This window comes from Centroberyx affinis, unplaced genomic scaffold (assembly GCF_046629955.1).
Source record: "Centroberyx affinis isolate AG114_WGS23_722 - 3 ecotype Tasmania unplaced genomic scaffold, CSIRO-AGI_Caff_v1 ptg004204l_1, whole genome shotgun sequence".
NCBI lineage: Eukaryota > Metazoa > Chordata > Actinopteri > Beryciformes > Berycidae > Centroberyx > Centroberyx affinis.
In genome coordinates this window covers 1-52764 of record NW_027281952.1, presented here as the reverse complement: position 1 = coordinate 52764, position 52764 = coordinate 1, and the positions used below count along the sequence as shown (strand labels likewise).

Sequence of the window (52764 nt, the reverse complement as noted above, 5' to 3'; positions counted from 1 at the left end):
ACGTCTTATGTGATAATGATGGGCATTTATGCTTAAAAAAATTATATTTATTTAATATGTTCAATGCAATGGTCTCAAAGATTTTACTTTGGCAAAAAGCATCATACAGGGTCCGGACAATCCTTTTTATCTTAATGTTTTTTGGTAGACTGATGCTATTTTTTTATATTTGTTAGTATATGTTGTCATTTAGTAGCATGCCAATAGCTGACAAAATGTTTTATTTCTTTTCTATCTCTTTCTTTCTTTTCTTTTTTTTTTGCGAGTTGTACAGTTTAAGGGAAGAACCATGTACTGTAGACCTAAGGTGCAATACTATAATATATTCATAGACCATTGTGATTATATCATTATAGAAATGTATTCAATTCTGTGTTGTTTCACATGCAATAAAGATATTGGGGAGAACACATTCATTTTACTTAATTAACCTGTAATTTTGCTTTTCTAAAAACATCCAAGTGTTCTTGTTTGAAGGTGGTGTTAAGTTTGCCTAATGGCTCCTGTCTTTTATCTGTGTGTAGACCTGCCACTCACTGATATTTGCAGGCTGTCCAAGGACGAAACCATATTGTATTATTGTTTATATCTGCTTAAGAAATATCAAACATGGACAGAGAAATAGCTCAAAAGGTGTGCTCTTGCTTCTGCATTCAGAGATAATATCACATCCAGCTCTTTTAGACATGTTAAACTATTCGAGCCAATTTATTACTGCCGTAAATTAGTTAGTAAAATAAAATATATATGAATCAATAAAATGCAAAATGAGAAATGAAAGTTGCTTTGATTTCGATCGTGTAAACGTCATGTCCGGCTGGTCTTGGCAACCACTTCCTCTCCAGTTAGCCAGAAGCCGCTCACTGTCAGCTGCGACTCCACATATTGAACGATAAAGTGGGGGAAACAAGGACGTTGGTGGGACATTGATGTACATTGGTGTACATAGGCTACCAGCAGTCTTGTGCCCGTGGAAATTAAAAATGTTTTCCTTGTCAATGACAGTCCAGCCACAGGTGAGGAACCAAGTGACGGTGTTGTTGTTTTGGTCAAACGCCGCTCAGTCGAGCCAGCTAGCTAGCTAACCTTAGCCTGTTTGCTAGCTACTCTTATCCACTGCTCTTGACCTGACGTTGCGATGTGATGATTCGAGACACATTTACAGTTGTGTCAGTGGACAGTTGTATTATGTCAGTGTGGCTGTCTACTTTGCTGGACTGAGATAACTATTGTGCGGCCTGTTGAGAGGCTAGTTTGCTGTTGAATGTCAGTACGCCGTTAGCTGCCAGATAGGAAACTGCGTCAGTAAGCAACTTGTTTGGCTGCTGATCGATTGCATCTTTGTTCTAAACATCACTTGAAAGCAACAGTGTAACTAGCTTTTCCATCGATGATTAATATCTGTGGCTACTTTTGTAGTTAGAACTGCAGAGCTTGAAGCTTGACATTCATTATGTAACTATTTACACTAGCTAGCCGGTGTGCATTACCTGTGACTTTTCAACATAATAACATGGCGATCAAGTCAATACAGAGGAGTCAAGAGGGAGAGGAACAATTTATCTTGTCCTCCACTTTTGAAAAACAGTGGATATGTAACTCGCTATATATAGGCTAGTTAATAGATACAGACTCATATGGTCAGTCTGTGAGTTATAGTCATTATCTTATAATGTTGGAAATGCTTCACTTGAGTACACATGTGATTACAGGTCACTGTCCCCCTGAGCCACCTCATCAACGTCCTCCACTCTCTGAAGAGCTCAGTGGGAAGCAGCAGCAGTGCCACCAGCAAATCAAGCAAACACAAGGAGCATGCCTCAGAGTCAGACCTCCACGGCACAGAGGTACACGCTATATACACACTAGTATGAGATAACATGCATGTCCCATCAGAGAGGGTGTGATGGAACACCTGATCACTTCCACTCTCCCAAACTCTATTCTCGTGTTCTAAAATGATGTACCAGAATAATTTTGTGGAGAGTATAGCTCCTATTTACAATTAATTTGTGTGTGTGTGTTTTAGCCTATGTGGAGCCTGCGGGAGCTTGGCTTGTCAGACCTCGGAGTGCAACAGGTGGATGAGCTGGTGAACAATGTATTGCCTCAACTCAACCAACAGGGGGCGTTGCTCCCATCCAACACCAGCAGCCAGACGACCTGGAGGACCTCCCACCGCTCCACACACTCTTTCTTCTACAACAAGCACGGTAAGACTGTGTGTCTTTGTAATGACCAGTGTAGCCTCCCATGCTTTACCATATCCCACATAATCCTAGAATACCTCGGTTTCTTTTCAAGCTTGGTATGATTGGTGTTTACATCTGCACTGGTACGTTGTTATGTCATCATTTACTGCTGGGTTCCTATTGGTCACTCACCATGATAGGAGTTGTAACACCAGCCACACTACATAATTATGGCACAACATTTCTGGCACTGCCAGAACTTTAGTGGAGCCTCAGCCTCCTGATGATCATTCATAATCAAAGAATCTACATGTATATATTATATCCCTTTCATTGTGTCTGCCAGACTATGTAATAAATAATCATTTTCCTCTCTCCCAGGGTTCTCAGGTGGCCCCATGCCCGTTATTCCGCCTGTTTTTTGCAGGCAGAGCCCCTCACCTCTTCAGTCTGTCTGCACAGAGCTCCAACAATGGCCAGGTAACTATGAATTAGAAGCATTTATAAGTAAGTAATTAATTACTGATCTGAAGCTTTGCAAGCTTTCATTTATTGCTATTAATACACTGGATTCTGTTTTTATGTTATTTCAACATAACAGACTAACAATACCACTGCGACGAAGTGTTAATTTTCAATATCATGCGTTTTGTCTTTGTTTTCCCATTGTATTCAAGTCTTAGCATTAAACAGAGTACTGTTTTTAAACAGTGTTTTGCTAATCCATAAAAATCATCTGCTGTAGTAAAAAAAAATGTTTGTTGGATTTGAATATGTATTTGCATGTTATGTACTGTCAACATTCTTGACTTACTGTGTATCTCAAGTGTGGGTCCAGAGTAGAGGGTTCAAAACTCTGAGGAACAAAACAAGACGACTGCAGTCAGGCTTCGACCGCCCCCTGGAATCTGATGGCTTTACACCATCTTTTATGAAGGTAAAACTTAATACTTAACAGTGTTCACAGATTGAATAACACAGCTGAATGACTGAAAGTCATAATAATTGCAATTATTTTTATTACAAAAATAACAATACAGCACAAAACACACAAAACTGTAACATGTAGAGATATCAGAAAAGAGAAGAAAAATACTGTAAACATAAGTGTAAAACAAAGTATATTAACTAGACAGAATGGAGATCACAGCCCAGTTATGAAGAAAAAAGGTAGAGAAAGTCTAACTGATATAAGCAAATGCAGGTATAGTCATATATGCATCGTCATATAAGCATTCTCCTTGTAGGTAATATCTTATAAAACATTTTCAACTGAAAACCCCATAAATAGGTGGAAAAGGCTGTGCTATAAAAGGTGTTAAAGATTCTAAACCAAGGAAGTGGCATATCAAACACATTTCCCATTCCCATTCCCACAATTCCCAGTATGATTGAAAATGGTATGGAATGGAAATAATGCTTTCAGATCTCAGAGCAAAGTGATACACATCACGATTGATTTTACAATTCACCAGCCAAGTGTAATTTCTAATGCAAGGGTGGCAAACATTTACATTTTCTTGTGTTTTCCTGAGGAATGATCTCCAAGATAATGGAACAGCAGACACTAGCTGCATGTTGGAGAGTCTTGTACATAAATCCCCATATTTTCTAATAAAACTATCAAACACACAAACATCGCCATTGACATCTATGATATAATTGACAAAATAAATATGCTTCTCAATAAATAATGGCCAGCAAAGAGGCTTGTTATTTATGCAGATGTTTTCATTAAACCATAACAACTGCTGCAGAAACTCTGTTGAATGTTTTGGTGGGAGAAACTGAAAATTAATAAGTAAAGTAAAGCAGTAAATTCATTTTGAAAAAATTGGGAAATATTAGATAGAAATGAGAATATATGCTAGGTAGAGACGACAGGCAATAAGTGAATTGTGGAACAATCAGAGAATTAATTAATGTAACTGTATTGTTAACATTTTTGGCAGATAAAGGATACAGTAAGTGAGTAAGTAAGCATCGCCTTGGCTAAATTTCCCAGCACCAACTTTTTGACATGACTGAGAGTCCTGGGGATTGAAATACTCTCATGGTTAAAGGTGTGGTTAAAGTGCAGGCTTTATGAACACTGCAAACTAAACTTGTCTTGTGCCGCAGGGTTTCCTGACACGCGACAAGGGGATGGAGGTGGAAACTCTAGACAGGCTGCTGAAGAACAAGAACATACCTGATGCACAGCAGGATGCATTCAAGAGCGGCTTCGCTGAGGGTTTCCTGAAAGCACAAGCCCTGACACAACGCACACAAGGCACGTGTTTATACACACACATGCTCACAACCAATCACTATTCATTTATCTGCATTCTGTTTGCATATGTTACTTTAATAGTACATATTTAAGTATATATAAGTATCTAATACCTAGTACTTTTGTACATAGTCTTTGAGCCACTTATGACGTTGATGTACTTCCATACTTCCACACCTCTCCCTCCTGGTCCCCTGGTGGAGATCTAATTGGTCATCCCAAATGGAATGACCTTCCCGCTCTAGTCAGAACATCAGAGACTCTCCTCATCTTCTCTTGTAGGCAAAAATCTCATCTCTCAGGAACTACCTCATGTCCCTCTGTGCTGGATTGGGAAATGTTTAGTTGTTCTTGGAGCCATTATTTAGGTAACTTTACATCACTTCCTGTATTACATAACCTCCAGTTTCACATCAGTTACTCCCTGCATTTCATCACCATATGTAATGCGAGTGGCCACTTGCAGAGCGGGGGGGCGGAGTCTGAGGGGGAGCAGAATATTTTAAATGGAACGCAGTTGCCCTTAAGCAGGCCTAATAATTAATAATAATAATAAATAATAAACATTACACAGAACAATGAGTAATTAAATATGAATATAATATATAATATGTATAATATAATATATAATATGTCTAAATCCTCTAAATATTGTTTGTTTACTTACATTTATATACATCACCTATACATGCACTGGAAATGACGGACGATCACAATGCATCGTGGGTAAGATGCGCTTGTGAACTCTGTTGTTGACTCGCTCCCTCAGCCCTCGAAAGGTCGATCTCAGAAAGTTAGGGTTGTAGTGCGCTCCTTCCCGCTTCAACTCCCCTCCATCCGTCTCACAAGCTTTGTTGGATGCATTGTCTGTGAGTTGCTACACAGGCCATACAGAGCACAGCTTAATACGGTTACATACATTTCATAATTCATTAATGACTCTGCTGTCGGCACATGGTCTCCTGGGCTTGACAAGCTGCCTCTGTCTGCCTCCTTTCCCTTCTTTTTTCCTTCCAAACAAATTTCCTTATCTGTTTCTTGCTAACCCCCAGTCCTGCTTTTCTCAAGGCACGTTGTATTCTAGTGGATGGGTCCACAACCCCTCGCACCACCCATGCAGCAGGCCTAACACCCTGTCCTGGCGTGAAGGGGTTGCAAGTCTCTGTGGTCAGGATCCCGACGATCCTGGAGCCAGACTGTCATAACGGATAGCCAGAACCCTGCAGGGTGTCCCATTACCATGCAGTCTACAGGGAACAGTCCCACCCGACTAGGGATCTTGCCTCTCAGCAAGGTCAGGGGCTGCAAAGCCAGAGTTAGCAGCAAGTGGTCATCCCCGGCCTTGCGGTGGGGTTCCTTTGCCATGGTTCCACTGGTTATGGCAGCGATGTCTCACCAGGAAGCTACAGTGTCACAGCAGCTCACGCACCGCAATCTTCCACTGGTGGTGACAATGGTGCTCTCTCCCCCTCGTCCTCGGAAGCCGCAATGATCGCAAGGTACTCCAGACCGGACAGGCTCTCTGTCGCTCTGTTCCCTCGGCCTCTCCAGGTCCACCCTCCTTTCGTATCTCCACATATTCTCCCTCCATATCAGGGGCTGGGGGGTCCTGTTTTACAGGCTCTACACATGGTACAAAGTACAGGTTGCAGTTAGTTATCCCCTCCTCTTCGACTATGCCAGCTTTCAATTTACGTAGTACTGAGATTGGTGCGGAGCAGGGCGGGCTACTGGTCATAACACAGTCTGTGCTGGGCTGGCCACTCCCAGGTATAAAAACGGGTTCAGGGGCTACTTTCAGAACCACGGCCTTGCAGAGTTCCACCACCTGCCATTTCTGGCCTGCTATTTCTGTCATCCAATATTGTTGCCCATCATTTGATCCTACAATTTTCCCAGGACGGGTTGCACTATAAATCGCCACCTTTTCTGCTTCACTCTGAGGCACTATGGTACGGGGTTTACCACCGTTCCCCCATGGATGGGGGGAATGAAGTCCCCTAAGTCCCCAACCTTGATCCTTACTGTAACTCCATGACCTATGGTTTTTGTAAAACGTTTCCTGTTGGCGCTCGAGTGGCGGGGGGATGGCTTCGGCGTTACATTTGCAGGGCTGCTGCTGTTCCCTTGTCCACCCTGAAGGGAATTAGGGCTTTGGCCCCCCACCAGCCCCCTTATGGGCGGTGGTGCTGAGGGTCCTGGCTCCCTCTCCTCATAATCTTGAGGAGGGACAGGAGGGGATCCGTTCATTCTTCCCCTTTGTTCTGCTAAGTCTGGCAGTGTTTCTGTGGAGTTAGCGCGATTCAGACCCCCTTGGCTCATTCTCTATTTCTCTTATTTTCTATTCTTGCTCCTTGTGGTCCCTTCCATGTTTTATCACTCTCGGTTCCTTCTAACCAGTGATCCCTGGGTACCTATGGAGCCACGTTCACCACTTGATACTCTATCGGCTACTCTAATCAGATACAACCTATTATGATATATTCCTCAGACGGTTACACTTGTAACCTACATTATAAAAATCTGCCGTTCATGCAGAGGTTTGCAGCTCAACTGATCTGACAGTGTAGTTTGTTGCTTCCCCTTAGGGTGTCCTGAAATACTAATTCACCGCTGGAGGCTTGCTATGCCTAGGCCCCTCTTAACTGACCCTGTATTAGCCTTGCTCGTCCCTAAGGCCCTTTGTTTGGTATGGGTGGGAGTCCCTTTCCTTCAGGTCACTAACCCAACCATAGCTCCCGCAGACCTAGAAGCCGGAAAAGGGATATTCCCTGAGTTCCCCCAAGGGAGAAGGTTAGTAGTTTTAACTTTGCTAGATGTATCTAGAATTTATTTTAGCCAACCAAGTTTAAAATACAAGCCACCCTGGTGAGAGCAAACTATTAAAAGTGTCAGTAGGCTTACCTTTCTTGGTCCCAGGCTCAGAGAAAAAGAAAAAGTGCAGTCTTGGCTTTGTCTTTCCGTGTTTTTATTAAAGCAGAGTTCACTACACAACAATCCCTTTCAGAGGGTTTAACTGTCTAACAAAAAAAGGAAGTAGTCTCTGTCTGTCTGTAAGAGAAGACTTTTCTGCAGCAAGCAAGCTGGATATATATAGCAAGCGTCTGTGGGGTGTTTCCCCTTTAATATAAACAATTTTTATCATCCATCAGCCACATGACTACAGTCGTAGGCGGTCCTCTATTTCTTATTATTTCTTTGTCATTTGTTCTTGAGTTATAGTACGCCTTGTTATTCTCTACCATATGGTCTTAACTCCAGGCGGTTTATATCATAGTGCAGTTTCTTTCTTCCCCCTAGGGTGTCCTGAAAGACTAACTCACTGGTGGAGGCTTGCTATGCCTAGGCCCCACTTACAAACCCTGTATTAGCCTCACTCGTCCCTAAGGCCCTTGTTTTGATGTGGGCGGGAGTCCCTTCCCCTTCAGGTCACTAACCCAACCTTAGCTCCCATAGGCCTAGAAGCTGGAAAAGGGATATTACCTGAGTTCCCCCAAGAGAGAGGGCTAGTAGTTTTACTTTGCTAGATTTATAATCTAAACACAATTTTATTAACATACATCAGCCACATGACTACAGTCATAGGCGGCTCTTCATTCCTTATTGTCACTTGTTCTTGAGTTATAGTAAGCTTTGTTATTCTCTGCCATATGGTTTTAATTCCAGGCGGTACACATTTTAATCATTTCTCCATACATTTTAGTTTCTGCAAGCGAAGCAAAAGGCATAATACAAAGCTTTATATTGTTACACATACACTCACTGAGCACTTTATTAGGAACACCTGTACACCTGCTTATTCATGCAATTATCCATTCAGCCAATCATGTGGCAGCAGTGCAGTGCATAAGATCATGCAGATACAGGTCAGCAGCTTCAGTTCATGTTCAAATCAAACATCAGAATGGGGAAAAAATGTGATCTCAATGACTTTGACCGTGTTGGTGCCAGACGGGCTGGTTTGAGTATTTCTGAAACTGCTGATCTCCTGGGATTTTCACGCACAACAGTCTCTAGAGTTTACACAGAATGGTGCGAAAAACCAAAAACATCCAGTGAGCGGCGGTTCTGCGGACGGAAACGCCTTGTTGATGAGAGAGGTCAGAGGAGAATGGCCAGGCTGGTTGGAGCTGACAGAAAGGCTTCAGTAACTCAGATAACCTCTTTACAGCTGTGGTGAGCAGAAAAGCCTCTCAGAATGCAACACGTCGAACCTGGAGGCGGATTTCATTTTGGTAGCCGGCTGACACGGAGCTGAAAGCTGATACCTACCCAGTATTAGTATGGTGTTCCTAATAAAGTGTTCGGTGAGTGTATATCACTTGTGTACAGAGCACAGTAACATACAACTCACAGACACTTTAATGGTTACATACATGTCCCCAGTTGTATATAATTCACAGGCCCTTCAGTGTATCAAGTTCACAAAACCTCTATGGTGGCTTATATCATGAGGTTCCTAAGTTACATACAGTTCATGAACTATTTCTGACCCTGTTTGTGGTGGTGGCGGCTTCCTGAGCTCGACCAGCTGCCTCTGTCTCCTTTCCCTTCTCTTTTCTTTCCAAACATATTTCTTCATCTGTGTCTTGCTGACACCCTGGTCCTGCCTTTCCCAAGGCACGTTGCATCCTAGTGGATGAGTCCACAACCCCTCGTGCCATCCATGCAGCGGGCTTAACAACAGTAATTTTACTGCCTCGACAACGGACTACCATGTAGTTTCTTGCCTCCCCCTAGGGTGTCCTGAAAGGCTAATCAGTGGTGGAAGCTTGCTATTCCTATGCCTCGCTTAAAATGACCTCTGTTTAGTCTCACTCGTCCCTAAGGCCCTTGGTTTGGCAGGGGCGGGAGTCCCTTCCCTTCAGGTCACTAACACAACATTAGCCCCCATAGGTCTAGAGGCCGGGAAGGGATATTCCCTGAGTTCCCCCAAGGGAGAAGGTTAGTAGTTGTCTTCTCCTTTAACTCTGACCTATCCCACAATCTATCCCTTATTTAGTTAAACAACCAAGTTAAACAGGTCACCCTAACGAGAGCTAAATATTACCCCCTTAGTAGTGTCAGCAGGCTTACCTTTCTTGGTTCCCGGTGCAGAGAAAAGAAGTCGTCCTGGCTTTGTCTTTCCGAGTTTTTATTAAAGCAAATACACTATACAAATCTCACACTCTCCCATTATTGAGAAACTAAAGAATTTCCCAGTTTCGGATTGAGTCTTAGAGTGACATTCTCCCTTAAAAGAGAGTAGGTACGGTAAACGGTACCTTTCAATTGTCTCTCTGTCAGCAGCCCTTTCAGAAGAGCTGTCTGTCTAGCAAAAGAGGAAGTAGAAGTGTCTATGCAGCAAGCAAGCTGGATATATATAGGAAGCTTCTGTGGGGTGTTTCCCCGCCATATGACCTCAGTCATAGGCGGTCCTTCATTTCTTAAACTAATCTCATTAGTTTCTCTGCTATTTGTTCTTAAATATAGCAAGCCTTGTTATCTCTGCCATATGATCTTAATTATAGGCGGTTCCTGTCATAAATCAATTCTTATTACATTTCAGTTACAGCAAGCGAAGCACAGTGCATGATTTAATATGGTTACATATATGTCACATTCCACATACAGAGCACAACTGAATAAGGTTACATACATTTCACAGGCCATACAGTGCACAGTTTAATATGGTTACATACATTTCATAATCCATTAATAACCCTTTCTTGTTAACCCCCAGTCCTGCTTTTCCCAAGGAACGTTATATTCTAGTGGATGGGTCCACAACCCCTCGCGCCACCCACACTGTGGGCTTAACAGTATACAGATTTATAATCTCCTGACGATATTGTACTTATTATTGACACATGGGTAATTTCTATTTACAATGTTTTGTATCGTGTCTCTTCAGTTTCACACTGTGGCTCAGTAAACATCCGAAAAGACTTATGGTCTCCTGTGGATTTTTTTTTTTTTTAAAGATTTATTTTTGGCATTTTATGCTTTATTTGAGAGAGAGACAGGAAGGTATGGGAGAGAGAGCGAGGGGAGGACATGCAGCAAAGGACCACGGGTCAGATTCGAACCCGGGTCGCTGCGGGAAGGCCTGAGCCAAATGGTACGCGCCCTACTCGGTGAGCCACCAGGGCAGCCCTCCTGTGGATTTTTTGAGTCAAGTGGTTATCTTGCTGGATAGCTAGATATCAGTTACGTCTAGTGAGACCAGTACAGTGAAAAGACAGCACCACAGCAGGCTGAAGACAGGAGAGCCACCTTGTGGAACTGCAAGAGCAAGCTTCTACAACAGTTCATACCGATGCACACAGGCTGCATCCCAAAATGGCATCAAGTCAACAGGAAGCTGCCTCACAGCTTGAAGATTCACAATCCATCAGTGCTCAGTCGTATAGCTCATCCTCTAGGACAAGATCAAGTATGGCCGCTGTTAGACCCAGAGCCAAGGCCAAAGCCACTCAAGCCAGAGCTGCCTACGCCAAGAGAGAGATAGAGTTAAAAGTCAAAGCCGCCCGGCTTCAAGTCACATTACAAGCATTGCAGGAGGAAAAAGAAATGGATGCTGCTCTCGCAGAGAGTGAATCATTTCTCCCACTCCCAGACGCCAACCAACCAGGTGCCTCACTCTGTACTTCTCTGTAGCTTCTCCAACATTGGAAGCAAGAACACAAAATCAACAGCAATCTACAATTCACCATCAACCTACTCATCAGCAAATCAGGCTTCCATTATCTCCTAGTCGTTTCGATCATGTCCCGCCCCCACCACTTCTGACCTAACCAAGTATTTCGCACGCTGTCAGCTGGTGACCACTGGATTAACTGCCTTTGATGACAGACCTGAAAAATATTGTGCCTGGAAGTCCTCTTTCCAAGGTGCCATTGCAGGCCAAGACATCACTGCTGCAGAAGAGGTCGACCTCCCTTGTCAATCATATCACCTCTCTCGTATCGTCCCACTTGCTCTAACTGGCTCTTATCTTGAAGTAAAAAAAATAAATTTCTTTCTCCCTTTCATTTTAGCTTTTATTCCCTTTGCTGGCACTTCTCTTTCTTAAATGGTTGTTCCAGAGTCATATTTTCAGGGCACTATATCTTTGAAGCCTTGCACTCCTTACTATCGGTTGCTTGTAATGTTGATTTAGGAGTGTCCATTAAACACTGAAAATGTAAATGTACCTGACTATTGTATTACATGTTGTAATAGCCATCACAACACCCTATATAACCTGTAATCTCTTCATTGAGTGTTGATATATTGCTTTCCATATAATCCAATTTGTTATGTTTATCCCATTGTTCAGACTCTCTGAGGAGGACTCGTCTGATCCTGCTGGTGCTGCTGCTCGTCGGGCTCTACGGCATCTCCAAGACCCCCTTCCTATCGGGTAAAGGCTCCTTTTCCCCTCTAACACTGCTTTGTTTGATTCCATGTTACAGATGAGTTCACCTGCAATATGTTAATGTATTTCCTCCTGGCAATGAGTAGAGCTCAGCTTTTGTCTGGTAAACTAATCCCTGTGAATTTAACATTTATTGACCGTTAATAGAATAAAGAACCAAGCTTGTTATGACTGGACCATCTTAAGTTTATTGCAGAGAACGAATACATTCCTACCTTTCCCTAATTATCACAGCACTAATAGTTGCAATTGTATGCTGTCCTTCAATAACCCAGCAGTGCGTGTGTGTGTGAGTTCATTAACCATGCCATGCGGTGTGATTTCGAACTTTAATCTAACCATTCTGGACAGTGCGATTCCGAACCACATCAGGCCTGGACTCGGCAGTGGACCCTGTCCAGATGAAAAACGTGACGTTCGAGCACGTCAAAGGGGTGGAGGAGGCCAAGAATGAGCTGCAGGAAGTGGTGGAGTTCCTCAGGAACCCCCAGAAGTTCACTGCCCTGGGAGGAAAGCTGCCCAAGGGTAGGGCTGTCTCTCTTAACACATTTTACACTAGATGAATAACAGAAATGCTTCACTTATGTCTGTTTTTCTATGCATTGGAGGAATGATCATTGAAGATTAATCGTATTTTTGTTAGCTTATATACAGTAGCTAGCAGCTGTCTGTACCTCTGTGTTAACGGCTCTGTTGTTCTACTGTTAGTTTTCCTCATCCCTCTCTCCTTCCATCTCTTTAGGCATCCTACTGGTTGGCCCCCCTGGGACTGGTAAGACCCTGCTGGCCAGAGCGGTGGCAGGAGAGGCAGACGTACCATTCTACTACGCCTCCGGGTCAGAGTTCGACGAGATGTTTGTTGGAGTGGGAGCCAGCCGCATCAGGAACCTATTCAGTGAGTGTTTTTTTTTTCTTTCTCTAAGGTTATTTTTTTCCTTACGCTTCATCTATAAAAGCTGTTGGAGTCTGCTTTACTTTTCCTCACACTTCATGAAAAAGAGGGAAGCGGATAAAACATTGAGTGATTGTAACGGACAGGAGATAACATTCAACCCTAGCTTCTCCAGAATGTTGTGTTACTCCAACACTTGGCTTTGCCTCGTTGCTTTCTCTCCAGGAGAGGCCAAAGCCAACGCTCCCTGTGTGATCTTCATTGACGAGCTGGACAGCGTCGGTGGGAAGAGGATTGAGTCTCCCATGCACCCTTACTCCAGGCAGACTATCAACCAACTGCTTGCTGAGATGGACGGGTACGTCTCTAAAAATATCAGATGCATTTGTAGAGATTAGGCATTTAGCTGATGCTCTCATCCAGACCAACTTGCGAGTGAGGAGGTAGTGGATCAGTTTCGAGACGGGCGGCTGTTGCTGGGATTTAACCAGTGACCTTCCGGTTAGAGGAAGGTCACACAGTGTTGTGTAAACACTAGAATAAAGGAAGTACTGCATTCTAGCTCAGATTGTGAAATGTTAGAGAATAAGAATGTGCTGAACATGCTCTTTGGTGTGGAGATAGAACATACTAGAAAGAGGAAAATCCAGGGAACTCTAGGGCAGGCAAACCAGGGTTGTAAAGCTTTTATTTACTTGTTATCTTGTTAATTCACAGAATGAAGCATACTGCTACTGTTGTTGATCCATTAGTTGGAAATCAAGATGATAAATATTGCATTGCAGCAATATATTCGGTTCACTTACTTGTGCATTATGATCTTACTTGTAGGTTTAAACCAAATGAAGGTGTGATCATCATTGGGGCAACCAACTTCCCAGAGGCTTTGGATAAGTATGTTTAAATTTCACAGTATCTAATAGGAGTCCGTCAGAGTTGTATACACATAAACAAAACCGGTATAGCTAGTAACCATTTTTCCTGCTCATTTTTATGTATTTTACTAACCAGCTGAACTACCCTTCTCTCTAGTGCCCTGATCCGTCCAGGACGTTTTGACATGCAGGTGACTGTCCCCAAACCAGACGTGAAGGGACGCACAGAGATCCTCAACTGGTACCTCAAGAAAATTAAAGTAGATCCAGGTGCGAGATCAGCCTTGATTAATTCTAGATTTGGCAACAATATGAATTATTTTGACAATATATTATTGTACATGATGTATGAGTGTTTGTAACACGTTGAGTCAGGACCCAGAGTTGTCTGTAAGCCTGGTTCTGATGGGTCCCAATTTAACAATAGTACTAGTATCTTTTAATAAACTTGGGTCCTGGGCTGAAAATTTGAAGAATCCTTGCTATGTGGAGTAAGAACCTAGTTCCAGTAATTTAACCTTCTCTTATATTTGTGCCCATAAGGCTAGTGCCACACCCTAGTTACATGGTTTCTTTGTGTACTGTCTGTTATCCCTACAGATATTGAGGCCAATATCATTGCCCGGGGCACAGTTGGCTTCTCTGGTGCTGACCTGGAAAACCTGGTGAACCAGGCTGCCCTGAAGGCGGCGGTGGACGGCAAAGACATGGTCACCTTGAAGGAACTGGAGTTCGCTAAAGACAAGATCCTCATGGGTGAGCAGTGGGGAAATTTAGCAAGTGGGTTAAGGAATACCATCACTTACTTGTTTTCCTTTCATTGTCATAATGTGCTCTGTCCCACACTTGCTTGTTGTCTCACTCTTGAGGACTTGAGAAATGGATGTCTCTCTTTCTCTTTCTTTGTCTCTACCAACCACTATCCTCCTTGTCTGTCTGTTTACTTCTCCCTCATGGACAAAGCTTGTCAGGAAGTAGTAATAGTCTTCTCTTTTCTTCTTTCTCTCTCACCCTTGCCCCTTCCCTCCTCTTTCTTCCTCTCTCTCTCTTTCGACCCATCCGTTTTATTCACTCCCTCTTCTCTTTCCATCAAAGGCCCAGAGAGGAGGAGTGTGGAAATAGACAAGAAGAACAAGCTTATCACAGCATACCACGAATCAGGTCATGCCATTGTAGCCTACTACACCAAAGACGCCATGCCTATCAACAAGGCCACCATCATGCCCAGGGGACCCAGTCTGGGACATGTAAGCAAACCTAGAGCAAGTTTACTGAATGGTTGAGCTCTAGTTACACCCCTTTCACAGCAGAGTGGTGAAAGAAAGTAACATTGTCACTTTGAATACAGCTTGTATCAAAGCCCATAAAGTCAAATTTGTCAGGTTAATAATAACCTCATTCATATCAATACAGTATGCATTTGCTATTTTTAACATATTTAGATGAATGTGACCATTTTCTATGACTGTATTCCTCCCTTCCCATCTGTGCTCCTACGCTGCCCTCCCTCTCACTTTCTTTCTTATAACACATATACATCCACCTCTCCTGTCATCTGTTCTCCACCACCTTCCATCCACACCCCTCTCCTCCCTTTTCATTTTTCTCCTCCCCCTTTCCTGCCAGGTGTCCATGCTTCCAGAGAACGATCGCTGGAGTGAGACTCGCTCTCAGCTGCTGGCCCAGATGGACGTCAGTATGGGTGGCCGCGTCGCTGAGGAGATGATATTCGGCAACGAGTACATCACAACCGGTGAGACAGCGGGGCTTTCCGGGCAAAAATATAGGCCCCAGAGTTCCTTAGGGAGCCAGTGATTCATACCTTGTGTGTTAATTGAGAGGCCAGAATTACGTCTTCGCTGTCCCCCGAGAAAGCAGTTGGAGGCTTTTATGAAGACAACGTCCACTTACAGAGGACAATGCTTAACGAATGCATGTCCTTTCTGATTCTCCAGGAGCGTCCAGTGACTTTGACAGCGCCACCAAGATCGCTAAGATGATGGTGACCAGATTTGGAATGTGCGAAAAGGTAGGTCGACTTGTGTGCATAGTATTTGTATAACATATGTATTATACTCACCATTTTTGCTTGAATTTTACATATATTTTTACGTATCCTCCCTGTCTCAGTTGGGTGTGATGACATACCTTGACATGGCCAAGCAGAGCCCAGAAACACAAGCTGCTGTGGAGCATGAAGTCAGGGTGTTATTGAAGGTTGGTTGAGGATCGTGTACCTCATCTTATTAACTCACAAACCTGTACTCATAAACTAACCTGTAAGCACTCCCCTGTTTATGTATTTTTATTGTGAAGTCTCCACATACAGTATATTGGCTTACATAGTAAAAAAAAAAAAAAAAAGCATATAAATCAGTAACAAGTGTTTTAGATTGTACTCTTTGTCGTGTGACTTGAACATGTGAGACCTTTATAGGAAGACTGAACATGCAAACTGACCCAAAGAAACAACTCACTCAGCTCCTGCATTAAAGATGTTTGTCCCAACCATTGTGTGCCTCGCTGTCTGCAGGACTCTTACGAGCGGGCCAAGGCGCTCCTGAAGTCTCACGCCAAAGAGCACAAGAACCTGGCAGACGCTCTGCTGATGTACGAGACGCTGGACGCCAAGGAGATCCAGCTGGTCCTGGAGGGCAAGACCCTGGAGACCAGATGAAACCAGCCAGGCCAGTGACAATCAGAGGTCAAAGGGGAAGGGGGTCAGATTTTGAGAGCTCAGGGTTTACGAAAGGAGGGTTGGACTCAAATCATATACACTGCTGGGAATGGTTTTGATTGGGGTCAGAGGTCAGGGTTTCAGAGCTCACGGCCTGCATTCACAAAGTATCTTGCTGAGTGCTCATCTGGGACTATGACATGTTTGTGCAGTTTATACGGTTATTATCGTGTAATCTGATCAGTATTCCTAGATAAGTGGTCTTATTATGAGATACTTTGTGAAAACTACCCTGTGTTCAGAGTTAAGGAGATGTATACTGGGATGGGTGGGGCAGGGTGCATGCACAGTAATGAAATATTAATGTCCCTGCTATTGCTGGGGGCTCAAACGGGTCCTTGACTCAAACAGGTCCTAGAATGTTGAAGCATCCATTATTGAAACCTACTATGCCTAGCAATAAAAATAGTCCTAGGAAGTAAAAACAAATAGACCCCCTCAATGTCAGTGTTAGAACTCTTTCATGTAATAAGACAGGAGTCTTGTGGATTGGGGTGAGTCGTCTGCTGCGTTTGGACTGGTTAACCTTTCAATCGTCTTGTAACTGATGTTACAACTTCTTTCCCCTATCCAACTTCAGACTGTTAGCAAAGAATGACCTTTGACAATCTGAATACATGGGTCCGCTATGTGTGAAGGAGGGTAATGCGTAATGTAAAGTATGTTGCTCAGGTCGCTTTAACGGGTGGTGGGAGAGAATCATTAGTCATGAATGTAAATATGCACCTCAAACTTAAATAAGGCATCTGGATAGGATTCTCTTTTAAATGTTAAATATATGTGTGCAAATGCACAAATGAGTTGAAATTTGGTCAAATTCATGCTCATGTTGTCTCATGTTGTCAATAGGAAACACCAAGCAGCACATACTGTCCTAAAGTCATTCGACCCAAAGAGCTGCTGTGTAATTAGGACAACTGGCATTTGATTAAATCTCAGCTCTCATATTTTTTCACTTGTCTTCCAGCATTTGTGTTTGTCATATTGTTTGTCCAGCATATCTCCAAGTTACTCACAACAGACATATAGGTAGGAAAGGGTATACTCTCTACTTTGGCCATTGATGCGTTTCCCAAGGTAGCACTCTGTCATGAAGGGCGGCTACACATCACTAAGTTTTTCTCTGTTTGATACGGTTATCTCAGTCTGAGATGCTTTAATTGTGTCTGTTATGGCTAAATAGATGAAATACCAACATTCGTCTATCCCGTTGACCCCTCCTTCATATTCCCAAGTTTGTCTGAGCCGTGTTGCTTATTTCTAAAGGTGGCCTTTTTGGGAATGTAAGTGTAAATGTGTCCTTTGAAATAGGAACTGTATAAAGTCGAGCTACAACGTCTCTCAGCACTTTTGGTAAGTGTGTGAATTGAAAATGCACTTGCGCACTCTTTATGTAATGTATTTCAATGCTGTGTGTACAGATGGAATGAAACAAGCTGCTCAGCCTCAAAAAGGATGCTTTAGGTCACCATGCAACAAATGTAGGCAAAATTAATACAGTGACAGAGCATTGGAATCTTGAGGCTTTTGAGGTTGTAACTAGGGATGCACTGATCAGGTTTCCTTGGGCCGAACAGTGTGATTGGCCAATCAACGATGCGATCGGCAATTGAAATGATACATTTGACCAACCCTCCTATTAAAAACGACACATTGTGAAATGTGAAAGCAGAAATAATAATTCTAATCTAGTGTTGTGTTTAACAGATTGTTCTTATGGCTTACAACTTGGTGTGTGTTTGATGACTGAGGTGCTTACTCACCTATTGCCACAGGTAGCCATGAGATCTGCTTTCTGTCCAATATATTAAACTGGTTCTAATCTGTGATCATAGTGTTGAAATTCCAAACACAACATCAGAAATGAACTGTCAGTGTCAGATGGATGACATGCCTACCCTACTAAAGTTTTACTGACTGCTGCAAATTGGCTCATACGTTTTACTGCATACGTTGAACCGCTTTCCTGATACGGCAATTGAAGGCGGTTGAAACAGTGACCTTTAACCTATTTAGAACATTTATCGGCCAATTATAATCAGTGGTCAATTGATCGGTGCACCCCTATTTGTAACGCTACTCATCATTCCATTGATCTGAGCTAGGCTTCTGAAAAGCACTGATATCGTTTTCGCTTCATTGCAAATCAGTGGATCAAAGATTCTCTTAGTTCTTACATTATTTTGACAAACACCAGACCGGTTTTGTCAGGGTTGCTGTCCATTGCTGTCTCTTTTGTCATTACTTCAGCATAGAGGGGGATTTGCCACCCACATCTAGCGCTCCACAGCCTTTTGTTTTCCACACAAACCTATGCTGGAGGCAAGTTGCCATAAATGTACAGTATTTACTGGCACTGCGCCAGGCATAAGGAAAGAACATGCAGCTTGAGCTTCAACAACAGTCCATGAAGTCATGTGACATGTAATGTGACATCCTTTATTCTAAATGTGACATTTTTTCAACACAGAATGTGAGTAGAATTTTGCAAAGTCATCAAATGTTATGTCTTACTATTTTAAGTACAGCAGTGATGATGTTTGTAAGCCATATTTTGGCATTTGAGAACACTGATTTCTTTGAAGGTAAAGCTCCTCTCAAACGAGCTTATGACCAGCATAAGTTATGTATACTATGTAGTGTTACCGGTTTCTGGTTTCTTTGCCTCAGATACTTAAGTCTTTTTGTTTATTGGCCTTTTACCCATGTTTAGCTGTATATACGATTGGGGTTTAATGGGAACATTGTATATAGATGTATAGTAACGCTTTTATGCTGTGTAAACATTGAATGGCTCTCTGCTGACAAGGTCTCTCAACAATGCGATGGCAAAGGTGAATGAACGTTTGTGCAGCTGAAATAAAAAGAAACCTAAACAAAAACTTGGGGTTTGTTGAAGAGTGTGTGTGTGGGGGTCGAGGGAGGGAGGGGGGGTATTTTAATTTCATTGTTACAAGATTGTACACGGTGACATTGTGTATCCCTTTATTACAAATGCAGAAATGGTAATAGGTTTACACTTCTGGTGCATCAAAACAGGTTAGATTTTGACTCTGAATATCTGTTAAAGAAAAATAACATGTTAGAAAGACATGTAACTAAATTAAAGAAAAGTAAATGTCTTTTCTATTGTATTTTAACACTTTCATGCACACAAAAACAAAAGCAAGCAGAAACGGCACCAGTTTTGATATCAAAGCTTTAAAAATTTTTATCCAATCTACATTTAACACCACTTCCCACATGCCCCAAACAGCGTCAGAAACACTGGAATAAACACTAAGCCGTGGAACAGCCCGAATGCAATCACCAGAAACATGATTTTGAAGAATGTCCTAAAGATGTAACTCCCCGACATGGAGAGCACCACCACTCCTAAAATGGTGGACGCAGCCCCTTGCAGTATCGGATAGCCCAAGTGGGCCACTGCATCCGTAGCTTTCTCATTCGCGGCACTCTTGGGGCTGGAGACGAAAGAGTAAGAGATGTGGGCTGAGAAATCTACGGAGAAACCAATACAGATGACCAGGTTGATCATGGAAATGGAATCCAAGCTCACGCCCCACAGAGCCATGAATCCCGCCACGCCAACAATGACTGAACAAATTGCAAAAGCCACCCATAGGGAACAGAGGGGATCGGGTATCAGGATGAGCGAGACGACTAACATCACGACCGCAGCCACCATAACAGTTTGAACAGTGATGTCCATAATGATGGTGTACTGGTCAAAGTAGATGAAAGCAGGGTGGTACACCAGAAGCTCGATCGGACATTGCTCTGCTGTTTTCCTAAGGCCGAGCAACATGTCCTTCATCGTGGTTTTGTTGAGTGTCTGAATGAAAAAGCGAGAGGCCCGGATCTCATTGTCTGCAGTCAAGTTGATGTCTTGTCTGAACATGGAGTTGAGTTCTAGGAAATGGGGCAGGTGGCTTTGGAAAGCCTGTTGGGAGCTTATATTGAGATTAGTGGCATTTGCATACTGTTGAAAGGAAAGGAACCAAGCAAATGTGCTATTAACATAGGTCAGGTTTTCAAAATTTGCAATGCATGAACAAAGAGTCTTTTGCTCACCCTCGCTCCAGTATGGGAAGGCAGCCTGCTTCACAGCCACCATCACATTACAGCTATATTCAGAGAAGTGCTGCCTTTGGTTGTTGTAGTAATTGATGATGTAGGAATCATCCAAAGCCAGGTTCCTGATATCAAGTCCCTCCTTTAAGGTAGAACACCCATAGACACTGACAGCCAGATACCCAGCATAGATGACAAATACGCATACTTTAATCCATTTATGGGTCAGAAATGGGCCGTAGAACTTCTCAAAGAATCGGCTCACGGGTTGAATTTCCTCCTTTTCAGTGACTCGATCGTAGCTCCCGCCAACGCAGCAGATACTGAAGGCCTTTGATTTGCCTGATGGTGGGTCCTCTGGGATCTTGGCGCAAGTGAGCCAGTGCTTGTTCCCCGCTTCCCTCTGTCCGTTCAGAGCCATAAATGCACCCAGGAAAGTGATGTTGTATAAATAGCAGAAACCAACAGAGATTCCGGCGTAGAGACAGAAGGACCGGACCGAGCCAAAGGGAGAGCTGTAGCCCAGGAAGAGAGCCAGAGCGTCGGTCAGGGTGGTGATGGAGATGGAGACGGCGGCGTCCCTGTAGGTGTCAGCCAGCCGGTCGGGAACACTATCCAGAACACGGGTCCTCTGCCAGCAGGAGATCATGATGAACATGTCATCAATTCCGATACCTTCAATATGAAAAAACATGGTTACCAAGAACATGACTTCTGACCCACACCTTTGGTGTGTGAAATGAAAGGAAAGGGAAAATTGATCATGAACATTGTCAGTTGATGATGCAAGATTTCGAAACATGCACTTGGACTAAGAAATTGTAAGATGTTGGAAAATGGAAACATGAAAATATGAATCTAAACAAGAATGATTATCCTGTTTCAAATTTATCCAATGAATGTCAAATTTTCCATTTGTCAGGGCCAATGGAAGACATTTTGTTCTGTACTTTCTTACTTTGAGTCAATTTAAACGGTGTATGGTGAACCTGGATGTTCAGCAGAACCTACCCAGTATCATGAAAGGACAGGAGGCGACTGTCATGACGAAAGGCTGGCCCAGTAACAACAATGTGCCAAAACCAGTCAGGACTGCTAGACCCGTGGAGAGCACCCCACAGGATGCCACCCACACCTTACTCCGCACATTATCCAACCTATAGAAGTTAGAGATTAAAAAGTGCCATTGAGTTCCACAATAAAACATCTTTGTTTTCAAAGGTGGATTTTAATTTTGCAAACTCACAAACTTGAATTGCCTATTGTACCTACTAAAATAATCCAGAATATACAATATGACCCTTTCGTAATCAATTATAGGCATATCAAATGTTTTACTAACCTCCAACATGATATAATTGAAAATGTGATGGCAATGGTGTAGGTGATGGAGAAAAGATGGACAATAGAAGCTGGAGATTTCTCAAATTCCCACTGCATTGACATGGAGGTGGAGTATGACACCTAGAAAGGTTATGAAACACTTAACAGATACCACATTTTAAAAAAAAAAGCAGATTATTTAAAACGTGAATGTGTTGTTTCAACTTACCTTAATGGAAGTGGTTGATTCATTTGAGACCAATTTCATAAAGCCTCCCAACCAAAGGTCTGTTTTTGTCTTGTTATCCTTGCGTAAATAGTAATGGATTTGTATGGCTTTAGCACTTTCAACAACTGAGTTCTCCTTGTTGACTTTGACACTCCCCAGACTGACATGCAAGGGAATACTCCCAAAATCAGAGTAATACCATGGAAATGTCAAATTTACAAGGTCTATATTGCTGGCATTGTATCCAATGATGTCTAGAATGTCATTAGAGGAGCAAGTCCCAATCACTGTAGCACAAACATCCACATATTCAAATGATTCATCGTCAAAACACATAACTATGCTCCTAACTTTAAGATCCAAGTCTAGGATCTCCTGAAGTGATTCCACTGTCAGAACATTCCTCTCACTTGTGGCTATGAACGTTGCATAAGTCCCATCTGTGCTCAGCCTCAAGCTCGAAAACATTGAATCATTTCCTGGGAAAGTTTCTTGGATATATTTTCTCTCCAACTTGGCGTGTCCGTCCACAGGTGTGAACTGCTCTTCGATGTTATTGAACATCCCGTCCTTTAGAACATAAAATCCGCTCCCCAGGCCTGCTGAGAGGATAAGAGGCGCAATGAAGAACAACCAGGGGTGAGATCCAACAAAGTGGCCTATCATCTCAAAACAGATGCGTAGGGGCTTCTCTATGCAATCTGTGTGCCATTTCGCCATAGCTGTGGAAACTCAATTTTGCTTACTGAAACCTAATTTGTAGCTGAAATTTAGTATAGAGATCACTGTGGAGAATGTATACTTTCTATACTAGAGCTTGCTGCTCCCTGCCTTGAAGATTTCAGACTAACAGTAGAGAGAGCTGTAACCTCACCCATCTGCATTTGTTGTGCTGTTGACTCTGTGTGTGTGTGTGCAGTGAGATGTTTTACAACCCCTTCATTAGGAGGTATTTGCATAATATCAGGGTATAGACCCTCTCTGTAATGGTCAGAAGTAGATGGAGGGCTGAGGACTGGCCCTATCAAAGAGCCTATTGCCTTAAGTGTATGGCTCACCAGTTCTGCCTCAATACTTATCACTGCCGCTGGTTTCCTCTAGCTTAACCCCCAAATCCCCAGTGATTCCTTTTCATGGTTGAAGGGCCTTTAAAGATCAGTGCAGTGTTTCAGTAAAACCGCAGAACAAAGGAGTGCTGTGTTGTACAATGTGCATCTTTGTTGAGACCCTACAATTAAAAGATTAAGTTCTCTACCTGTCACTTGACAATCATTTTCTAGGGTAGACATCCCTCTAGCCACTCCACATCTGCTTAAGAAGAATAAACTGGCCAACTATTAGCAAAAGCACAATGTGCATTTATTTCAAATATCTGTAAAGACACTCACACTATAAGACACTCAAAAAGTGATGGACAAGCTAGGTTAACAGACACGTGATGATGGAAAATGAACACCAGCCTATGTTACATGATTACATAACAAAATTCCAAATTAAAGTCCCTGACCAGTACAATGTTCATTTTACTGTGCTGGTGGGTTAAGACAACACAGTTCCCCTATGGGACTGTTTTTAGGCCTGGCTGTGCCACCACTGAGGGTGAGGAGAGCTGTGCCTCTGATATCAGGGATGGGACTGATCAGTCAGTCATTATCATGTTTTGTCTACATGCACTTCTTTATTCTCTCAATCACACATCTTAATGAAATCATAGCATGCATGTCCCAAGAGGAGTGAAGGGGGATGCAGTGGTCATTATTCTGAACCTGGCAGAGTAAAGTTTTCATAGAAAACCTGAAAGATATTGACATGAATTTACCCTGCATACTTTTTTATAATAAATAAATACATAAATAAATAAACAAATAGATAAATAAACAAATAATTACATCATTTAATAAGGTGTTTATTTTAGCACTGAATGGATGTATAACATTCACTCATAATTCCACTTGCTGGTGTCCAACCCCCGTGACTCGCAGTCTTTTGCACTTTTTCTGGACACCAGGCAACGATTCCACAACTTCATGGTAAACATCTGAGCCTGCAAACTTGGAAAGCATCATCATTTACCCACGATACAACAGTGACTCCTTGATGTAAAACTTGATACATAGAACTGACATGAAATACATTTTTATTGGTTGCAAACCGCAGTGACGTCACATTTTACAGTTTGACCGGAACTTGCATGAGCAGCAGGCTACCTGGAGCCGCTAGCCGTCTGCTGTCCTCATAACAAGTGAAATTTGTCGCAGAAAGCGTCGCCAAGTGAAAAGCAAACTACCTCCCACGGGAATATGGATGAAGACGTGCTGACAACTCTGAAATTGTTGATAATCGGCGAAAGCGGAGTCGGGAAGTCCAGGTTCGTCGCTGTCGGCAACTAGCTAAGCTAGCTAGCCTGTTGTGAATGTTGACATTCTGCTTGTTATGTAATTCCTCACACAGTTCAGCAGCTGTTGCTAGCTCATGTTACTGCTGCTGCCCTTGTTCTGCGAATTGAGGCCAACTATTGTCAGCTTTTCCAAACAAATTAGGTTATGTTAGCTCACTTCATTATTAGTTAACGTTACATAGTAGCTGTTGTTATTATTTCACTGGTAATTTGTTTGCTCATAAGCTAAGGCATATGTGTTGGTTAGTCAATAACACATTTCTATTGTAATCCTGTGATCCTCCTGTAAGTTACAAAGTAAAAGAAAAGATAGAGCTGTTAGTACAGACACCCTACTGTCTGTCCCTCTCATTTCCACTTTATCTTTCTCTTTCTCCCCTACAGTCTCCTCCTGAGGTTCACAGAGGATACTTTTGATCCAGAGCAGACAGCGACAATAGGTTACACACACACACACACACACACACACACACACACACACACACACACACAACTCTGGAAACTGATAACTTTTCTTTATGCTAAATTGTCTCCCTCCCTCCCTCCTCCTCTTTCTCATGGTCGATCAATGCAGGTGTGGACTTCAAAGTAAAGACAGTTGCTATAGATGGAAACAGTGCAAAGCTTGCCATATGGGTAAGTCATGTGTCCTTATGGTGTGATCTACTGTATATCTGTGCTGTCATGAAAAACATGGTGAAGTACGAGGTTTGTCCATAAGATGGCGACATTACATAGTGAGTTAGTAAGCAGAAAAGGCAGAGCCAGACTGGAAGGAAGTGGGAAAAGGCCTTCCTTCCATGGGGCACAAAGTGTTCATGTTGGTCATGAAATGCAGCCTGTAGCTGGTGTTGATAGTGAGTGTTTGTGTCTTTGTTCATGCAGGACACAGCTGGACAGGAAAGGTTCCGCACCCTGACGCCCAGCTACTACCGCGGTGCACAGGGAGTCATACTTGGTGAGCAGTGGTGCTTAATGCAGTGTTATAAAGCCATATGATTTTCATTTGTGATTGAAAAGATGTTGTTTAAACTAGGAATCATATCCCCTGCTCCTCTACTCACATTCCTCGCTCTCAAAAGATGTCTTCTCTCTCTCTCCAATTCTTATTTGATCTCTTTTCCTAGCACTTCTCTCTTACATGATCCCTCCTGGGTCACAGTGATATTGGTTGCTTGTAATTTTGGTGAGCAAGCAGTTGAAGCTTATTGTATTGTGCAGTCACTGTAAGCCGTTCTGGATGAGAGCATCGGCTAAATGCCAAAATTGTAAATCAATAATCACAGTGTTATTTCCTACAGCTTCCTGATTGAATCTGTATGGATAAAGGAAAGTTATTACCATACAGACATTAAATATTCCCTCTTCCTCATGCTCTCTTCCCCTGTGTTTTTGGCAGTGTATGACGTCACAAAACGGGACACTTTCACAAGGCTGGAAAACTGGCTGAATGAACTGGAGACCTACACCACACGCAACGACATTGTTAAAATGCTGGTCGGGAACAAAATCGATATGGTGAGTCTGTGTAGCTTCTGCCAATTTGATATATACAAGATTACATTGTAAATGTAAGTTACAGATTTCACTTCTCCATATGCCTATCTCCTTTTATAGACAGATCTTCGATAGCTGTTAACTCATATTCAGGCTATGCAGTGTAAAGGCTCACAGATGATTAACTGATTCTGGACTAATTGTGAACTTTGGCTATAGAAATCCCACTCACGTTTACTAATCTTAAACTACTAATCTTAAATACTCAGAGCACCCACAGTAGGCATCATAACATAATATTGTTTTCACTTGATACACGTTCTCCCTTAGAATGTGTATTCCACATACAGGTGTAGGAATGGAGGAACTTACATAGTCTGTTTTGTTTTCAGGACAACCGTGAAGTGGACAGAAACGAGGGCCTGAAATTTGCAAGGAAACACTCTATGCTTTTTATTGGTATGTATTATTGTCTCAGTAATATCAAACCTGGTCATTTAAACTAATAATATCTCATAGAACCATAACGCTAAACCTCATTTTCAGCATAGCACTGACCTTGAAAGTCGGAGAGCTGTAATTGTGTAGCTGGAACAAGTCGAGACGTCACTTAGCAAGTCGTGCATTTAGTTTGAGATTGTTGCTTTGTTTATAGTGCTTTGGCATTTTTTGAATCTCCGCTGTCAGCGCACTGAAAGATGCAGCCACTCCAGAAGAACTGCATTATGATTAAAATCTAGCAGTCTTTCATTTATCAAATCCATGTCTGCACGTGTTTCTGATTCCCAGCTCCAATCTGCCCCTCTCTGGGAAATTAGGTTAACATTTCTGTAGAGTTTCCATTTTAGAATGGCTAAATTAAGGGGTTTTGAAAAGGGCTGGGCACGAAGATGTCATGGATTTTAATCCGTTATGTGGATGTCTTGTTTCCACTGGATGTCTCCTGCTTATTAGATGAAGTCATTTCATACCTTTTATGTCATATTTGTCAACACATGCCCATTTTTTAAATCTCTATCATAAGGCTTATGACAAAAAAAGATCACCAAAAATGAGATGTTCAGAGTTGAGTTGTAGTTTTTTAGAGTGCACTTTGTAACACTTCAGAAAGTGCTCTACCCACATGGTGTGATACTGAGTTCTGCTGTCTTTTTACTGATCTCTAATGAATATAAATAACCTTCCTGTTCCCTTTGTCCAGAGGCCAGTGCTAAGACCAAGGATGGTGTCCAGTGTGCCTTCGAGGAGCTGGTGGAGAAGATCCTCCAGACTCCGGGGCTTTGGGAGAGCGACAACCCGGGTCAGAAGGTCCGCCTGGGGGAGCAGCAGCAGCAGCGTGGCGGCGGGGCCTGCGGAGGGTACTGCTCCATACCCTAAAACTGGACCGAACGAAAATGCACCAACCCAATAAGAATGACCACGGACCAGAAACGGAGAAGCAAAGAGAGAGAGAGAGGGCGAGATCGGATGAGTACTGTGTTAGAAGAGTTCATTGTTGGAGTAGTTCGGTCGGTCGGAGGGACTTTGCTGTTTGCACACTTCCTATTCAACCATCATCTGTCACGCGTCACAGTTCATTACTTTGTGTTCAAAACATGAACGAAACGATCATGTAAAAATAATCTCTCGTTAAAGGAAAAAGGAAGTACGTTGTTTTAAATTAACTTAACCATGCCATGTATATATGATGTAAGTACACGTCTGTTTTGAATTTATCGTATGGGCAACATTGATTCTGTTGTACATTAAGGCATCAGGTTAATATATAGTGGCTATAACATACACCAATTTGTAGGTCACAGTACATGGCTTGTCAAGTTTGATCTGAAATGATTAAGTATAATTAAGATGGCAGCCTTCTCAACCTTTCCCTCCAGGAAAAAAAAAAAGCTAGTTTACTGCTTTTGCTTTGTGAGCTGTAATTGTCTACATACGAAGTTTTTCTGGTAAGTTGGAAGTATTAAATGTTCTACTTGACACGTAGATCTGCAGGCCTTATTAAGTACATGCCACATCACTACAGCTGGGGGAGAAGAGGGAAGAGACTGGTGATGTAGGGTGTGTGATAGCCTCCATACAACACTGTGAACGCTCCCAAAGAAAACACTTCATGAAACTCCATTTCTCCACCGCAGTTACTGACACCAGTTTATCCTCACTGTTAACCCAATTATTGTTTATTTGATGGTATTGAGTCTATAGATGCTTTAAAATTGATGGATTCCCTGTCTTTCCTCTTCCTTACATGGAACCATGCAGTACAGCGCTTCTTTGCAAAATGCTGTCTTGTAGCATTGCCTGCAACCGAGCTTGTTTGTCTCGACTCTGCATGTCCCGACCATAATTTTCCCAGTCGCAAGTGTGAGGTTTACAGTGCTGAGAGCTTTTGCAATAAATTATGCCTTTTTACTCACTGGAGCTCTCTGTGTCCTTTGCCTATCTGCTATGGCAAGAAAGCAATTAATTATCAACTCGATGGGACAAAGTGGGCAGGTGGTCCTGTAAGCGTTTGTTCATTCCTTCCTTTTTATTTTGCTGTCTGTGTGGTGTAGCGGTCCATGCAATGACATACCGAAGACATTTCTCACACATTGTGATGGGGAATTCCGTGTGGCACTTTTTCAGAAATGTCATTGTCAAGACCTTCGCTCCCCCCATCGAGGAGCATTACACCTGCAATATACTGTGGGTTTGTTGCGTGGTTGCTGTTTGTTTGAATTCCATTGTCTTTATCAAAAAAAAAAAAATTTCTTCTCCATTTATTCCCATACTTTTTTTTTCTGTCGCTTTTTGTCGTGCATCTGTTTGAATCACATTACATCAAAATTGCCTTAACATTGAATGGCATTCACAACTGTTATGGTCTCATAACATGGACATTTGTATTGTTTCAAACTGAAATAAATGATAATCTTAAGATACCCTTACTCCAGACTAAATAGTGTTTTATTGCCAATCAACAATTGCCATTGAGTTCTTGCTAATCGAAAGCAGGTGACAGTGGAGATGGCGTGAGGCGCTCTTTCCACAATACCTCGCTGATGACTCTAGCCTGTTCTGCATGCAAAACTGAAAACATTCTTTGCACAAAATGTCACAAAATAGGCAGAAACAGGGACCCGAGTGGAAAAATCCTGGTAAGCATGTTTTAGAAAATTGCGCCAGAGGACAGTGTGTGATTATAAGCTTATGTTCGGTGTCAGGACGTCCCCAGATGGAACAGGATGCTCCCCACAGCTCTCTGCACAGAGGCAGAGTACCAGACATTCCCCCGAGGCTTATCATGTTCTCTATATTTCCTATATCAGAGATTTTTGGCAGGTGACCCCGCATTGAGGTCAGAAAATTCCTGAGATCTCATTTGGCATTTACGTAACGTTTTAACATCTAAAACAGATGAAAATTGTGCGTCTCTCATATCGCCCTGATGTTTACTGTACGAGAAAGTCCAAAAACAAGCTTTTGTTCCTCCGGGGGCCAGAAATCAGGCTGCGTTTGTGAGCTACTCGATGATTTTTGTGGGACACAGAGGTCACAGCGGTCTGTGTGCAGCACAATAAAGAGAATTGATGGTAGTTTTTCATTACACAATCAAGTTGACATATTATGACATATCGTTTTAACTTCATCAGGGATTTTTCCAGAGACTCCATTTTGTATCAGGGGTCTGCAAGAGGTCCAAAGTGTTCAAAATGTACAATCTGGCCAATAATGTTTCATGGACTTTTATTCTTCTGCTGATTTACTGACATGTATTTCAACAGATATCAAAAGTTGCTTATGTTCAACTAAAAGTTATGGATCCTCAAAGAAGGGTTCAGCTACAGAACAGCTGGTAGGGATTCAGTGTCTTGCTCAAGGACGCTTCAGCAGGGTGGACGTCCCATTAAATCCCATTACTTTAGAATGCAAATGGCAAGAATCAAAAGAAACTGCTAGACGTACAATTGCCAACATAACCAGTGGATACTATAACATCCAGCGATCATAATGAGCATGCACAATCCAGCGAGCATGTAAAGAATCCCACAGGTCAAAAGGTTTCACATTGGGTTTATTCAAATAGCTGCTGTGAAAGTTTAGCGTTGGATGATAATCCAGTCTCATGGAAGTTAATATAACTTACTGCAACAGAGGGCAATGGGAAGAAGTTACAAACATAGCATCAACAGTAGAAAATATTCAAATGTGGAAGGTTATTTTTGTCCATTTTACAATACAAAAATGATTGAAAACGTCATTTCTTTTTTACAAAATAAAGGTCTCACAGGCATCACAGATATTGCAAGGCACTGGCTACTTTAGCACCCATACCTGTGTAGCACGATGTGCCCACACTAAATGCCTACACACTGTTTGCTAGAGCCACTTTGACAGTCTGGATCTCCGAGATGTGCGAAGACTTCTGGATGATGCGGCTGGTGAGGGCGGGTCCCGTGGCGCAGCTCTGCCCCGCGGCGCAGAGCTTGCCTACGATGGTGGTCCTCGTCGTGCCGGCGGGCCCTCTGGCGCAGCTCTGCCCCTGGGCCAGGTTGGTCAGAGCCACGGCGGCGTGGATCTCCCTCCAGCCTTGGTCGTCTCTTCTCTGCTGGCCTCTGTCCTGCTGCTGGTCACTGCGGATCAGACCATGAACCAAATAAACCTGGATAGAATCGATCTGAAGTACAATCTGGGAAATCCACAGCAGAAATTGTCCATTTGCTTAGCTCTCTCCTCAGTGAGGCAGTGTAACTATGGATTAACGAAGGATGCCGTTTCAATTTCAAGGACAACCGCCAAGAGAGACTATATGTAGTATTACTTTTCAAGCTGATGGGAGTTGAGAAGTGCAAACAGCTGATTTGATTGCAGATGGAGCAATAAATAATTGCACTTACTTGTCACATTTAGTTGAGGCATAGTCCACTGTGTCTGCAAGAGAGGAGAAAAACACTCAGTTTGCCATGAATAACATGAATCATCAGGTGGCTTGTTGGTGCTGAAATAACATTTACAGGCATAACAGAACATTTACATTACATTCAATACCTGCATTGTGTTAGTGAGAGATAGTATTAATGTATGAATGTTTTGCTTTTCAGTTTGTGCCAACAGTGTGTGTGTGTGTGTGTGTGCATATGCTTGCTTGCATGTGTGCGTGCAGATATGTGTGTGTGTGGGAATGTGATGGCATGTATGCATGCATGGGTGTGACCATAAGTGTGTGTGTGTTTGCATGTGTGGGTGTTCGCATGTGTGTCTGTGCATGCAAGGGTGTGTGTACATCTGCACGCATACACAGTATGTGTTTGTCTGTGTGTGTGTGTGTGTGTGTGTGTGTGTGTGTGTGTGTGCCTGTATGTATGTCTCTCTGGGTGTGTTTCACGCTGCCAGAGAGGCTTAACTCAGCGAAGTGCTCCAGTCTGGCCGCGCTTAGCTGCTCAAGCCAAAACAAATGCACTTATATGTTCCTCTTGTGCTTTCTGGGACGGAAAAATACGATATCTGCGTCGTGTCATGAAGGCAGACGCCGTGTGTTCAGATCTCCAGAGCGCCGCTAGCACCCATAAAGTTAGTTATAGCCTACTGCATGTCATTCCTCCACCAAGCCTCCCTCTCCACCTCTCCATCTTGAGTCCCATGCACCATAGCCATGTGAATGAACGCTACAGTTAGAGAATCCCACTGGATCCGCAGAAAGAGGAATATGGCTGTCACTGCTAATCTTATCAGTCCCCAGCTAATCTCTACCTCTCACAATGCTTGTTGTTGAAAATAACTTCCAACTTCATAACAACGAGTTATGAGTAATTTATATTGATTGCACAGTGTGTGTTCGCGGTCTCTTGCTTTATGTTATTTTATGAACGTTTATGTGACAGTGTGCATAATGTGTAGAACATATTTTCCATTTCGATTTTGGAATATTGCCTCTGTCTATTTTTCTCGGCCGAGCAGATTGAGGCTGGTCAAGAGCTATTTTCCTTCAGGGAGCAATAGAGAGGGAAAATTAGAGGCCAAGATCTGCAGCGCGCAAAACGCTGCCTTCCAGTGCTAACGGCCTGAAACATCCCCGTCTCTGATTTCTCTGGCCGGGCCCGGGCCAAGAGCAACTACACGTTGATAGTAAATCATTTGGCCCCGTTTTCGCTTTTTGCTACCGATCGTCCCCGAGCATTTCTTCTCTTTAGCCGTAGCATGATTAGCCAAGAAAGTACTTCCTCTGGTGTATTTATTACCGGGGGGGAAAAAAATCCATTTGTTTTACCTCTGGCAAGTCTCAAACTGCAGCAAAATCTTCGATGGCTTAATGAAGCTGCTCCTGCTTCTTTGATAATGCGCTATACCGAGCTGTGCAGTCATAACCTCATATCAGAACTTACCTCTAACCTTCCCTATTTTAGAAATAAGGAGGAATCTTGTCCTTTTGTGGGATTTAGCTTTCTATTACTATCATAAATCCTGTCTCATGTCACCTTCCCACATTGCAATAGCCTCTATAAGAGTTCATTAAAGCCTCGGTTGTCCTGCTGTGTGTTCACATTCCCTCATGTCCCGGCGGGGATGACTTTGAGTCACCCTCACCAGGGTGCGTCATCGCAATCCGCACTGGAAAACAACTGTATATTGAGAAAAAATCCTGGACCCGACCCATTTCCTCCACGCGGACAAGCCCCCTTTACGCATCTAGGGCATTTGAAAGCGGGAGACTTCTCCGCTCAGCATGTATGTTTTCATTCGAAACAAGGCCGGGCGGAAAAACCCAGCGAGGTACGTGTCAAGATAGGTTTTTCTTCGCTCAACTCTCCAATAAAACACGATTCCAGTCACATTATGGGTCTCCAGCCCTTTTCAAGGGAAATCCTGGACCCGATGCGAGGACCACATCTTATGGTCTCGACATACTTCGCTGTCACATTCGCATTCCTGTCCGGTGCGTAGTGGCTAACATGTACTGTACGAGCATGTGCGCTTCTCCAGTGGGCTTTTACTGCCAGTGGGATTCAGACTGACAGGGTGTAAGCGTCCTCGCAAGACGCTCCATAGTGGCACCACTGATTAGTCCGGCTCTTCAGCTTTAGTGACTGCTTTAGCCCTCTCCCGGGCCGAGTACAGACGTGTTAATGGTGTTAGTGCTTGTCATGGATCTGGCAGCTTGACTTTCCACTTCACCTCCGCAGAGGAACCATACTGGGTTACAAACACCCATAATGTGACCAGTGGGGACGCATTAAAATGTTGCGCAAACATTTCAGTGTGTGTTGACACCAAGAAACTCCCCAGAATGCCCCAAAAGAAATATAATTTTGTAAAGGCATATTTATAAAACAGTGAAGTACTTGAGAAAGTCTTGCATTGGCATTGGTTTGTTCATAGAACCATTGTTTACCATTTGAATCATATTTTTCTAGCTGTAAAAACAAGGGAATGTATTTTAGAAGGTAGGACCATTTAATTGGTTCTGTATTGCTTTAAATGAGTTAGTCTGTACAGATTATGAATTATCACCACTTGTTCTTTTTGTTTTAACTGAGCCTTCACTAAAGTTGCAAAATAGCAAAAATTAACTTAATTTTGAGGGTTAACTTCTAACTTATGAGCCGTGTTATTCAGTGGAAGTGCAGTCACTTGCTCTCACAACTCTAATCGAATGAAGAAGCTGATTTATTTTCAAGAGGGAAGTGACACTTGGGAGTAGCGCAGCTCCAAAGCACACAAGACCCAATGAGGCACACCTGCAGCCTCCAGCATGGCGGGGGAAAGCAAAGCGGTTATTAGCAGCCTTGCTCTGCCTCGTCTCACAGTGGATGTCAGTGACAGCTGTGACAGTGGCTCTAACAGCACTCCTCACTGCTTTACTGACAGGCTACTCCACTTCTACTATTTGGCAGAGGCGCCCACTTCTCACCCTGGGAAGAATAAAGTCTCAGACATTCTGTAATTGTCCTTGAGACAGACTGGACATTTCCACCATGGCGAGAGGCTGAAGCGGAACAAATGGCACATTCTAGTATATGGAAATCATATTTGCGGTGCGCAGCGGCAGCCAGCTCCAGCCCTATCCAATTTTTAAAATGAGGGATTTCAGCGTCTGCATGAGTCTTATTAGTAATGTTTGTAAAGGCTTTGGCTCCCGTACCTTAGCGGATTTGAGGCTTGTCAACGTAACTTAAGCTGCCGTGTTCCCTATAGGTCTGAAAGGGCACCCAGGTGTCAAAACTCCAGTCCAACTCTGCAGTAACTTTATAATTGAATCTTGGTAAGCTTCTGACTGTCAGTGGAATGCCAGAGATTTATGAATGTCAGGGACCACAGAGGAGCCATGTGGAAGTTGCTGTGCGTTCTGTTCTCCTTTTACTGCACACAGCGGTATGTTCAAATTGAACAAAGGGGATTCTGGGTAGTTAAAGTGTCATTTTCCCTCACATTAAGCATAAATCTGTAGTTAACAAGGAAGATGTTTTTAATAATTTCAGCTAACAGGGGGTGCTATCTCCTCTCAGCTTGCCCCCTGACTATGCATTATATTTAATGGCTTTGTGATATTATGCATGATGATTGTTGGCATGATATGATGTTGTACATTACCGAGTGTAGGTATACATTTTTATATACATTATTAATATGCACTGTATTACTAATTATTTTTCCTGTTTCCAGGTACACCTAATATTCCCTGACTATTAAATATTGAAATATTTTGTTAAAATAACTAAATAAGTTCAAAATGACAAAAAATTATACAGCTTTGTTTTTCATCATTATTATTAGTAAAAATATGATAGGCTTTTTTTCATTGCAGTTTCATTCTAAAAAAGTTGTGCCAGCATGAATCTTTTTTTTTTGCACACCTACTTTTGATACTGTTATGGCATTTAATATTTTATGGCAAAATATTGTATGGCATGATATTTAATGGCACAGACTACCATCTGCCACTAAAAGAAAAAAAAATCAAAAAATGGAATCAACTTTCAGGCTATTGCTTTAACGTGTGATAATGTGATTTTAAAGGAGAACCACATAAACCTCCTGTCTCTGGGAAATGAATCAAGGGAACCATCATGATCCCGGACAGAAAGAGAAAAAAACCCGCCATCTCTCACCCATGTGGTAGACAAAGTTGTTCTCCGTCTCGGAGGAGGAGGCGGGAGAGACGGCGTCCTCGTCGCAGTCGTTGGAGCTGAACGACTCCGAGTGGCTCCTCCTCTTGTGGGGCGCGGCCACGCCGTCCGACGTCGCCGCCATCATGTGCCGCAGCGTGTCGTTCAGGTAGCGGTTCAGTAAGCTGCTCTTGTACTTGGACGGCGGCGAGGCGCTGTCGTCGCTGTTGGCCGAGTCGGCCGTGGCGAGGACTCCGCCCTGGTTCTGGAGCGCGGCCTTATGGGAAGACGACCTGCCGAAGTCTGACTGACTGATGGGAGTCTCTAAGGGACACTCCTCATCTGCAACAATGTACAACAACAACAACAAATGCGGTGACTAAGAGGGAGCAAACATGGCTAAATACAAACATAAACCATTTCAGGTGATTCACATATGATGCTATAAAACTATGCTATCTACAAGAGCAATAAAATAATGCATGATGTGGCCCTCACCGTCTGAGTTGGTGTCATCACTGCACACGCTCAGCCTCTCGGCGTTGCCCTGGATGTATTTATTGTAGAGTTTGATCCTCAGGGCCCAGCTCAGGTCCGGCTGCCTCACCGTGTTCTTCAGCCTCCGCCGGGCGTTGGCGAACCAGTTGGAGACCTGCACACACACACCACTGCTTTTAGGACGGGCGGCCATAGAATTCACTAGGGACGCATGCTTCCAGGTACGGACCGGCCAGCCGAGCGTTCGCTTCCATCCCTCCATCACTCTCCCACACGAGCTCACCTCACCTGCACCAGTGTCATGTGCGAGCCCAGGGCCAGCAGGACCTTCTCGGTCTTGGTGGGGTAGGGGTTGTCCCGGTGTTTGTACAGCCAGTGCTTCAGCGGCCGGGCCATGTCCTGCAGCACCTGCCGCTTGTGGCGAACTTTGACCCCACCCAGACGAGACCTGGAGGAGTCACAAGGCATCTGCCGTTAACCGGGTCCACCCACAGTCCTCTCTGTGAGGGCCTCTTGTTGCCGTGATTGTTTGGCATTGATACAAGTGATATCAAACGTGTGCTGGATCATTTCTGTCTAACAGCTTTCTGTAGTATCTGGGATTTTGGTGTCTGCACATTGTATGAATAGATAGAGGCAGCATGCAATTGATTTGTTGTGGTAAAAATTGTTCTTGCCATTTAAAAACTGGTTTACAGCATCAAATCCACTTGATTAATAGCCAAAACATTAGTTATTAGCAATAGCCTATTATTGTTTTAATTCCTTGTTGTTGTTCCTTATTGTTTTATGCCTTTTGACCTCTCCTGCACATTAACTATACCAATCTTTCCCCCTTTATACCAATTTTTGTTACGTGCAAATGCAAAAATCTGAAATCAAAATCAAGCTATTCAACTGTCTGTATTGCTACATGCAAATGCAGAGCTGTAACATTTCTATAACATGTCATAATGTGAGGTTAAAACATGTTAGTTATTATTTTATATGATTTCAAATCTTTAGGTATAACTGCAAAAATACAAAGGTTTAACAGTAATGCAAAATATGACAACTTATTTCAGTGGCAATCATGCCATCAAAACAACTGCCACATATTTCCAACATCAGACAAAGGGGGCGTACCCATATCTTCTGTACTTGATAGGAGAGCTGCTTTCAGTCGCCTCCTGGCACTGCAGCATGTCTGCGCTCTGCCCATCTGTTATACTGGTTTGAGTTATCTCCACACAGTCCAGTCTGCTCCTCTCCTCCGCTCTCCTGTTGTCCTCCAAATGAAGGAGAGTATCAGACTTCATCACAGCTACTTTGTTCATTCTCAGATTTTTCCCAATCAACAGGTGCATCAGCAGACGTCCAGATGTAAACAGATGCAGTACGTTCCCATCCTTTCTGTCATATACTTGATAAAAGAGGATTTCAAAAGACCTTGGGGGGGGGAATAAAGTTCTCCTTGCAAAAGTCAAAAGTCTCCAAGCCTCAGTGACTGACCGGACAGATGATGCCAGTCTCGCAGTTCCTCAATGAGAGAATTATGTGTGCAAAATAAGAGAATGTTGTCTGGTTTAGCTGTGCTGCTGTGAGGAGAGTTCAAATAACCTGCTCCTCCGCTGCCTATTGGCTCCCTCGGCGTCCAATCGCTTCTCAGGACGGCTCAGGGAAGAAAAGCTCTGCTGAGCGGCAGTGCCAGTAGCACACCATGTTTTGAAGAATGTATCATATGTAAAGAATATCAGCAGATGTGGTCATCAAATTTACTATTGAGATTTTGTCTGGTGTGTGTGTGTGTGTGTGTGTGTGTGTGTGTGTGGTGGGGGAGGGGGGGTGGGGGGGTGCAGCTCATATTAAGCAGTCTGACATGCCCTCATATTTTCTTCATGAGGCATACGACTCTCGTGGAGCTTGTGGTTTCACCAAAAGTCGTGTCAGCAAATAATAATATATGTTTTACCAGGGGATTCTGGAAATTTACGGGTGTAATTACATGGTGCTTAATAACCAGCAAAACCGCCGAACTGCGCTTTGTGTTCGGCAGCGAATCCTGCTGAGTTCAAATGGATTTGAGGACAAATTGGCCCATAATGAAGTCAACACAAACAATGGAAAAATGAAATTAATCTTTGCCTATCTCATCCTTGGCCAGTGTGTGTGTGTGTGTGTGTGTGTGTGTGTGTGTGAGGATGGAGTGTGTGTCAGATTCGTGCACGGAGTGAGGATAATCCAAAGATAATGCACATATTTGTCAGTGTTTGTCTCCGTTTCAGCGGAGCACTTAGTAACAAGGCTTAGGAACAATGATGAAAACTGGGTCTGACAGAAGCTTTAGCTTCGTCATTAGTAGAACTGTAGGCTATGACAACATGCAGGCACCCGGCCCGGGACACAGCCTGATAGTCCAACTTTAGCTGTCAACCGCATATGTTCATCCTCTCTGCATGCAAACATCCTCCCAACACAAAAAAAACTATAATGACTGCTGTGAATCCTGTGTCTCAAAAACATCAAATTACATTATTTTTAGTATAACTTATATCTTATGTCATGTGATTGCCACGACTTACAAACCTGCCTGTGTTCAGCACAGTTAAGAGACTAAAATCTAAGCAGCACTTGTTCAGCACAGACCGGTAGATATATTAAAGCACTCCACAACTCTTATCCCTGTTCATAATTCACCCATATCAGTAGGGAGGTTGAGTTTCAATGGTTTCAAAGCTGAAAAACACATGGAGCAGCAGCATCCCCGTTAGGTGCAGTAAATTCCACGCTCACATTCCACAGCGGCGGTCAGAGAATGCTACACGGGATCACAGGCCATTTAGTCCTGTCCCTCTGTGATGTGTTTACCGGCTCAACTGTTGATATTAGGTGGGAACGCACCTACATTCAGCAGCCTGGAGACCTGTAGAAAAACACTGTGAAGGGACATATATTTTGCCTTGTTTGGATAGCTTGGCGCTGATGTGGGTGTCTGTCTGAGGGTGTGTGTGTGTGTGTGTGTGTGTGTGTGTGTGTGTGTGTGTGTGTTCCAGGCTCACAAACTCCAGGTCTACCCAAAGATCCAAACAACTAGCAAAAGTCTGTTTTTTGTATCCTCAAATGTCCCTAAACTGTGTTGACCCTCTGCAAGATTTGAATCTCATGTAAATTGTAATTTAATTCAGTGGATTAGAACATTCAAACTGTGTGTGTGTGTGTGTGTGTGTGTGTGTGTGTGTGTGTGTTTGAGTGGTTTGGTCTTTTCTTACTGTTTGTGTGCATGGGGATTTTCCTACTCTCACATGCCTCTATTAATAAGATGGGAATACCTCCTATTCTGTAATGAAATTGCATTTTTATTAAAGATGGAGCTTCCCTCCTCTTTTCAAGAAGCATAATTAACCACCATATACTTTAAGCATGTGTTATACAGTTGTGGTAGTTTATAAGTTATGAACATCGCACGCCGAGACGAAGATATTGTTCGACATCAGCCGTATTTATTTTCAGGTTCCTCGAACAGACAGTTACATGATTGAGCCAAATTAACCGAGACCAATTGACATCATACTTCTGCGTAATGTTTGAAGTGGGAGCTGCAGCGAACATAAAACGGGGGGTTTTCATTGGATCGCTCCGGTGTCTTTAATGGCATCGTTATGATCTCAGAGGGTGCCTGCAGATTCTCAGCGGTGTGATGAAATTATACTGCCATGCTTGGCTGAGGTCGGGCTTCAAACCTGGCACAGGCGGCGGGCAGAGCTGTGAGTGTTGCCCCGACAGCCTGCTTGGTACACTCGGTGCCCGGGATACATGTATACACACACACCGATGGCTCATGGCTGCCTCTCCATCAGCACCCAAAGACACAGCAGCACTCCGCCATCTTCCCGCCATCGCCGACCGTGTTTGACATCGACGCCAAAGTAAATAAATACTCTGACTTGACGGTGCGCTCCACCGATTTGCTCATCACCCCTGCCCTAATCCTGCCTATGACGAGGCTCCCCCTGCCCTTACAGTAGGATTTTATGCTCGCTCGTAACTCTCCCTCTCCCGGTACGTCCGCGCGTAAGGCCCAAATCCCCCAGAAGCCCATTACCTTCCCTCCACATCACGCTGCTCTCCCTTCCTCCCAAACATGGCATGATGGACACATTAACACTCCTTCACACCCAATTGACCGCAGCGTCCAAAAAGAGGAAGGAAACCCCCCGAATGTGGAGGAATGCAGCCATTAAATACAATTAGCTCCGATCGCTCAGGGTGAAATCTGCACTATGCGTCTCATGGTTTAGAAGCAGCTGTGATAGTCAAATATGAGTGTTTGCTAATGGAGTGTCTCTAATGGTGAGTTGCTGCCAATTATTCTGAATTCCTTCAATAATGGTATTGTATAGCACAGCTTCCTGCACAAGTAATGCATGACTCTCAAAGCAGAGTCGGCCTTCAACTGTACATGTATGGAACTTAAAAACATATCAGTTGAAGCCCTCAAAGACCCATATATCCGTGTGGTTTGAATAAAAATTTCAACAGCTCATGTAATACAATGTGTATAATCCATTTACATTATTCGGAGTGTAAATGACACACAGTGCCTTCATTATCTATGAATGCACATAACTTACAGCCTTTGAAAATATCACTGCCCTGAACAGCTAAAACAGGCTGACATGCCGCTTCGTCTGAAGGCTTCCATTGTCTGTTATCTTGTCTGTATCCCGACTTCGTATAGCATGTCGTTGGCGAGTGTCTCCCCCCGACTGCTGCTAATAATATTCCTCTGGTGTACATTACAGTTAATTGAAGTGCAGCAGCTGTCAGAATAATTACATGCTGATGTTTGCGACTTGGCAGGGAAGGGCTGCACGCGGCCACAAGTTATGGAGAGTTTTCTTTCTTTTTTTTCTCCTTCTTCTTCTTCGTCCTGCGAGCCGACGTTACTTCAGCCAAATGCCAACAGAAGAACTGGCTCCGGGATAGAGGGAGGGAGGGAGAGAGAGCGAGAGAGGGTTTCTGTTTGGCTAATTAGCTCCACACTGTTTTCAAGGGACACGATGGGATACGCAGGCCTAGCTTGACAACATGAAAGCATTTGAAATAAGAAAAAAATCAAGATTCAATTTAAAAGACAGTACGATTATACTGGATATACTATCTTGATATCTTATATATGGTATATATATCATTTTTTGTACTTTGGCAGCAGCACATACAGAACTAAATGCCTCCTTTGCTTTTGGACGGCTAGTACACTGTAGTGATCTGGGTTCCTGCGTAAGAGAATCAAATCCAGCCTGCAAAGTGACCACAAGATCTCCGCGCTTTCATGGGCGAGGAGCAGATCCACTCTGCAGGGACCCACTGGACCTCTGCCCCCTGCATCTCCTCCAGGTCTGCCTTCAGCTCCCCGAACGCCGCGGCCACATCGCCGTTGACGATCACCCTGTCGAACAGGTGACCGTACTGGCTCTCCATGGTCTCCGCCGAGTCGATGATGTCCTCAAAATCCTCCTCCTGCGAATGAAAAACACAAGTCGGAGGCGTTGATGGGATGCGACACCTCGTCTCCATCAGCTAAAAAGCATTCGACCACCTCTGAGAAGTCGTTTTAGAATGATTCGGGTGTAACGGGACAGGATATGAAACGGATCCCCAGGAGCGGTCCACTGTACCGACATGCTGAGAGTAGAGCATAAGAGGCCTTTTCACACCAGCTGTAGTGCAGTCTGAAAGCACAGGTCCTATAAAGATATGGCTGAACGGTGTGGCAGTGGGCAACCTCCAGCCACGCTGCTACACAGGTGTACGACCCTGCCTTTTAATAAGGGCAGCCGGGGTCAAACGGTGAAGGAGAAGACAGATGGGCGTTATGAAAGTGACCTGGTGTCTTCTCGCCCTGCCACAGACACATGTACCATCCTGAGATTCACATACAACAACAACACACACACACACACACACACAGAAGATGTAACCCTTCACCCCTTGTGCTCACCTATATGTTCTTCTGCAACACAGTTATGGAACAAGCAGCCACCCACCCAGCAGCCTTGCCCCTCCTCGAGAGATCTCCTGTCTCTTAAATGTCACACGTAAGCCGCAGGGTCAGCCATGTGTAAGACAAGGTGTGTGTGTGTGCATGAGTGAGAGAGCCTGTGTGTGAGTTTAGGTGTGTGTGTGGTGTGTGGGTGGGTGTGTTAAAGTGAAGGCGTTTGACCTCACACCGCCCTGCGCTGTGCATGTTACACGACATGGAACAACTACCTGACTTCACGCATGATACATACCTGATGGAATGTGTTCTGTGTGTGTGTGTGTGTGTGTGTGTGTGTGTAGCACAGGTTGCCTTACCGAAAATATCCTGACTGGTTTGGCGTCCTCCTCGTCACAGATGAACTTGGCTCTCCTCCTGGTGAGGCGCAGCTCCTCGATGCGCGGCGGCTTCACGAACACCACGTATGGTTTGAATTCGGCTGTGTACACATGCTTTATTTTCTGTAGTGCCCAAGACATGGAAGTAGGTGGAGGCAGAAGAAGAGCTGTTTTTAGCACGACATGTAGTCTAAACAACATACACTTGTCTCTTATTGGCTGAATTAAAGAAACATATTCAAGTTTTTGGAAGATTGGCCGGTTGGTCGACTTATCCGTTAAGCGATGAGAGCATAGACAAGAAAAAAAGGATCCATGTGGTAGATCATCGGCTCTGCTGCTCCATGCTAACACTTTAGCTTACACTATGTTGAGTGATAGTAGGCGACTAGCAGTATCTCAAAAGTCCTAAAATGAGAATTTGTAGCAGTTCTAAAGCTAAATGGTGAGCAATCTTAAATTATATGCGGTCAAGTTTGGTGGTTTTGTGTAGGGGATTGGTCAAATTTTTTTACAGTTTTTAACTACCAGGGTCTACTTTTCCCTGTTTCCATAAGAAGTGAATGTGATGGGCGATGTGAGACTGTCTACAGCTACAAATCACTGTGAAATGGATGAATACATGGTTGCTCACCTGAAATAGTTCCAAGAATAAACTATATAAGTTACACTGAGTTTATGAAATTTCATTTTTAAACTTTATAAATCGACAAGTCATATAATAAAAACAACTTTTTTATTAATAAAAATTGTAGTGCTTTGGATAATGCCAGTTGCCTGCTCATGCTCAAAAGTGTTAGCATGGAGCACTGGAGTGATTTACCGGGGACACATGGATGATTTTGGCTTCCACATTCTCATCATCATCACTCTCTACTGTTCCCACCACTTCAAAAACTCTGTGTGTCCTTTAACAGTAGTCTGCCTTGAACTGGCTCAGTTCAACTACTCAGGCATGGATTGTGACTGGCCCACTCACATTAGGGTGCACATCCAGAAGGCACACCTTGCCCTCCGCTCTCACCCGCTGAATAGAGTCCAGACTTGTTCCATAGTAGTGTCCTCCGTACCTCCCATACTCTACGAACCTACAGATAGAGAGACAGAGACACAAGGACAGACAAACAGAAAGACAGCCTAAAAGATTGCAGGCAGGCAGCAATAATTATGATCATGACAATAATATAATATAATATAATATAATATACGTAGTTGTTTAATTCTAATAAAGTATAATTGTATTGACTTCTTTAAAGGGTTAGGGTTAGGGTTAGGGTTAGGGTTAGCTTACCAAGCACTTTAACAAGCAAATAAAAGCATACAAATAAAATGAAGTAAAATAATAAAATAAAGACACCCACAGAACAAAATTGGGACTGGAGATGTTTTTGTTTTTTTATCACCATGGAAATGGCAACCTGATGAACGGCACCAGCATAATATACCTATGATTGAGAATATCCTCTTCAAACATGTGAGCGGAGACAAAGCGATAATCCACCCCGTCTTTCTCTTGCCTTCTCTTCTCGCGCGTGGTGTCTGCAAGAGAAGAAGAGGAGTCTACTGTAAAGAGACGAGGGTGGCAAAGGGTGCCAGCCAGCATCGGTCATGAAGCTTCTGGGCGCCTGCCTTACGTGGGACGGTGACGCCATAGCGGTCGGGGTCAGAGATGAAGAGCCTCCGCTTCAGTTCGTTAACGCCGACACCGCTGGGCCCTGGAGACAAAGATCAAAACGCTCAGTTCTGTGTGTGTGTGTGTGTGTGTGCTAATGTTTTCCTGACGACAAGCCCGGCATCAAATGGGCCTTTATTCTAGTGATCTGGAGACGCATCTGTCTTTATCATCAGAGAGGGAGAGAGAGAGAGAGAGGGAGAGAGAGAGAGGCAGACAGACAGAGCTCTGATTTCACATTGATTTCAATCTGTCTATGATTCTCCAATCCTCCCCTCTCTCCTAGTTTTGCATCTCTCTCTCTCTCTCTCTCTCTCTCTCTCTCTCTCTCTCTCTCTCTCTCTCTCAAAGGTTTAATACTTCTATACCCTCTGGAAAATCCATAGCATCACATCTAAATGTGACATCTGCAACGCCACACAGTATCAGTGTCATTAGGAGTGTAGGATGCACAGGACAAAGCGCAACGCACGCACACACGCACACACACACACACACACACACACACACACACACACACACACACACACACACAGCATCTGGGATTTTTTCTTCCAGCGCAGGCTTCAGCAGCCCCAGATTGCATCAGCCTCAAATGGAGTGTTGTCTGAAAGTGGGATTCCTGACATACCTGCCTTTTCCATCACGGCGTTGCATGACCTCGATACATTACAAAATATCAAGTTTATAGACTCTCCACTCTTACATTGCTAATGTCTTTCACAGCTGCTCCGAGGCACTGCAGAGGAGCATCATCCTACGCTACGGATACTTTCTTCTGTCCTTTTTTTTTTTTTTTCCAAAAGCTACATGATCTTTTTGGCTTAAAGTGGCTGGCAGTCATTCTCACCAAGTTTCCTGGGGCAGCGCAGTCTATTGTTTCACTGAAAGCGGGTATACAATGCAGATAGAGAAGGCTGAATTTCCAACCTGGTCAAACCTGATCCAGCTGGTCCTGTTTTAGCGATCCAGGGCTTGGTTTTCCTGTCTATAACTCTCATTGCCAATAAGCTATATATTCCTATTGATGACCTCCGGTCAATGAAGAGCCTTCACTGCAGACAGTAAAACATAATCCAGAGTCGGGGTAAGCTCCAACTCAATTAAAGAGGTCTAAATCTAAATCCAGGCTGTCTTAACTGTTCCAGTTTGATGATGGAGCACTTGGCTGACATTATGAGGGATCTTATTCGCAATCCACTCATCCCATTCTCTCCATTCGTCTATCATTTATCTGTTCTGTACCTTTGTTTTTTGCACCTCTTCGGTTCATTGTGTTTCTCTCCTCTCGCCTCCTTCCCACTTTCAATTATTCCTATCGCTCCATCTCTCCTCTCAGTCCTCCACTTTCCCTCGGTCACAGATGACCTACAGCGGCATTGTAATATGACATTAAAAAGACCTTCAGCGGGGCTCAGTGTAAGATTCTCCTGGGAGAGATATAGCTCAAAAGTACATAGAGCAGGCCTGCAGGATTGGCAGAGAACTGAACCTGGGGTGGGCTCTTAGGTAACTTTAGAGAACACAATATATTCTGACTTGGACTTTTCTGACAGTGTTTACGTGAGTCTGATGGGAAAAGATTGTTCTCGCACTCATGACTGGAAGCATAAATCTTCATCAAAGCGTTACTGATTCTTTTTGACCAACGACGGCTTCAGTATTAGTGTCCCTTTACTGAATGGGCTCATGCTATCTTGAATTTATTTCACAGACTAAAAAAACACAGGTATCTCCAATGGACTATGGGTCCAAGCAATATACACTACCAGTCAAGTTTGGACACACCTGATTGAATGTACTGTGTCTTTCATTCTCTTAAAGCCATTTTGATCTAAAGGTTTATGCTTAAATGCTTGAAATTAGTTTCTTAGACAAATATAAATAGTGAAGTTGATGCCTATGTATGAATTTCTTTCCAAAGCCTTTGCTGTTCCATCAAGACAAAGGGCGGCTACTTTAAAGAATCTAAAATATAAGATATTTTTAAATTGTTTCACCCTTTTTTGGTCGCTGCATAATTACATTTGTGTTATTTCATAGTTTTTATGTCTTTACTATTATTCTAAAATGTGGGAAATAGTAAAAATAAAGATAAATGTGGTGTGTCCAAACTTTTGACTGGTAGTGTAAATAGTGTAAATCATGCATGTATGGCTGTATCACACAGTCCCTCATCGCCCCATTCACAGCATGGGAACCTGGTTCATGAGCCATTCACATCGTGCTTTAAATGAATCACAAAGGCACAAAGCACAATGACTCTCTCCCTCACACACGGGATGGGAACTTACCTATTCCTCTACATGAACGTGTGTTTCGGTCACACTCACCCACCAGGAGCACCAGGCGGTGTCTGTCCCTGGGCTCCCTGCGGTAGGGAACCACCTCCATGTAGGTAGGGGTCCGGACCGAGCCATCCGCCCCAGCGCTCCTCCTCCTGGACTGGGCCGCCGCTCTGGCCCGACTTCCCCTCCTGCCCAGTCGGAAACTCCTTCTCAAGCCAGCTGGGATGGGGAGAGATGGATGTGTGAGTGCGTGGGTATGTGCGTGCGCGCCAGCCCACCTGACAGGTGTATTACTCAGAACCTAGCAGGAGGGAAATCCTCACTATGACAGCCGTCAAAAACACAAGTTCATGTTGACACTAAGTCATGGTGTTTTCCCGTAATTCAAAGCAAGCTGGACAGACGGGGCAGCAGAAGAATATTTGCCATGACATAAAGCAGGACTGTGCAAAGGAGGCCAAAATTTGTCCTTCATGAAAGTCTATGTGGTCATGTAATTTAGTTATATATAACAGAGGTGGGGACTTGACTTGGACTCGACTTCACTTGGGTTCTGGTGACTTGGCACTTGACCTTGACTTGTACTTTGATGACTTGAAAAGGTTTCTAAAGTCTAAAGATCTTGTGTTTGTGTAAATGACTCAGATTGAAAGTGATGACATTTGTTCCAGCAGACAACTGAATTTAAATTCTGTTTTCTGATTTTGTATGGAATGATTGAATTTATTGAAGTTGAAACTGATTATAGAAATCAAACTCATGATGCTCTGACCAAGTTTTTATCCTATTAAAACCATATTGCACTGAAAAGTCCTAGATATTTAGTTTTCTTTAAGATATGAAATTGATTCTGGACTCTTGATTTGTTCTGACTTGAATTGGTGTTCTATATTTAGACTTGAGACTTGACACGAATGACTTGGACCTGACTTGGACTTGACTTGGACTTGAGACTTGTGCCTCAAGACTTGAGAGTGACTTGGGACTCGAGCAAAGTTTACTTGCTCACACCTCTGATATTAACAAACTCCACATAAGACTTACAAGCTAATTCGTACTTATCGCACTTCTGAAAGAATCAATAATCAATCACATGTTTTGGTCCAAAGTTCACCGTCCATTTCACATTGCTTCCCTTGGTTCACCTTATCAAAAACTTTGGACACACTTTCGATGAAGACTGAACACTGGAGCTGTTCAACAGGGTTAAAAAGGCAACAGCGATACTCTTGATGACAACAAGGATCATCACAACACTTAAGAGAGCACTACAGTGCACATGGGTGGCAGGAATCCAGACGAAAGCAGCGTTCAAGAAACCATCAACACTGCCATCCCCGAAACTGTTATCACGCACTCTCCCGATCTAACAGAACTCTCCAGCGGAGCGAGAGTCAAGAGACGACAAGTTGGGAGTCGAGCATCCCAGAATAGTCGGTCACGCGTGGCTTGTAGGCCGTCTGACAGCCAGTGTCTGCCATGCGACTGTGGTTTGGCCCGGCTTGGCAGGCTCCCTCTGCCAGGGATGCTTTGACGTCAGCTGTAATTTCACAATGTAAGCATATCTGTCCATTTCCCCCCTCTCTGCTTTGCCGTTTTTCGGGGATTTCAAATTTTTTTTTGTTGACAAGCTCGTGACGGGTGATTTAAGCTGATGATTTCACCCAGAGTCTGTCAGAGGCTAACAGATACTGTGTAAAACCAACGTTAGAGAGCGAAAAGGGATCATTCTTATTTCCTCAGGGGAAATGAGATCTAAGACGTGGAGGAAAACAACATCCCAAAGTAATTCTCCGTCTTAAGTAATTCTGGCAATGGAATTCAGAGAGCAGTCCTCATCTTTCAGTGAAAAACAGCCCAGCTCTCGGCATTAAATAACCATTAACTCACAGTATCTTTTTGTGGGAATGTTATTATGACATTTCCGCTTCATTGGACAATGTACACTATACAGTGAAGGGTGAGAGGACAGATGAGTATGAGAAGGAAGGCTATGGCATGCAACATAGGTCATGAGCTGGACTTGAACCATAGACTTGAACCCCATAATGTCAAGATTAGATGATATGAGCCTTAGCTTGCAGTGCGAAAGAGCAGGCAACCAACTCTCAGTATGAAACCTCATCGTCCTCCATAAATAAACTCAGACCATCTGGGTACTTTTGCATGGTACAGCTACCAGTCTCACTAAAATGATCCAATCTCACTATTTTGCAGTTCGCTGACAGCCAAAACAACCTGATATGTAAAAGTGAACATGGTAAAAACTGACAGACTAACAAAAATGCTAGATTTAGTTCACCAGTGATCTAAAAAATGCCTTTGTTTGTGTATCTATAATACACTACTATGTCCCTTCTTCTTCACTGACTCTCCCCTCTCTGTAGTGTGCGTGCAGTTGCTCTTGTGGCATCTATTAAGTGATCAATAACAGTTTAAATCCCAGACTCGGAGGAAATGCAGAGTCTGAACCACATCCTCAGGTGGAACCTGGCCTGGCCTGAGGAAAGATCAAATGCACATTATTAAATGCACATGACTCTCACAATTGATATAAAGCAACATCTATAATTCACCTTGCCTTGCAAAGGCATAAGGGCCTTTTCACAATCAGCCATAGGTGCACGCATACACACACACACACACACACTACGCATGCAAACACATCGTATCCAATCCGTGAGATCAAGACAAATGGGATAAATGGGACGGCTAAAACCTCATTTGCCGTTCTAGTTCACTCTCCAAGTCTCCGAACCACAGGGCTACATCATCAGACGACCTGGTTTGTAAATAAAGCCAGGATTTCATTTTCTCTCTGGTTTTCCTTCCCCGCCTGGATCGCACGGGTAGATGTCCCTTTTCCAGTGTCAGTGGGGTTTGAGGGGGAGAAAGCCAAGCATCTCACCAATGTGAATTCCTGTTATTGCTCCATAGTCTGCGTCCTCCACGACTGGAAAAAGAGGAAGACAGAAGGAAGAGTGAGGAAACTGTGGACACAAACCGCAAGGGGATGACATATTCGCTGCTCTGAAATTTCATACTCAAAGTATAAGCACATGTTCTGACCCTAATGTCCAAATGATTTGCTTTGTAAACACAGAAAACTTCTAATAAGACTTCTATTTAGAAATCATATCCACAATTTGAAATTATTGATAACTACTCTACTCTTACAAAGTGATTGCTGGCATGAAAGTTAAGTATTGTGGAATGCCATTAAAGTTATTATCTTAAGCCCTGGTTTTACGACATAAAAACATATTTGGAAACAGAATCCTCTGCATTTTGGAAATATAGAGTGAGGATAGTGATTGCCATTGGATGATAGAACTCTTTTATTCAAAATACATATCATAGCTAACAAGGTAAGCACCCACAGTACCTTCCTCATCATCTGCGCAGCATGTGGGGAGAACAAGAGCAGTGAGCACAACAGCAGGACAGCAGAGGGGAGGTTCAGCTCACCCATGACCTTCACCTTGACCGTGACCTTCAGGCACGACCTATTGACCCGGGGGATCTCTAGTGTGTTTATTGGGAAAAAGTGTTAAATGGGCTTCTTTTATTCTTTGCAGGTGTGGCGATTTTACGGGGGAAATGTTTGCGGATCACCTGTTGGTTTGACTCGCCGGGGCTTGAACAGGGCTTTAGGCCGCTGCAGGGCCACTCGCCTGTAGGAAGGAAGGAAGGAAGGAAGGAAGGAAGGAAGGGAACGACAGAGAAAACACGACTGAATCAAAAGGGGATTCGTCAAAATGCCTTTCGGGAATTATCCGAGGGGTTTTTTTTGGTCATTCGAGTGGCAGCAACAGCAGAAGAAGAGCACCTCTCGTGGAGCTGCTGCGAGGGGATGAGCCCCGCCCGGGCGTCGCCGTCTCCGTGGCAACGGGCCTGCCACCAGGTGTCGTCCTCGGTGCTGACGATCTGGACGATGTCGCCCCTCTTGAAGGCGAGCGCCGCCGCCCTGCAGGGGACGGCGGGATCCTCTTTGGGGTCGTAGTCAAAAAGAGTCCGAACAAACAACTGGGGAGGAAAGCAGGTGTAATGATTTAGCTGAAAACAGCTTTCGGCTTTCAGCTTTCCTTACAGATGAGGAAAGAAAGAAGAGACTCCCAGTTGATGTCAATGTTACATTTCATATTTTCTGTCTCTTTCTACTGAGGCTGTCTGAGCTTTTCCTGTATTCTGACAATGAACACAACATCTTTGTCTTGTACTTTTTTTTGAAGAACAAATGCATGACCATTGAAATCCATTTGACTCAACCCATTAAAATGCCCTAGTTCCCTTCCCCTTGTTTCCATCTTGGACCTCCATTCCATTTATATGTGGCAATGACCTAGAGTTCTTTCTGAATAAATAAATTGGAAAACAAAGAGGAAAATCTTTTCATTAATTGTTAACTAATGCTTTCCACAATAACACAAAATTTCCTTTTATTAAAGTGGTACTGCTCAGTGAAGAACTGACTCAACACATGAGGTACAACTGATTTAATCTGTCAGCATGAAATCAGATGGGCATCTTTCCCAGTTCAGCCAGCTTCCATATAAATGTAAAGACTAAAAAAGGACTCATCATGGGGGAAAAAAAGATGTGTTTATTATATTTACTGTACCTTCTTCTTACTGGATGACACCTCTTCCTTGGTGGAAGCAGGAATGACTGTGAAGGTAACTTCACCCTGAGACCGAGCCTGACACAAGAACAGCAACACAACATTCACTAACAAAGACTGAAGAAAGGAAAAATAGAGAAACAGAGAGAGAGGGAAGAAACAGAGAGAGAGAGAGAGAGAGAGAGAGAGAGAGAGAGAGAGAGAGAGAGAGAGAGAGAGAAACAGAAATAGCCAATCAAGAGACACTGAAGCAAACAATGTGACCGGGAGAGATGAGGCTAACCAGTAGAGGAAGGATTTCCTTTGGCTTCTTGTGCTCCAGTGAGACTCCATTCACCTCCTTCAGCTCGTCCCCTTCATGAATCAGGCCTACGAAACGTTGCACAAGAGCCATAATGCTACTACAACTCAGGCAGGACCGCTATGGAATAACAGCATAAGTGTAGACTGTAATAAATGAACGTTATTAAGCTTACCACTCTTGTCCGCTGCACCTCCTCTCATGATCCGTGCCACAACAATAGCCCCAGAGGATTTATCTCTCTTAATTGTGGCCCCCTGTGTTGCACAAAAGGGGGGGGGGGGGGGGGGGGGGGGGGGGATGAATGGATGGGTGATGAACAAATAGAAAAGCAGATGAGTGATAAATCGATGGATAGAAAGAGGAAAAAGATGGAAAGAGACGGGGAGCGATGGCGAGGCAAAGAGAGCGAGAGCAACATGTTGATTTTATTACAGTCCAGACAAGCTACTCAAATAAAGTCCCTCCATTCCGACGAGGGTTATTTGTATCAAGACGGGACCATTTAGCCGGCTGCATTCATGTAACACACAGAGCGCTGGAAAAGGTTATCCAAATCAGCATTATTTTCAACAGATGTTATGGATGTGGAGCAAATCGCAATGGAAAAGAGCATCTTATGTAGTTGCCTACAATCAGCTCACGCCGGGGTGTAACCCTGTTGTCTGGAAAACGGGAACATACTGGATCGATCAAAGAGGCCGTGTCATAAAAAGGTCAGGCCCCTTCCAATCTACTTTTGGGATCAATACAAAAGTATGTTCTCTATTATTGGCTCTGAGTACCCTCCCGTCCCAAAGCTGAACCACTTATACAAGAGCAGGCACACACACTGCAAAAAAATGTCCATCTTAATAAGGATGTTATTCTCATATTTGCTCTTAGAATATAATAAAGTTAAAACTACTCCCAATAGTGTGCGATAATTCCAAATGTGTCCCATGCAGTATCACTTGATACAGGAATTTTTTTTTTTTAAATTGACAATCCTGAAACATGGCAGAATAAGGCAGATCACTCAATTAGTACCAACAAAATGACCCTTGATTCAAGAAAATTCTTGAAACAAGTTGATTTACATTGGAAACTAGTGAAATTATCCCCCAAAACAGCAGGTTTTTCCATCTGTTTTAAGGCTCAATACTGCATTAAATGAGTTTATTAAAGGACGGAGGTTTTTTACAGTGCATGGGTACATATACACATGCTTAAACACACACACACACACACACACACGCACATACTTCACAACAACGCTGCAACTCTGTGGTGTGTCACAGCTGATATATGGCAGCAGAGATGTGGAAGAATTGACTGTGTAAAGTCGTGGTTTTTGAAGAAAGCAAGCAGCAGCAGCAGCCCGGAGACAAAGGTGATCCAGGCTGTTGCAGAAACCTCTTTCCTTATGTTTCCCCTCATTCCAAGGGGCTTTGGTCCTGGCTACACCTTTGCTTACGTGGCTTTCGCGGTCTCGCTACTTGACAACATGACATAAATTCAGTCCCCGCACAAAAGTTCCGCCCCGAGTCGCTCGGATTCTTTTATTGCTTTGAACCGCCTCCGCACGTCAGATATTGTTGCTGGACAAATTGCACATTTTCGAGCCCAGTTGCCCTGTTACATGGTTGTCTTAACTTTAATACCTGCGTTTTTACATCGCGCACACAGCCTTATTTGTTTTGCGTGCAATTACAAGGCCAGGTTGACCAAATTAGAAACAGGCTGACATACGTACAGTGAGACGGTGACAGTCAAGTTATAGCTACGCTTGGTTTTTCTGAGCTTTTTTGAAGGATTTTCTTAGGGGGAGAAAAAAACGACATTCAACCGAGTGGAATTGTGTTTACAGTCAGGAGAAACTAGGCTTTTTCTGGGTCATGTGTGAAAACAGGGGACATAGAAAGCAGTGAACATTTTATCAGAGTTTACGAGAATTTTTCACTTGACTTTTGAAAAACAAAGACATGGAGACGTTTACTGACCAGGGGATCTTTGGTTTTGAACAGACTGACAATTTTGACCGAGTCCTCGTCCTCCTCTAGGACGCCGTCAGGTA

At 43.4% G+C, this 52764-nt stretch overlaps 5 protein-coding genes across 8 annotated transcripts; 2 read left to right on the top strand and 3 right to left on the bottom strand.

Annotated features, from left to right (window-relative positions):
* The first annotated feature begins 854 nt into the window (after window positions 1-854).
* yme1l1b (YME1-like 1b) lies at window positions 855-19238 on the top strand. Of its 3 annotated transcripts, none has more exons than XM_071542917.1 (18): window positions 855-1016; window positions 1713-1847; window positions 2030-2213; window positions 2574-2672; window positions 3020-3129; window positions 4314-4464; window positions 11765-11848; window positions 12215-12388; window positions 12606-12758; window positions 12981-13113; window positions 13587-13649; window positions 13788-13900; window positions 14231-14386; window positions 14726-14877; window positions 15257-15383; window positions 15586-15659; window positions 15761-15847; window positions 16164-19238. In XM_071542917.1, the coding sequence occupies exons 1-18, from the start codon at window positions 930-932 to the stop codon at window positions 16305-16307; spliced, it is 2226 nt and encodes a 741-aa protein (XP_071399018.1). In that variant the 5' UTR covers window positions 855-929; the 3' UTR covers window positions 16308-19238. The 3 variants fall into 3 exon arrangements, with proteins under 3 accessions (XP_071399018.1, XP_071399017.1, XP_071399020.1); XM_071542916.1 differs by having other exon boundaries at window positions 1713-1868; XM_071542919.1 differs by lacking the exon at window positions 2574-2672.
* Window positions 19239-19593: 355 nt separating this feature from the next.
* Window positions 19594-22713, bottom strand: LOC139664255 (patched domain-containing protein 3-like). The gene is made up of 4 exons (XM_071543030.1): window positions 21994-22713; window positions 21784-21905; window positions 21453-21598; window positions 19594-21116 (listed from the first exon to the last, which is right to left on the bottom strand). Exons 1-4 carry the CDS (start codon window positions 22711-22713, stop codon window positions 19594-19596), a joined length of 2511 nt encoding a protein of 836 aa, XP_071399131.1.
* A 1467-nt stretch (window positions 22714-24180) lies between these two features.
* On the top strand, window positions 24181-28815 carry LOC139664190 (ras-related protein Rab-18-like). 2 transcript variants are annotated; one of them, XM_071542935.1, is made up of 7 exons: window positions 24181-24361; window positions 24776-24831; window positions 24966-25027; window positions 25277-25349; window positions 25791-25909; window positions 26281-26347; window positions 27090-28815. In XM_071542935.1, exons 1-7 carry the CDS (start codon window positions 24294-24296, stop codon window positions 27263-27265), a joined length of 621 nt encoding a protein of 206 aa, XP_071399036.1. In that variant the 5' UTR covers window positions 24181-24293; the 3' UTR covers window positions 27266-28815. The 2 variants fall into 2 exon arrangements, with proteins under 2 accessions (XP_071399036.1, XP_071399037.1); XM_071542936.1 differs by lacking the exons at window positions 25277-25349; window positions 25791-25909.
* A 1418-nt stretch (window positions 28816-30233) lies between these two features.
* Window positions 30234-36767, bottom strand: LOC139664254 (homeobox protein Mohawk-like). Its single transcript, XM_071543029.1, has 6 exons — window positions 36595-36767; window positions 35758-35917; window positions 35470-35623; window positions 34975-35313; window positions 30766-30799; window positions 30234-30501 (listed from the first exon to the last, which is right to left on the bottom strand). Exons 1-6 carry the CDS (start codon window positions 36765-36767, stop codon window positions 30234-30236), a joined length of 1128 nt encoding a protein of 375 aa, XP_071399130.1.
* A 3970-nt stretch (window positions 36768-40737) lies between these two features.
* Window positions 40738-52759, bottom strand: LOC139664172 (MAGUK p55 subfamily member 7-like; the record flags this gene model as incomplete). Its single annotated transcript, XM_071542910.1, has 14 exons — window positions 40738-40968; window positions 41806-41949; window positions 42806-42914; window positions 43272-43365; window positions 43461-43541; window positions 45832-46005; window positions 48695-48748; window positions 49163-49183; window positions 49402-49460; window positions 49616-49812; window positions 50408-50485; window positions 50691-50776; window positions 50884-50965; window positions 52691-52759. Coding segments are annotated over 14 exons (1479 nt in total), but the record flags the coding sequence as incomplete, so codon positions are not given.
* Between the last annotated feature and the right edge of the window lie 5 nt (window positions 52760-52764).

What these genes read in the sequence shown, in the direction of transcription:
- yme1l1b (XM_071542916.1), top strand. Translation starts at nt 930, where the DNA reads ATGTACATTGGTGTACATAGGCTACCAGCAGTCTTGTGCCCGTGGAAA. An exon ending in TACACGCTATATACACACTA is followed by an intron (nt 1,869 to 2,029) that starts GTATGAGATAAC and finishes TGTGTGTTTTAG; the next exon opens with CCTATGTGGAGCCTGCGGGA. An exon ending in CAAGACCCCCTTCCTATCGG is followed by an intron (nt 11,849 to 12,214) that starts GTAAAGGCTCCT and finishes CATTCTGGACAG; the next exon opens with TGCGATTCCGAACCACATCA.
- LOC139664255 (XM_071543030.1), bottom strand. Translation starts at nt 22,713, where the DNA reads ATGGCGAAATGGCACACAGATTGCATAGAGAAGCCCCTACGCATCTGT. An exon ending in TCAATTATATCATGTTGGAG is followed by an intron (nt 21,599 to 21,783) that starts GTTAGTAAAACA and finishes TAACTTCTATAG; the next exon opens with GTTGGATAATGTGCGGAGTA. An exon ending in CTGTCCTTTCATGATACTGG is followed by an intron (nt 21,117 to 21,452) that starts GTAGGTTCTGCT and finishes TTCATATTGAAG; the next exon opens with GTATCGGAATTGATGACATG.
- LOC139664190 (XM_071542935.1), top strand. Translation starts at nt 24,294, where the DNA reads ATGGATGAAGACGTGCTGACAACTCTGAAATTGTTGATAATCGGCGAA. An exon ending in GTGCAAAGCTTGCCATATGG is followed by an intron (nt 25,028 to 25,276) that starts GTAAGTCATGTG and finishes TTGTTCATGCAG; the next exon opens with GACACAGCTGGACAGGAAAG. An exon ending in ACACTCTATGCTTTTTATTG is followed by an intron (nt 26,348 to 27,089) that starts GTATGTATTATT and finishes CCCTTTGTCCAG; the next exon opens with AGGCCAGTGCTAAGACCAAG.
- LOC139664254 (XM_071543029.1), bottom strand. Translation starts at nt 36,767, where the DNA reads ATGAAGTCTGATACTCTCCTTCATTTGGAGGACAACAGGAGAGCGGAG. An exon ending in CGCACATGACACTGGTGCAG is followed by an intron (nt 35,624 to 35,757) that starts GTGAGGTGAGCT and finishes GTGTGTGTGCAG; the next exon opens with GTCTCCAACTGGTTCGCCAA. An exon ending in CAACTTTGTCTACCACATGG is followed by an intron (nt 30,800 to 34,974) that starts GTGAGAGATGGC and finishes CCTCTCTTGCAG; the next exon opens with ACACAGTGGACTATGCCTCA.